The sequence below is a fragment of the Hibiscus syriacus genome, unplaced genomic scaffold (assembly GCF_006381635.1).
Source record: "Hibiscus syriacus cultivar Baekdansim isolate YM2019G1 unplaced genomic scaffold, ASM638163v2 tig00116951_pilon, whole genome shotgun sequence".
NCBI classification, from domain to species: domain Eukaryota; kingdom Viridiplantae; phylum Streptophyta; class Magnoliopsida; order Malvales; family Malvaceae; genus Hibiscus; species Hibiscus syriacus.
Window position 1 is genome coordinate 1,371,366 of NW_024063482.1, and position 54,298 is coordinate 1,425,663.

A 54,298-nucleotide genomic window follows, 5' to 3' on the forward strand; every position below is an offset into this window, starting at 1 on the left:
TTCAACATTTTATTTTGTTTTTCCAAGTCTGTTTTAACTTTCAAAAGAAGATCATTTTTAGCTATAAGTTTAGAAATCAAATTCTTATATTTGGAGTTCATGGTCTCAAACTCCAAAAATAATTCATCATAAGCATCTTGTAACTCTTTAAAAGATTTTGAATTTAATTTATTTGAGTTAGAAAATACCTTTGGCTCTGTGAGAGCTAATAGAGACATCACCTTTATTGGTTCTTCTTCTTCATTGTCTCCATAGATATCCTCAAGCTTATCCCACATTTCCTTGGCACTTGAACAAGAAGAAACTCCTTCATATACATTAGGATCAATTGCATAACATAACATGTGCATAGCCTTTGTGTTTTGTTGAGCTTTCTTCCGTTCTTGATCACTCCACTTCTTTGCCTTATTCGTAGGAGAGGAATATCCTTTCTCGATTATCATCTGAGATTCCATATCAAATGCTTGGATAAATATTATCATAAACCTCTTCCAGCAACGATAATTTGTCCCGTTGAAGTGTGGAGGCACGTCAATTGGTCTGGACTCTTCCATGGAGAATGAACCGGAAGTGGACACCATCTTTATCGATTTAACTCTTCTCGAATCGACTCAAGAAGTGGTTAAACCTTCAAATGAGTGAAGCTCTGATATCAATTGTTGAGTTAATCGATTGACGGAATTGGCCAAGAGGGGGGTGAATTGGCAATTAAAATTTTGGTGGAAGCTTTTGCAGAAAATTGAAAATAATTTGCACAGCGATTTAGAGTGGTTCGACTTTCTCAACCAAAGTCTACGTCCACTACCTTAGCTATCCACACTAATAATTTTCCAACAAATTCACTAATTTGTTCTTTCTTTTGAGGACAAAGAGTAACCTTACAACTTCCTCAAGAATTATACCCCAATTCTTGAGCACACTCTTTTTCAAAGAGAAATACACAAATTTTCAAACTTACAAGGAAAACCTCACAAGGCAATATGTTTGCACAATTCTAGAACAAAATAAGAACACTCAAAGATAATTACAATTGAGCACAAATTGTGTTCTTGAAAGCAAAATGAATATTGAAAGGAAATTTGGCTTGAATTGCACAAACTTGATGTTTGATGTTTTCTCTCTTGTTTCTCAATGATTTCTTCTTTCTTATTCTTGATCAATGGCTTCTAAGCTTGTTTAAATACACCTTCAAATGATTCTGAACATTGGGGATGATTAGTGGAGTCAATAGAGTCGTTTAAGTATGAAAACAATTAATTAAAGCAGTTGGGAGTGTCGGTGCATCGATGCATACCCATGGTGCATCGGTGCATCAGTGTAAAATTCAAATATTTTGACCGTTGGACCCTTAGTGAATCGGTGCACTAAGAGTGCATAGATGCATCAAGTGCATTCGATGTTTCAAAATAGCCATAGTGCATCGATGCATGGTTTGTGCATCGATGCATCAAATGCATTCGATGTTTTCATAAAATCCTTAGTGCATCGATGCATGAAATGCATTCGATGTTCAATTTAATTCATGGTGCATCGGTGCATCACTTTGAAAAATTGATTTTAGGCTTGATTTTGGCTCAAAATACTTTGTGAAAATTGTTTTAAAATAGTTTAAGTATAAAACACAATTTTACACATTTAGTAAGGTTTGAAATTGATCTTGAAAGACTTGGAGTAATAATTTGATATTCGATTAATTAAATCGAATATACTTAGAAAATCATTTGTAAAATCTTAAAATTCATTTAAACTTAATTTGTTATATCGAAACACAAAAATGTTTTCAACACAAAACCAATTAGAAGAAATCAGATCCAAATCTTTATTTACATGCCAACTACCATCAGTATTACAAAATACATATTATTCAATGTTTTTCTGATCTGATCTTTGGAAAGGAGGAACTGACATGTCTTGCTTAATTTTTATCGTTTGTCATCTTCTTGGTACCTACGTGTGAAACAATCACACACTAAGTCGTTGACTTAGTAAGACATATAAAATATATAATAGAAACCATAAAACATTTCATATAACCAAATAGATACATGCACATATACCCTCATTATCAACACAAACATCTTTATCATGATCTCTATCATTATCGTGTATTAAGATTCTTGTATATCATATAACACATATATCATTTCACAAAGAAACACATATAACATCATATAATTCTTATAACACATTTCATATCCCCAAAAGCATATACATCATATATATTGTATTTATGTTATCTCTTTAATTAGCCCATGGTACACTTGTGAGAACTAAAGATATGTGAGTGCATTGAGGTTGTGCACAAATGTTGTCATCACAACTCATAAAATTTCCACTAAGGGAACTAAAATTTGTCCCGAAAGACCACTGTATTGTCCGAAGGACCATTGTATTGTCCCGTATGACCACTGTAACCCTCGAATCTTGGCATGCCAACTATACCCCTAGCTCTCATATTACATAACATGTGCATTATCATTTGTGTCATTTCACATATTCATATAGGCACTTGTTTCACTTACACGTAGAACACTTTCATATGATTCACATTCACATGTCATATGGCTTATATCTTATTCTTATGTCTTTTCATAGACATATATTCACATATTCACATAGTCACATAGCTTATATTCTTTCTCACGTAGTCACATAGGTCCATGTCATATAACATATATCACACGTGCACACAATCAATTAGTACATATAATTACGTAGATTGTATAATATAGCTTATATCATTTCTCATATGTTCATGTAAACACGTATGTCCTAGCTTGTTCACATGGGTTCATATATACATCACATAACACATAGAATAACATATAAACTTATACATGTATTCATGTACATACTTTTATATAGTTCGTATATCAATGCTTACAATTTATATCACATTATTTATATTCTAGTTTCATATATTTATTTAATTCAGTTTTACATAGCTTGTTACATATATATATTATCATAACTTATCATCACATAGCTTCCATAATATTTTCCTATAGCTTCATAAATCTTTACCATATAACTCATATATTATATGTTTATTTAAGCCCATAACTTTTCCCCATATAGCTTATCTTATATGTTCGTATAATCACTTATGTCAATGTTTCCTAATTTATACATTATTCTCATATTGTCCTATAGTCAATACTATTTAGCTTATCTCACTTTTCATTTAATCTTGTAAGTTGATTATACCAATTCATATATATCTAACTCATGTAATTTATATCTTATTATAATATCTTTATTTAAACTTATCTCTGCTTGTTCATAAACACATATATCACATTAATTATATACTATTTCCATATATTCACTTATATTGGGTTCACATATCTTATATTACATATTTCTGTAATCACTTATGTCAATACCACATAGCTTGTATTATACTTTCATATATTCATGTAGTTCAGTATCACATATCGCATATACATGTAATCAGGTAGATCATGCCACCTATAATAACATATGACACATATATCCATTTTTATGTACTCATGCACACATAAGAATCACATCAATCACAAATCAATTAATATTTCAGGAGTCACTTATTACCATAGTAACTCCATCACTGGCTCATCGCAAACCAATATTTATTCGATAACATAAGTATAAGTTAAATTGCACTCACCTTAGCCTTGTTTTTTTTTGATTCGATCCTAATTCTTTGATTGTTCCAGAACAGGGCTACATTCATTATCTATATAATTATACATTTATACATATCAGTAATCCAATTGTATACTTTAATCTTTCAACTCTTAAACTAACTGAAAACCAATTTCATTTCTTGTTTAAAGTAGGTATCTGTTCGCGAGTTGTGAGTACTATAAAATATACGCAAATAATGTGCAAGTATACGCAATCGCTCAAGTAATATAATGATGAGTGAGTATCGTCTCCATAGGGATTGGGTGAAATTACGAAAGTCTAACCAAAGCAACGCACTAAATTATCTAAGTATAGTTAGTCTTGATATATACAAATGTCACGGCAATGGATATGTTTATGCTGGTGGATGCGGATTGATGGTGTGATGGTGTAGCAAATGGAAATGCAGTGGCAATGATGGATGTTTAATATTGAGTATGGTGAAATGTCAAGGCAATGAAAAATGGTAAAAACAGTAAATAAAAAGATAAATAAAATAAGAAGAAAATAATCCTCACGTGACAAGCTTCCAATGAAATGAATGGTAAGGATTGGTCTAAGGTTGCTAAACTTATTTCTCAAGTATATTTAAGCTATCTTGACTTTACTTACTCGACAGGGCTTTCCTAAGGTGTTCAAAAGAACCTAACAGAATAGGATGCCAAGGCATCTGCTCTCACTCAACGATGTTGGACAGCCTACCCTATTGATAAAGACACCCTTTTTAGTCGTTGAAATCCTATCCTAGTCTCTTCCGAGATCTAAGGGATTAAGTTATAATATTCCTAGGCCGGTTCAAAGCCCCTTGAAAATACCATAACCCATTGCTTATGAGGATCTTATCTTGCGTTTCTTCCGAATACTTACAAGTATTTTTAGCTTAGAATTCTTCCGAATACCTAACCTTCATCTAAGAGATGGACATTTCCATGCCTCTTACAAGCCTAGATGGTGAAGCATTCATAAGCAAAGCAAATAAAGAACCCAAAATAAACTTAAATATACCCTAAAAATAAAGTTTAAACAATCGTTCAACCAACCACCACCAAATAAGTTAGTTCATGGTGTGGTTCGAAATATCCAAACACAAAGTCATGAAAATATTCGTTCCAACAACCCACAAATTAATAGAAAAATAGCAGCAAAAGGGAAGTGAGAAGAAGCCTTCGACGCGCTACCGGAGGTCTCCTCTCAGCCACCACGAACCACCTAGCTCGCTAGCTCCTTCCGGCGCCTAGCTTGCCACTCCTTGGAGCTTTATCAATGGAGGAATATCCCAAAGAAGAAGAAAGGAAAAGAAAATAAAAATGTGATTTTTTTCTGCTCTATGCGTGTGCTCTCTCTCCTCCTTTTCTTCTCTCCCATGAGGTGTCATATATAATAAAAATATCTAGGGGTAATGATGAGGTTGTTGGGTGCAAAATACCCCTCATACCCCTAGAATCACATGTTGTGCAAGAACCTTATCCTCCAAGTGGCAGTGGTCCTTTGGCAGGCGGTTACAGCAGTCCTTCACGTGCAGAGACAACTGTCCAGTGCCAGCTGTCCTTATACAGAAATATTTTTTTGTCTTTTTCTGCGCCAGAAATGCCAAGGCATTTCAATCTGCTTTAGCAACGTGTGATGCCGCGGCATTACTTCCCAAAGAATCCTTTTTCTTGCTATTCCCTGCACACCATAGACAAACTGCACCTTTCCCTCAAACAACACCATTAAGAAATAAAATAGCACAACCACCACCAATGCAACTATATGCAACTACATGATCCTAAAATGACTAAAATGAGCTTTTAAACAAACAATAACTTAAGTGAAAAAGGCTTTAAAAGTAGCCTTTTTAGGAAGTTAACACACCCCCAAACTTAAGCTATTGCTTGTCCTCAAGCAATGGATAGCAGTTACATAAGCATAATGTCATGGAAAAGTTCGATAGTAAGACAGTAGGACAAAATTGAATTTCAACCCTCAGAACGATAGGCTTCAACATGCTAGACTTATCAAGAATTCAAGTACTTTTCCCTAGGTCAAACTCCTTTGTGGTAGTGTGTGTGCGTGATTGTATCCAATCAATACTTAGCGAATTTAGACAATTTCTAATCAAGTCCCCTAGTTTTTGTCAATGCATTTACTTATCATTAAGCACATTTTTACTCCCTTTTCTTTGATTTTTTTTATGCTGTTACGAAGGGAGTCATCTCATCACACCTACTCTCCCACACTCTAGATGAAAGGGAGCATACCTTCCATCCCCAAGCTAGTTAAGTAGAGTCATCCCGTGACTTATTTCATTCACTCATATGCACAAGGCTTCCATTTATTAAAGAAAGTTCCAGGAAATACCACGGCAAAGAGGAGTGTCCCTCTACAGCTATGCTTAAGCATTTATTCACAGTTTCATTTCTAAGGGAGTTTGTTTTTGATTTTTCTTATAAACACCATACTATATTTCAATGCCAAGACTAACTAAAGTTCTAACTAAAGTTCCTTCATAAAAATTTCCTAAATTTTCTAAGTATAGAAAACATACAAATCGTGTAAATATTTTTCACAAAGCATCAAGCCCTAGAGTGAGTTCTATCATTCTCAACAGTCATTTACATTCAGATTCTAGCCTAACAAAATTATCATCATCGGGTTTCCTCAAAACATTTCATCTAATTGTCCTACCATTTACTGATGCCATGGCATAATACTATGCTAATGCTATCATGCATATGACCTACCAAGAACAATACCTCCCCCAAACTTAAGGGAAGCATTGTCCTCAATGCTTTAAAGAGAACTAAACTAACTATAAACTATATGTTATGCAATGAAATGCAACTAAATGAAAATGGATGCAAGAGAGGTACCTCAATGTTTACGTGGTGGAGGTGCTTTGGAGGTGCTAGTAGCTCATCGTTGGGTGCACTTTTGGATAGGTACTGGGCTGGACTCGGAAGAAGTGGAGTAATAGTGCGCAATGCGTCTAGCCGTGGTCTTGGTGCGGCGACCACTACGTTGTGCATGAGAAGGATTGGGTGTTGGGACGGGGCTGGGTGTTTCTTCGACAGGGACAGTGGGCGGATATTCAGGAGTCTCGGACCGGCGTGTATCAGGAGTAAGGTCAGCAGCAGGAGGATCGGGTGCATCCTGCTCAGGATCTGGAGATGCCTCGGCTTTGAATGCCGGCAGAATTTTGTCTGGGAAACCAGGGAAATTCCATTGACCGTGGGGAATAATTTCTTAAAACAACGATTCCACCATAGCATCTCTATGCTTCACGTATCCAAAGAAATTACGGATGTCACCGTGTAAAGCATGCAGTTGAGCTTGAGTCTGCGTCACAGCTTCCTCGAGAGCAAGTAACCTTGCCTCGGCATTCGATTCTGTAGTACCTACAGATTGCTCATGAACAGGGTCTTTAGACTTGGGATTTTCAAGTCCCAACAATAGTGGAAGTCTAGCCCTAGTGATGCCCGATAATCCAGGTAAAATTTCATCAAAAGCATTTTCCTCAACCTTTTTCTTACGACATAAAGCGGTAATTAAATTAGGAAACACCAAAGCACTTGCCTTTTTACCCAAACAGTCATGAACTTGCTGAACAATAATACGATCCACATCGATCGGACGGGATACTATCATAGAATGTAAAAGCAATAAGCGTAAAAGTGATACCGTAGTGTTGTGGGAAGTGGGCATTAGTTTATGCTTGAGAAAGTGATTACATAACTTTGCGTGCGGCTGAATACGTTCTCGGTTGACCGAGTATCTACTCGTTTGTCGTCCATTACACTCAGTGTTTTCAAAACAAAGGTCCTCCAAGACCCCATCGTATGTGTTATATCGGCTTCCTCTTCGAACATGGCATGGTCGTCTACTACCTCCTGTAAATGAAAATAACAATTAATAGCAGTGGATGTAAAACGGATTTTCTTACCTCGAACGAAGATGGAGTGTTGATTGGGCTTGGAAATGTTCGCATAAAACTCCTTAACTAATGAGGCGTTCACCGAACCAGGATGACGGGCAAACTTCTGCCACTTGAGCGGCGTCACGATGTCCATAACATCGGGTCCAAAACCACCATCGGTTTCATCGGTAAAAATAAATCCCAACTCAAAAAAGAGTTTTCGGTTCTTGAAGTTTTGGAACCGAGCCTTGGCCTCATCGTTCTCAAACTGTTGCTAAGCGGTCGTGTCGGTTGGAGCTGGTCTTGAGCGCACCATTTTCAGTGTTTTTGAAGTAAGAAAAATGAAAAAGGAAGAAGCTTTTGAAAGCTTTAAAAACTTGGATGTATTTCGGCTATGGAGAGAATAAGGGAAGAAGATGAGTAAAAGAGAGAGAAAAAGTAAAAGTTAACATGAAAGAGAAAAAAATGAATAAAGAAAGAGAAAAGAAAAAGTTAAAAATTTGGGAGGGAAAAGGGGTGATAGGACGATTAAGAGAGGAATTAGTGGGTGGGGGGTTGTGCATGTATAGGGAAGGAAAAAAATTGCCAAAAGGTAATGATGGTGATAGGACAAGTCTGTGGAAAGAGAAAAAGAAATGTCAGAAATTAAATTAAATAAAAAGAAACAAATCAAAAGAATATATCTCCAATTTATGCTCTGTCCTTTCCTTCATTTGGTAACCGCTCCTTGTACGGTTTGCAGCAATGTGGTCCCTAGAAATCAGATCAAAAATTAATTACAAAATAAAATAAAATAAAACTAAAGAAAAAAAACTTGAATGTTAAATTTTATTTATGCACAGACACAAATTCAATGCCGAGGTATCAAATTTTGGTTCTCCTCTGGGCACGCTTCAGTATCGTGCAGCCGTAACACGTCCTTGTTGTGCGGTGGTGGAATTCCATTGTAGGCTTTCAGACGCTGGCCATTGACCTTGAAGATCTTCCCATTGTTTATTCTCTTGATGTCAACAGCTCCATGGGGATAGACATAATGCACCTCAAATGGCCCTGACCATCGAGATTTTAGCTTCCCAGGAAAGAGTTTAAGTCTGGAGTTGTAAAGCAAGACTTGGTGCCCCACATGAAAATGCCGTGGCATCAGTTTTTGGTCATGTCACTTCTTGGTTTTCTCCTTGTATATCCGAGCATTCTCATATGCTTGTTCTCTAAACTCTTCTATTTCATTAAGTTCTAATAATCTCTGCTCCCCAACTAGTTGAGCATCGAAATTCAATCGCTTGATAGCCCAATAAGCTTTATGTTCAAGCTCAACCAGGAGATGACAAGCTTTACCATACACTAACTTGAAGGGTGACATCCCCAAAGGAGTTTTGAATACTGTTCTGTACGCCCAAAGTGCTTCATCCAACATTGGTGACCAATCCTTTCGCTTTGGGTTCACCACTTTCTCTAAAATCTGCTTGATCTCTCGATTAGATATCTCAGCTTGGCCATTTGTCTGCGGATGATATGTCGTGGCAATCTTGTGTCGAACTCCATATCTCAGCAATGCCTTGGCAATCAACTTGTTATCAAAATGGGTTCCTTCATCACTGATGATAGCACGAGGTACTCCAAACCGAGTGAAAATATACTTGTGCAAAAACTTGAGTACGGTCTTGGAGTCATTCCTTGATGTTGCTATTGCTTCCACCCACTTTGACACATAATCCATAGTAAGCAATATATATAATTTTCCTTCAGAAGATGGGAATGGTCCCATGAAGTCGATGCCCCACACATCAAACAGCTCTATCTCCAAAATATTTTGCACCGGCATCTCATGTCGTCTGGAGATGTTTCCAGTCCGTTGGCATCGATCACATCCTTTGTAAAATGCTTGGGTATCTCTAAACAAAGTCGGCCAGTAAAAGCCTGATTGCAGGACCTTAGCAGCAGTCCATGCTCCACCAAAATGGCCTCCACTTGGGGCCGAATGACAATGGTACAAAATATCACTTTGCTCCTCTTCGGGTACACATCGTCTAATGAGCTGATCGGTACAATGTTTGAACAGATATGGCTCATCCCAAAAATAGTGCCTTGCATCGTGCTTGAACTTCTTTTTAGCCTGACTATTCAAATCAAAAGGCACAATTCCACTAACAAGAAAATTAACAAGGTCAGCGTACCACGGGATTGTCGCGGCATATAAAATTTTCTCATCAGGAAATTCCTCTTGGATATCTACAGTGTCATGGCATTCAGAATTGTTCTCTAGCCTAGATAAGTGATCAGCAACTTGATTTTCAGTTCCTTTTCTATCTACCACCTCTAAGTCAAATTCTTGCAAAAGTAAGATCCACCTAATAAGTCTAGGCTTGGCATCCTTTTTGTTCACTAAGTATTTTATAGCCGAATAATCAGTGTGAACAATAACTTTAGTGCCTATTAGGTAAGGTCTAAATTTATCAAAAGCAAATACTACGGCAAGTAATTCTTTCTCAGTGGTGGTGTAGTTCAATTGTGCTTCATTTAAAGTGCGGCTAGAGTAATAAATAACATGAAAGATTTTACTTCGGCGTTGCCCCAAAATAGCTCCTACGGCATAATCGCTTGCATCACACATCAGCTCAAATGGTGATGTCCAGTCGGGAGGGACTACAATGGGTGTCGAGATCAGTTGTCGCTTTAGCTCAGTAAACGCGCCGAGGCATAATTCGTCAAACACAAATTGAAGCAATGTGCACAAAGGTTTAGAAATCTTGGAGAAGTCTTTGATAAACCTTCTATAGAATCCAGCATGTCCAAGAAAACTTCTTATTTCCTTGACCGAAGTTGGTGGTGGCAATTTTTCAATCACTTCAATCTTTGCCTTGTCCACCTCAATACCCTTGTGTGAAATTTTGTGGCCTAATACAATACCTTCAGTCACCATGAAGTGACATTTTTCCCAGTTTAAGACCAACTCAGCCTCCTCGCATCTCTTGAGAACTTTTGCTAAATTACCGAGGCATCGTTCAAAGTCATCCCCACAAACAGAAAATTCATCCATGAAGATCTCCAGAAAATCCTCAACCATATCTGAAAATATAGCTTGCATACAACGTTGAAACGTTGCCGGGGCATTACAAAGTCCAAAAGGCATCCTCCTAAAGGCAAAAGTGCCATAGGGACAAGTAAATGTAGTCTTCTCCTGGTCCTCTGGTGCGATGTCAATTTGAATATACCCCGAATACCCATCCAAAAAGCAATAGAATGCTTTGTCGGCCAATCGATCCAACATTTGGTCGATGAAAGGTAGAGGAAAGTGGTCCTTCTTCGTAGCTTTGTTGAGTTTTCTATAGTCCATACATATCCTCCATCCGGTCACAGTGCGAGTGGGTAATAGCTCATTATCCTCATTCGTAACCACCGTCGTGCCTCCTTTCTTCGGAACGCATTGGACAGGGCTCACCCATGAGCTATTGGAGATAGGGTAGATCACTCCAGCATCAAGCCATTTCAGAATTTCTTTCATCACCACTTGTTTTATAACAGGGTTGAGTCTTCTTTGTGGTTCAATTGAAATACCGTGGCAATCTTCTAGCAGAATCTTGTGCATGCAGATCATGGGACTAATGCCTTTCAAATCGGCCATAGTCCAATCAATTGCTTTCTTATGCTGCATCAAAACACTTAACAAACTTTGCTCTTGGTTAGCAGTAAGGTTAGCGGAAATAATCACCGGTAAAGTCTCATCGCTACCTAAGTAAACATATTTAAGATGCCCTGGCAAAGTCTTAAGCTCTAGATTGGGTGCATGCAATAATGAAGGCTTAGGAGAAATGAATTCATCAAAATTCAGAGGTTCAAAATTCATACCTGATCTAACTTGTACTAAGCTAGATTGCTCCTCCAAAATTGGAAAGTTGTCGGACTCCACTAAGCTTTCATCATCCACCCAATATTCATTTTCTGCTAGCTGAATGAAGTTGTTCTGGCAAATATGTTCAGTCTCTTCTTCAATCACTGAGTTCAATTCAGAAATGCCTTGGCATTCTTCAGTGTCATCAACATATTTGAGCGTTCTAAAAACATTGGCAGTCACACACTGATCAGCCACTCTCATGGTGAGTTCACATTTTTCACAGTCTATCAAGATATGTCCAGTGGCTAGGAAAGGTCTTCCCAGAATGATTGGTGCCTTGGCATCAACTTCACAGTCCAGAATTAAGAAGTCGACTGGAAACACAAACTTGTCTACCCTTACTATGACATCCTCGACTCTCCCTTCAGGTTTAACATGGGATTTATCGGCAAGTTGTAAAATAACTGAGGTGGGTCTTGCATCTCCTATGCCAAGCTTCATGAATATCGATTTAGGCATTAAGTTGACACTTGAACCTAGATCACATAAAGCCTTTCCAACGAAATTAGCTCCAATTGAACAAGGAATAATAAAGTTGCCCGTATCATTTCTCTTTGGCGGTAACTTACTCAATGAAGAACAAAATTCTGTTACCGTGGCAACAGTCTCTGCTTTCCTCTTCTTGGTACAAATGTCATTCAGAAATTTGGCATACATCGGCATCTATTCAACAGCTTCCAAGAGAGGTATATTGATATGGAGTTGATCAAGAATTTCTACGAACTTCTTGAACTGAACTTCATCATTGTGCTTCTTCAATCTTTGCGGGAAGGGTGGGGGAGGTCTAGCTTCCTTAGCTGTAGGAATAGAATTTTCTTTTGCCTTGGCATCAGAATCTGGTACCTTGGCAGAATCCTCCTCCTTGTCCTTCTCAGAAACTCTATCATCTTGTAATTCAGCTTCAGTAGTGGGATTAGAATCATCATGCTGTGGCCCACTATCCTTGACTTGTTGATTGATTTGTGTTCCACTCCTAAGAGTTAACACATTGCAGTGCTCTTTTCCAGGCCCTTTAGTGACTTCAGTATCACTTGGCAAACGTCCTTGCTGACGCTCTTGCAATGCTGTAGCAATCTGACCAACTTGACCTTCCAAAGCTCTCAGAGACGAGCTATGGCTTTGAAGTAAGGCGCCTTGACTATGAAGTAAAGCTCCTTGATTTTTAATTGAAGTAGAATGGTCTTGCAGCATTGTCTTCGTAGTAGATATGAATTCTTGAATTGTAGCTTCTAAGGAACTTATGCTCGCTGAAGATGAAGCTCTTTTGTTAGCATTATGCCATGGCATAGCATTTTGGTAACTTTGAGGCTCATTGTGATTCTGCTGCCTAGTAGGTTGATTAGCATTGTGGGCTCCTTGATTTCCCCATGAAAAATTAGGATGCTGACGCCATCCAGCATTATAAGTGTTTGAGTAAGGATTGTTGCTGCCTCGATTGTAATTACCAACAAAGTTGATGGACTCATGGTTGGTTGGGCATTCGCTCTCGTGATGATTGCCTTGGCATAACAGACATGCCAGATTAGTTGTTTTCACTTCCTTCACATCAGTGGAACATTGTAAGTTCTTCAACTTATTAGTAATAGCGGAGAGTTGAGCGGACACCGAATCTTTGGCTTCTAACTCGAATGCTCCAGGTGCTCTCCTCCCACTCCCAAGTCTTGAGGAAGGAAATTGATAATCATTGTTAGCAATTCTGTCCAAGATAGCAAACGCCTCAGTAGGTGATTTGTCCAGCAATGTCCCATTTGCTGAGGCATCTAGTAACATCCTCGTGGGTGCATTGACTCCATTATAGAACATGACTACTTGAGTCCAATCATGAAAACCATGATTTGAACACTTTCGAAGCAAACTCTTATAACGATCCCAACACTCATACATGGATTCGTCGTCGCCCTGGCGAAATGATGATATTTCATTCCTTAGCTGCGTATTCATGTTTGGTGGGTTGTACCTCAATAAGAAACTCTTGCAAAGATCGGCCCATGATTCCATCGAACCGGCTGGTACACCACTCAACCAAGCTCTTGCTCGGTCACGCAATGAATACGGAAAAAGCTTTAATTTCAGAAAATCCTCATGCACTCCTTCTTGGCGGAAAGAATCACAAACTTCCAGAAAATTACGAATGTGCTGCCTGGCATCTTCAGTTGGCATACCCCCAAACTGCCCAATGGAATTCAACATGTTGAACATGACTGGTTTCAGCTCAAAATATGCAGCTTGAATTTCGGGTGCCAGAATCCCAGGATTCAGATAATCCAGCATCGGATTTAAATGATCTCGAATAACACGAGGCCTGATAGCATGTTCAACATTGTTTAATATCGCGGCATTCTGATTTCCGTCATCTTGACCAATGCCTTGGTTTCCAATCTGATACATATTTCCTTGAGCACGTCTTCTTCTTCTAAAGAGTCTTTCAATCTCAGGTTCTATTGGTTCCAAAGGCTCTTCAGAATTTCTTCTAGGCATACACTAAATAAACCTGAAAAATAAAACAAAAATATCAAGTAAACTATACAAAAAATAAAAATGCAAAACAAAATAAAATGCTCTGGCAAAACTAAATAACTTCAGGCTGCCAATCCCCGGCAACGGCGCCAAAAACTTGTTCGCGTGTTGTGAGTACTATAAAATATACGCAAATAATGTGCAAGTATACACAATCGCTCAAGTAATATAATGATGAGTGAGTATCGTCTCCACAGGGATTGGGTGAAATCACAAAAGTCTAACCAAAGCAATGCAATATTCTATCTAAGTATAGTTAGTCTTGATATATACAAATGTCACGGCAATGGATATGTGTATGCTGGTGGATGCGGATTGATGGTGTGATGGTGTAGCAAATGGAAATACAGTGGCAATGATGGATGTTTAATGTTGAGTATGATGAAATGTTGAGGCAATGAAAAATGGTAAAAACAGTAAATAAAATGATAAATAAAATAAGAAGAAAATAATCCTCACGTGACAAGCTTCCAATGAAATGAATGGTAAGGATTGGTCTAAGGTTGCTAAACTTATTTCTCAAGTATATTTAAGCTATCTTGTCTTTGCTTACTCGACAGGGCTTTCCTAAGGTGTTCAAAAGAACCTAACAGAATAGGATGCCAAGGCATCTGCTCTCACTCAACGATGTTGGACAACCTACCTTATTGATAAAGACACCCTTTTTAGTCGTTGAAATCCTATCCTATTCTCTTCCGAGATCTAAGGGATTAAGTTATAATATTCCTAGGCCGGTTCAAAGCCCCTTGAAAATACCATAACCCATTGCTTATGAGGATCTTATCTTGCGTTTCTTCCGAATACTTACAAGTATTTTTAGTTTAGGATTCTTCCGAATACCTAACCTTCATCTAAGAGATGGATATTTCCATGCCTCTTACAAGCCTAGATGGTGAAGCATTAATAAGCAAAGCAAATAAAGAACCAAAATAAACTTAAATATACTATTGAAAATAAAGTTCAAACAACCATTCAACCAACCACCACCAAATAAGTTAGTTCATGGTGGGGTTCGAAATATCCAAACACAAAGTCATGAAAATTCATTCCAACAACCCACAAAATAATATAAAAAATAGCAGCAAAAAGGGAAGTGAGAAGAAGCCTTCGACGCACCACCGGAGGTCTCATCTCGGCCACCACGAACCACCTAGCTAGCTAGCTCCTTTCGGCGCCTAGCTTGCCAATCCTTGGAGCTTTATCAATGGAGGAATATTCCCAAGGAAGAAGAAATGAAAAAAGAAAATAAAAATCTGATTTTTCTGCTCTATGCGTGAGCTCACCGTCCTCTCCTCTCTCTCTCCCATGAGGTGTCATATATAATAAATAAAATATCTAGGGGTAATGATGAGTTTGTTGGGTGCAAAATACCCCTCATACCCCTATAATCATATTTTTTTGCATGAATCTTATCCTCCAAGTGGCAGTGGTCTATTGGTAGCTCTGGCAGGCGGTTACAGCAGTCCTCCACGTGCAGGGACAGCTGTCCAGTGCCAGCTGTCCTTATGCAGAAATATCTTTTCGTCTTTTTCTGCGCCAGAAATGCCAAGGCATTTCAATCTGCTTTAGCAACGTGTGATGCCGCGGCATTACTTCCCAAAGAATCCTTTTTCTTGCTATTCCCTGCACATCATAGACAAACTACACCTTTCCCTCAAACAGCATCATTAAGAAATAAAATAGCACAACCACCACAAATGCAACTGTATGCAACTACATGCAACTACATGATCCTAAAATGACTAAAATGAGCTTTTAAACAAACAATAACTTAATGAAAAAGGCTTTAAAAGTAGCCTTTTTAGGAAGTTAACAGTATCGGTACCCTCTATAAGGTATCAATACACCCCTAACTGAGGTATTGATACCCTGTCTAGGGTATAGATACCCTAATGACATTATGAATTTTTCATCTTCAGGGATATTCTGTAATTTTTCGTTAAAAGGGGTATCGATACACCTTCATAGGGTACTGATACCCTCTGCTCAGAAATTACATTTTGAGCATGAAAATCACCTCATTTATGCTCAAACACTTCCTATTTCATCCCCTTATATATACTTAACTCATCTACTCATACTTGAACTAATTAATACTCATTCAATACATCTTCAACTTCAAAATCCACTTCTCTATCTAGAATCCAAGAATCATACCCAATTTTCAACATGTTCTAAATTCAATTCTAACACTTCATACTCCTTAATTAGGTTGATGACAAGTCACATTTAGCTTCATATTCAACTTATCAACTATTTTCCATAAATTCATATAAAACCCCATTTCCTTTAATCTCTCATACACCTTTCATCTTATTGTTTCAGAATAAATTAAGCTTTCCTTAAGCTTAATTATTATCAAATGATCGAAACTCAACTTAAATTTCAACTAATAATCAACTATTAAGAAATCTTACCTTTGCAAGTTGGAGTCCACGACTAGGAGAAGGAAGAAGAAAACTCTGGAGAAATCTCTCATTTCCCCACGTGGTTCTCTTATCTTATAAGAGGGAAAAATATCTTTCATGTTAAATAACCATTTTGCCCTTTGATTCTTTTAATAATTACTAAAGCCTTCAGGAAATATTTCCGAATAAATCATTGAACTATTCAAATATCCCACTTTAATCACCACATTCTGGAATTTTATAATTTAATCACTAACCAATAGTTTGGGATGTTACAATATATATATTTATATTAAAATAAACCAAGAAAAAAGTGTATATTTACTTGTATTAATCAATTGAAGCAAGGAATAAGAATATTAATTTTCTGGTCAAAGATGGTCTGAAATTGCCATCCTACTCTGTTGGGGATAATGATCTCAAAAGCGCATTAGTTATTCTTATTCTTATGAGATGACCAAACAATACACCATCTATTACAAGAAACATCGGACATATTCTTTTACATCCGCCCCGATGTCCTTATTCCTCTGCCCACTTCCACCCTCCCAAAAATGTACTATTTGCATCTATACTTGTAAAACTTTTAAAATATGTCATTAATATTCTATTCTATACTAATTATTATCCTTACAATTTTTATGTTCGAATATAATATTTAATCATATTCGTAAAGTTATTATCAAATGTTAACAATTTTAATAAAATCATCTTTTAATGTGAATGAAAATATTTTCTTTTATCTAAAGTCGTAGATAATAATTTATAATATGATTCGGCAGAAGCAATTATCGAGGACTCCAATTTGATTTTAATTTCATTTACTTTTTCCGAATCAAATATTAAAATAAAAGAACATTAAGATTGAAAAAAATCAGTTTTTTTTTCTAGGATATGTACGGTAAATGTTTCATAAACATGTTAACATAAATAAAAGTTAAATAATATTGATTATAATACATATTTATAGACATTAACTATAATCACTCAATAAAAATATGTATAATATATTTAAAACACAAACATGTTAAAATCCCATCACAAAGAAAATTAAAAAAATTATATTTAAACTTTTTAATATTTTAGCACGAACTAAACCATCTCAGTATTTAAAGGGATGATTGTTATCATTAAAAATTTCAAGTTCAAGTATCATAAATTACAACTGTGTTTGAACTTTCATTGTTAAATGATTGAAATTTTTTAAAACATATATCACCTTAGATTAATTAAATTTCTTTTAATTTTTTTTATAAATTATACTTAATTTAAAATTTTATATTTATCATTTAATTTTATAAGATTGAACTACTATTAAAAAATAATATTTAACTATACTAAAATTTAAATAGACCATTACGTATTTGAGAGTACAAAATCTAATTTCATATAGTATTTTATTTCTAAAATTTCTAAGGGACTATTTGTTTGTCTCTTAATAGAATCTTCATATAATTTCGTACCTTTGAATGATTTAGTGTTAACTGATTCAATAAAACAGTGTTGAATGATTCAGCACAGAAGTGCATTATTAATGATTTAGAGTCATTATCAAATAACATGTCACATTCAGAACTAATTCATACAGAATCTCTAAATCATTCAATATTTAAATCATTCAACTTTTAATCATTTTAAATTAAACAAACGATCCTAAATGATGTGAGCGTACAAAAATCGAACGTGGAAACTTCTCAACACACAGTGAAGAACCACAAAAGCATGGGCCCACGTCCCATGATTAACCACAACTTTATCTTACCAAATATACCCTCACTGCCCGTGTCTTCACTGGGCAATCCATCCACAGCAGCTTCCCCTTCATTTCTCAATCTCCACCGCCCATCCTCTGACAGCGATCACACCAAACTACATTCTCTTCCTACCCGCATTTCCCGGGCATCTTCAGACAACTCCGCTTTCATACATAATACTATATATTCAAGACTACCGTAGACCAAACTAAAAAGATCGTCAGAGAAATTAAATAAATAAAAGAAAATAAAATCTGTAGCTTCGACATTTTCAACTGAATCAGTTCTACCATTGATTTTTCTTAATATAGTAGCGGCGACATTTTTGGACAGTACAGCCTCTAAGACAAAGTTCTTCTTTGGTGTTGTGTTGTTCTCCTCAGCTGTGGCTTTGGATCTTGAAATCTAGGTCTCGGAATGTGGAATCTCACGCGATTTGCATCGTCCAGGTTGAGCCGTACGCGGCGGTTGTTCTCCTCGGCGATTCCTGGTCCTTGTATTGTTCACAAGCGTGGAACTGATATTCTTCATGATCCTTGGTTCAATAAGGTTAGGTTATTAGTTCTATAAATTAGCTTATATGTCTGATGAACTTGTTGTTTGAAGTAGTAATTTTTTGTGCTTACTGAAAGTGAATTTTTCTTTGACTCGGAAATGCTTTTATTACAAATTGGAAGTTGGTTAATTTGTCTTAGATCGTGTTTTAGAAATGTAAGCTTGATTTTCCCCCTTTGATGAAAATCTCTGTTTATGCAAGCTTTTGACATTTCCCCCTTTTAATTGCAGGATACTGGCTTTCCTTTAACAGAAAGAGATAGACTTGGGCTCCGTGGTCTTCTTCCGCCACGTGTGATATCATTTGAACAGCAATATGATCGTTTCAGTAAGTTTGTTTGATACCTACCATTCAAACGTGTGATATTTCCAGAACATACGTAGATATGACGGAGTTTTTGTAAGTTTTTCATATCAGTGAAGACTTGGAGGCGCTTATCCATAAATCGATTTGTTGTGTATTTTCCTTTTAGTGGAATTTTACCGAGTTGTTGAACTTGATCCCATTTTTAGCAATTGCCTTGATTTTGACTGTTTCTAATTGGTAGTGGACTCGTATCACTCCTTGGAGAAAAATACGAAGGGCCAACCTGATAGTGTTGTTGCGTTAGCGAAATGGAGGATCTTAAATCGATTGCATGACCGGAATGAAACACTATACTACAGAGTAAGTTTGTGTCTATGGTATTCATGAAAAAATCTTGATTTCTCTACTTCTCATATCATTTGAACTTGTGCTTTGCTTTTTGCTCCAGGTCCTTATGGACAACATCAAAGATTTTGCACCGATTATTTACACGCCAACTGTTGGACTAGTATGTCAAAACTACTCTGGACTGTTTAGACGCCCACGTGGAATGTATTTCAGTGCGAAGGATAAAGGAGAGATGATGTCTATGATATATAACTGGCCATCTCAACATGTAAGTTTTTGGATCTTGAGAGTGTTGGAGATTGCGCGTCATTCCTTATGCTCATTTTGACTATAGTAAAGCAGGTTAAGGATTTTTGCTTTCTGGGGTTAATATGCTACCTCGGATTCCTGTCTCACAGGTTGATATGATAGTCCTGACTGATGGCAGTCGTATTCTTGGCCTTGGTGACCTTGGAGTTCAGGGTATTGGAATACCTATTGGAAAACTTGATATGTATGTTGCTGCTGCTGGTATCAATCCACAACGGGTATGAAATATTATTTCTTTTCTTTTTTCTTCCCCCTTCCTGTGTATATGTCTTCCATCTATAACTTGGCTTATACATTCTTTTTGGTACTTAACGCCATTAAGATGGACCATGTTTGTGTATATCGACCATTTGACAACGACTTTCATACCTTAGTTTGGTTGATTTCTTTGTTTGACACATCAAGGATCCATTATGATTCTCCCTTATATTCAAGTGCAAAAATTATTTGTGGCTAAGTGGACAACATTACCTTTTGGTTTACATGTTGCTTTTAGAGTTTGTTCCTACCATTTTATTGTTTTTCTCTTGCTATGGTGATTCATATCTTGTGCTTAATTTCAATTAGTCAATCAATTTTTTGTCTCTGACAGATACTCCCAGTTATGTTAGATGTCGGTACTAACAATCAAAAGCTACTTGAAGACCGGCTTTGTGAGTAAATTATATACTTTAACTACTTTTCTCTTAAGAAGTTGCTACCTTTGCAGAGTGCACCGTGTGAGATGCTTCCATATGATGTTGTTTCCTGGTAGGTTGTGCCGATTTCTTTTGACATGCTTCTTTGGCTTGACAGATTTAGGACTCAGACAACCTAGGTTAGAAGGGGAAGAATATCTATCAATTGTTGATGAGTTCATGGAAGCAGTTCACACACGTTGGCCAAAGGCCATCGTACAGGTTTGTCTCTTTCAGATGGGAGACTGTTGTATTATATGCTTTGTTTATATCATATTTATTTGATGGTTATGCCATTCAGTTTGAGGATTTTCAAATGAAGTGGGCCTTTGAAACCCTGGACCGTTATCGGAAAAGGTTTTGCATGTTTAATGATGACATACAGGTAAGCTCTTGGTGCTGCCACTTGCTACTTTTATGAACTAGTGTCTAGTGTAATACAGATTGCTACAGAATCACTTTGAGTGTCACCATTATTAAAATGTTGTGCTGCCTACTTAATGCCTTGTAGGGAACTGCTGGAGTTGCACTTGCTGGATTGTTAGGATCTGCAAGAGCACAAGGTCGGTCATTGGCCAACTTTCCGGATCAGAAAATAGTTGTGGTGGGAGCTGGGAGGTACTGATTTAACTTACAGATAACTATCGGCTTTCAGTCTTTCACCATAATATTTTGTGCCCATTCATGGCTTTACTTCTCTCATATCCACCTTTCTATCTGTCTTCCAGTGCAGGGCTTGGTGTTCTTAGCATGGCTGTGCAAGCTGTTGCGAGAATGACAGGAAAACATGAAACTGCCGCACAAAACTTTTTCCTACTTGATAAAGATGTAAGTTTTTACTTCCACTGTAGTACTCTTCATTCCATTTGTGCTAAGATTTTTAATTTTTTTATATGTACTATTGTGTAATAGAGATGAGGCTTTTTATACTATCTGCATCATTCATGGTTTCCTTTTAAAAAAAAAAAAAGAAGCAAAATTGTTTTTTCTTATTAGAAAATTATTAAGATTTGACATGAAATCTAGATTCTCTCATTTTAGCTATACTTCTAATGTTGTTTGTTTTCGGTTAAGGGTCTCATCACTAAAGAGAGGAAGAATCTTGATCCAGCAGCTGCGCCATTTGCTAAAGATCCAGGACAGATAGTGGGACTTAGAGAAGCAGCTTCTCTACTTGAAGTGGTAAGCTCAATGCCAGTGCTAGAAAGGTGGCGTATATATGTGCCTGGCTGGTGCATATGAAATTGTGTGGACACGCTAGTGCAGAATTTGCAGTATACTGTGACATAAAAAAAGATTTTATGCTACACTTTTTAAAGTATAATTTTCTGGAAGTTATCGATGCTGTTTATGCATATAAGAATTAATTGCTGTAAAGCTAATTTTATTCAGGTTAAAACGGTCAAACCCGATGTTCTTCTAGGTCTGTCTGGAGTTGGTGGTGTTTTCAGTGAAGAGGTGAAAATTCTCACTTTTCCAAACTAATTATATACATATTTTTTATTCTAGTTACTCGCATTATGCATTTTTTGAGTTATTTACTATGCTGGCAAAAAAACAGGTGCTCAAGGCCTTGCGTGAATCTGGTTCAACTAGACCTGCTATTTTTGCAATGTCGAATCCCACCATGAATGGTTTGTTTTTTCTGCCCCATATGCATTTCGATTTTCCTTACAAAACTAGATCTTTTGTTTTAACATTCTGTTTGCATTCCCATTGGACAGCTGAATGCACCGCAGTTGATGCTTTTAAGCATGCCGGAGAAAACATAGTCTTTGCCAGTGGAAGCCCTTTCAAAAATATCCAACTTGGTATTTTCCATACTAACTGGAGTTCATCCTGTTCGAAATATTTTGCTTCAAAAATTTACAAGAACTTACTGCTGCTTTCTCTCTCACGATTCTGGTATTTTAGGAGGTTGTTATTATATCTTTATCAATCATTTGCTTGCTGATAGGTAATGGGAAAGTGGGCTATGTAAATCAAGCAAATAACATGTACCTGTTCCCAGGGTAGGTCTTATTTTCTGGTTCCTCATTATTCTTTTCTTAAACTTACATAGATCTTAACTTTGCATTTAACTATTGTTGCAGGATTGGTTTGGGAAGTTTGGTCTCTGGTGCTCGTTTTATAACTGATGGAATGTTGCAAGCTGCTGCTGAATGGTATGAATATTATTATTTTCGCATAGTTCTTCTCTTTTTGTTTTCTCTCTTTTGGTAATTCCTTTTTGCATATAACCGTCGAAATCAGCGTTTTTACTATCTGTGAATGCGAATCATGTGGTGGCATCCTTGCAGCCTTGCATCTTATATGAGTGATGAGGAAATTCAGAAAGGCATCTTGTATCCATCCGTCAACAGGTAAATATGCTATCATTTGCCTGTCACAATAGATGTAGATTTTAGAAGTTATAATTCTCTGCCTACTTCATCATCGTCGAGCTAATCCCGGGTGTGCACCATGCAGCATTCGACATATTACAGCCGAGGTTGGAGCATCTGTTCTACGAGCTGCTGTTGCCGAGGAAGTGGCGGAAGGGCATGGAGAAGTGGGACCTAATGAACTGGCTCACATGTCAAAAGTATGAAATCCATCTTCCTTCCTCTTCTTTTTAATCCCTTAGAAAAGCTTATACTAGGTAAATATTCATAAGATAAAACTGGAGATTTAGCTCAGTTTTCAAATTCTAACCTCGAACATTTCACTTCGGATGCAGGAGGATACGGTGGAATACGTATTTCGAAATATGTGGTTCCCTATTTACAGTCCACTTGTTCATGAAAAGTAGACTTTGATATTTTTATTTGTGTATCACGATCTGGAATCAGACTGCGGTACGGCCACCCAACTACAGCCGGGAAACAAGCCTAGCTTTGTTCTTTCAATTACTATGAAGATTAAGATTATACCATTTTATCTTTTTTTTAAATAAATAAATTTGAACTATTATTTATTAAGAGTTCAACACCATTCTAAATCTTCAGTTTTTAGCAAATATATATGCTCTTGTTGGAGCATTAATTTTCAGTTTGGTGTCCCTGTTCTAAAATGCATTTTTGGCATTTGAATCTACTAGTTAGATGAGGTAAAATATTAGAAGTAATTGAATATTTCTTTTGCATTATAAATTGGAGAGAGAGAAGAGAAATGCAGAACCACTGGAAAATGAACAGTATACACAGGTTCGTCCGCCATTCAGAGATGAGTTTGATTTGAAAATGTGTGCAGCAGCGGATGCATGTATATTCCAATTCTCTATGTTTATTGTTTATTTTATTAAAGGTGTTTATTTTAAAATTTTATTTGATATTTATCTCTTACAATTTTTATTATTATTAATATATATGCATCAATTTAAAAAAATATATTTTTAAATTTGTCACTGAATATATCACACTCGATAGCAGACGGGCACTCCAGCTTTGTTGCAACCTTAGGATTACCTTTCTTATCTCGTCTCGTCATACTCAAGGAGCTCGTGGAAATCATATGCTCCTCTCATGTCATACTCAAGGATCACGTTAAAATTGTATCCTTTATTTCCAATAAATTGCCGCTGACAAAATGGTCCTTTTATCTAAATATAATTAGTTTTTTTTTTATTGTTTATCAACATATAACACTCATCTAGGAAAAAATTATATAAAAAAATATAAATTAATACATACGATAAAGTGTGTCAATATAATTATTTAACCATTAGTTTGACTGAGACTATCAATTGATCCTAATAGTGACACGTCATTTGTCATAATTATCATGATTAAAATAAATATTATTGTTTGGGTATGCTCTTTGGAAAAATGGAAGAGAATCTTACTTGAATGCAAAATAACTATTTTTCATCTGGAATTACTAATAGACTTGTAAAAGAAAGTTATGATCTCAAATAGAATGTTGATTTTAAATTTGTTCTGTATACAATAATTATTATAAGTTATAGAGATTTTGAAGTAAACACTTTTAGGATGAATCTACGAGAAAGGTAGTATAATTATAACTTCTTTCAAACTCTTAATTATTCATATTCCTATATCATAGTCGCACGTATACATATTAGTACCAGTTATAAGTGATACATCAATCTTTATATTTACTTTCATAAATCTTCAAAATATACAAATAAAAAATTCTCACATGTCATATTAATAATGAAAAAGAATAGGATGATGTTCAAACTTGGCATACAAGTTTAAAATATTTTCTTAAAAGGACAATATATTAAAAAATAATTAAAAATAAAGATTATTTAAGTGAATATTTTTTGTCGGTGTACAAATACACAAGCGAACTTGTATAAAATGGCACTCTCGCCCGTTCATCGGCAACCCCGAAGCAGCAAATAGGAAGAGATGGCAGAAACATGCGATTTCCTCGCAACAAAGAGGTAACCCAGTGAATTAAACTCTTCATTCTTCACACATCTTTAACATAGTTTTTACTTTAATTTGTTCAAGGTATGCAGTGGTGACTGGAGCAAACAAGGGAATTGGATTGGAAATATGTAGGCAGCTGGCTTCCAAAGGAGTCACCGTGGTGTTAACTGCTAGAGATGAGCAAAGGGGCCTTGAAGCTTTCCAAATGCTCAAGGAATTTGGTCTTTCTGATAATCTGTTTTTCCACCAGCTTGATGTCACAGACCCTCTTAGCATTGCTTCAATTGCAGCTTTCATCAAAACCCAGTTCGGAAAACTTGATATCTTAGTATGTAATTTCTACTCTTCATTTATTTTGGTAATATGGGGTTAAGAATGGAAAAAGAACAATCACAATAATGATAATGGTAATGATGAAATCTGTTGCAGGTCAATAACGCTGCGGTTGCTGGACTCACTATGAACTATCAGAGATTCGCTGCGGCTGTTGAAGATTTTGGTGATTGGGTAAGTCTTTAGATTCCATACTACCGCACCTTGTTTCAAGTTGTTTTATGGAGTTAAATTAAGATAACAATGGAAATACATGTCAGGCGTGGTCTATCATATAGTGAAGAAGGATCAAATGATGTTTTTGTATATGGTAGTACTTAGCTTAGCTTGTTTGAGACTGATAAAAGAACAAGCGATTCGAATCTTTTATCCAAATTTATACCCTGAATTTCTCTGTTAAGCGTTGAACTTAAAACTGCAGGAAAATATCACTTGAACATGTCCGATCAGGTAGCTAACTCGAAACTGGATTCTGTTGCATATACATTTTTTCCATTTGAAAATTGTTAATGGTTTGTCTACTCGTGGGAATTACTAACGGATAGTTTGAAAATCCTTTCTGGATGCAGCCAGTTGGGGAGCAAATTTGGAATGAAATTATTACAGGACAAACGTACGATCAGGCTGAAGAATGTCTGAATACGAACTACTATGGTATGAAAAGAATGGTTGAAGCACTAGTTCCTTTCCTTCAGTTATCTGATTCGGCAAGGATTGTAAATGTTTCCTCTTATCTCGGAGTATTGAAGGTATTGTTTTAGTTCAGATGGTTGCAGATATAGTGTTTACCGAAGTTGCTACTTGTCTTAGCTTAAAAAATTTATGAACTATTTGTTCTCGTGGTTCAGATAATGTCCCATGAATGGGCCAAAGAAGTGTTAAGTGATGTTGAAACCCTCACAGAAGAGAGAGTAGAACAAGTTTTGAACAGGTTTCTTGAAGATTTCAGAGAAGGAACGGTGGGAACGAATGGCTGGCAAACTTACATCGGACTAACTGCCTATAGTGTCTCGAAAGCAGCTATGAATGCCTACACTAGAATACTGGCCAAGAAGTACCCTGGTTTCTGCATCAATTGTGTTGCTCCAGGCTTTGTCAAAACCGATATCACTGGTGACACTGGCTACATGACCGCTGCAGAAGGGGCAGAGAATGCATCGAGATTGGCATTGCTACCCATTGGCGGGTCTTCGGGCCTTTTCTTCAATCTCCAAGAAGTTTCGAGTTTTTAAAGCAAACGATTCATTACTAAGTGAATCATCCCCCAAACTTTGTGTTTGTATATCCCCCAATTAAAGCCCCTAAGGATATAGAAAAGACAGTTAAGTTTGCTTTGTTGCTTCATTGTCAATTAACCATTTAATAAAGTTCTTGTTGGTTGAACATTCAAGGCATTTTGACCCCTGAAGAAGGCGCGGCGATTCCGGTCAAGTTAGCACTCTGGCCGAATGGTGGTGCCCCTTCCGGCCTCTTTTTCGTTCAGGGTGAACCATCATCATTTGAATGAAACTTCAAGAATCTTGATGGTGTAATGTTCTATTAAATTCAATGTTCATGCATGTGCAAAAGTTCTAAAATATTTATGATATGCCATTATTGTGAGTGACTTTGTTATTTTCAGGTCTGATAAGCTAAAGTATTAGTTGAAATGTTAGCAAGGTCAGTGTCTCAAGGGAAAAGGTCAAGCAATAAAACGTTGACGCTTCCATTTATTTGTTTGTGTTGAAACCAGAGATTTAGAGGAAGACCAAAAAGAGCGAAAGTAGAGAGAATTAAGTAAATGCTGTAAATTGCAAAAGATAATTACAAGACTATTTCTATACAAGAAATAGCTCTAGGGAAAGGACAATTAAATGTAATCCCTAACCATAAGCTAATTAAATAAAAAATAAATCTTAAGATTATGTTGAATATGTTGATATCAATCCTCAAGTTGATGCAAAGATGTTATACATAGTGATCATAATTTTATTCGAACTCGACAAGTTTCAACCCAATTTTATAAGAACTCGTGCTTGGATTGGAGTGTTTGTACAAGTTATTTCTCTATTTAGCCTTTGTACTCTTACTAGAATTGACTCCCATCCTGTGTTCTGGGGATCAAAGACAATTGTATTTCTCCTATCCCACAAAGACCATACTACAGCACCAAAGAATGTGGCCTGGCCCAATCAGCCACGTGACCAACGGAATACATTGACCTTATCAAGTTGCTTTTCACCCACAAAACTAAGAAAACCCTCCCTCCCTCTACTTATCCAAGGTAAGCATTTATTTATTTGTTTGTTTTTAAGATAAAATACACAAATAATCGGTCAAGTCGAATTTTTGGCCCACCCGTATCCGACCTTAATATTATAACCTTCCATATGCACCCTTCCCAATTCGAGTTTAATAAGGATTTTTTGGATAATAACATGCGGCTAATCCGATCCAATAAGACTATATATATATATATATATATATATATATATGTGTGTGTGAGCTACGATTCTGTTAGACAATGTAAAATTCTTTTAGTTTTACACATATTTAAGACTGTTGGATAAGTGAAAATAGATGACTAAGATTAACAGTAGAAAATGAGAAGATATTTACTGGGGAAAAAAACAAGGAGTTAATCTTAGCAATTTATTTTCACTTATCCAACGATCCTAAACTTGTGTAAAACTAAAGAGTTTTACATTGTGTAAGTGGATCCTAACCATATATATACGAGATAGGATCCTGTTACACAATGTAAAACTCTTTTAGTTTTACACAAGTTTAGGATAGTTGGATGAGTGAAAATAGATGACTGATATTAAAAGTAGGAAATGAGAAGATATTCCCTGAAAAACAGATAAGGAGTCAATCTTAATTATCTATTTTCACTCATCCAACGATCTTAAATATGTGTAAACTAAAGAGTTTTACATTGTGTAAGTAGATTCTAACCCTATATATATATAATTTTTCATTTTTGTTAGGTAAATAAATACGATATTATTGTAATTATCTCTAAATATTTAAGGGATATTTATAATATTATTCTGAGTCATTTTTTACTATAAAATTGAATCTAACTTGATCTCAATTTGACTTTTTTAAAATATAGAAAAATTCATATTTTTTTATTTTGATTTGATTCTATTTTTTGATTAAACTGAAGTGATTACAAAATAGTATATAGTCTAAAGATTTTAATTATTGAACAATGAACACCCAAACACATACTTAATGTAACTTAATTTGTGCAATTTGATTCTAATTTTAAAACAATTAATTTTTTTTATATTTTAATATTCTACTAATTTAATTCATTTTTTATTTATCCTCCCTCTCGTCTTCATCCACCATACCCCAACCTCTCTTCCTCCATTAATAAACACCTTCTTTAATTACTCAAACACATACTTTATCAAACTTGAAATTAAAACATTGAAAAAAAAACTGTGCTCCATCCATATATTTACTATTGCAGTATTGCTAGGTATTCAAGACACAAAAAATAGGGTTTTCTTTATTCAAATATCATTAATTACAAAGTTATTTTCTATTCTAATATTTGTATTCAATTACTTTTTAAATTAGTATTTTTTTCAATCACGAAAGACGAAAGCGTTTCCTACTAAAACATCTTGGAAAAATATTTTTTCAAACACGTCTTCTGTCTATGTGAAAAATGACAATGAAAAACACATTTAATAAAATGTGCCCTTTAAAAATTCCAAAAGAATAAACTTATAGTATAGTAAATAAAGATGTAATTTGGCTCCATAAATTAGAAAGGTTGTTAGTGTTAGTTTTCTATGAGCATAATTAGAGTGTTAGTCTTTATTCTTATCTATGTGGGATTTAAGAGATAGAGAGTTTTCCCTTATTTTTTTTAATATTGTTTTTTACATTTATAATACATTATAGTAAAAAAATTAATTTTAATTAACTTAATTAATATATGTTTGATTCAATTATTAACTGCACCTCTAGATATATAGGGTGTATGTGTCGTAACCGTCTTTCGGTTGGGCCCCGGAATTCGGCTTCGACTTAAAAAATGTGGATTGGAGTCGCCACCGATCATTTATTTAAAAATAAATGGGTTGATCGGATACCCTATTTCTTACCTGATCTGCGTCTTACCAGAAATATGTCGGGCTCGGGAGTCGATTACGGTCAAGGAAGGATTAGCACCCTTGAACCGCCCTTTCGGTACTACATAATTTCCAGTTGTCTTTGATTAAGAAAATTAAAATTGAAAATACCCGATTCAAATTGCTTACCTTCGATTGGTTGGAATTTCTCTAAAAAATGTGTCGAAAATGTGAGTCAAATAATGAATAAATGTAAAATAAATCAAAGAAGAATATAGAAATAAAAAAATTAATATATTGAAATATCAAAAACAAATATCTAAGGACTAAAATAGCGAAACCAGGCATCTAAGGGTCTAAACAGGTATTAGCGGAAGCTAAAATGGTTAATCAGTAACTACAAAAATAAATCAGAGCCCACAACGCAAATATTAAATAATAAAGACACCGTAAATGTAGATAACCGATAAACAATATTTACATACTAAAATAAAATGAACAAGAAACGGGGAGGACTAAATTATAATTGATCATAAATATCAAACAGTGATTAAAATGATATACTTATAAATGTCATGGTCAGATTCGAAAAAACATTAAAAATACACAACACTTTTAATCAGTGATCAAAATAAAATAATTATAAATATAAGGGCCAAATGCGAACTTCAACCAAAATACGTAAAATTCATAATCAGTGACCAAACCATAATTATAGGAAACTAACGGGTCAAAGTAGGATGTAATCAGACTTCAATTAATGATTAGAACAAAGAATTAAAAACTGAGAAGGACCTCAAGTGTTATTATCCCCTTTTGCATAGACCACGCTGAATCTCTTTGAGCAAAACAGTGTCGTTTTGTTCAATGCTTAAACCCCCAAAACCGGGTTCAACCCTCACTGCATTTCATTCTTCCCCTTTTTTAGAATCTAAGAGAGGGAGGGAGGGGAAGAGGTTCTGGAAACCCTCTCTCCAGAATCCTCCCGTCACAAGCCCACCGCGAAACCGCCTTGGACCGCCGCTCGCCGGCGATAGAAGGGGACGAGACGACCATCCATCGACGCGCCTTCTCTTCCTCAACACATATATGAGCTTTGATTTTTAAGAGAATGCGTAAATGGTGACAAATCAAGGCCGAAACGATTCGGCTTTCTTGCCTTTAATCTTGCTACTGAACCGTCAAACCAACTCTGTTCCAAGGTATGTTACTCCGTATATTTCTCGTATGTTTCGTGTATTTTTCCTATAAAAAAAATTTGCGTATGCTTTGTATATATCACTCCTCCTGTAATCCTCTTTTCTGTGCTTGATTTACATGGGTTTTTATAGCCTAAGATCTTAGTGTTTGACCCCTATTAGAACTCTAACTCGACTGTTTGTTGGCTTGTTATCTCCATGAAATCCTTGCGCCGGAGGAATCGGAGTTGTGGAGGACGTGAGACGGGTGGCCGTGAAACTCGGAGAGGGAGGCGAGGGAGCTTGCGGCGCAGAAGAGAACACTGTTAGGGTCAGGGTTCCTCACGAGCTACTGAACCATTGTTGGGCTTGTAGTCTGGTTTTGGACCTGACATGAAAACAAATATAAATGTTAATTTAATAAAACAATAATATATATATGTAATATATATATATATATATCTATGTGTGTTTAGAAAAAAAGTGTGACTACAGCTGCCCCTCTTTGCCCATAGTCGTGTAACGGGGATAGGGCAAAGATTAAAAGACACGCTTTTTGTTTAACATGAATGTATCCAAATTTAACACCATCCATATAGGGGTGAAATCCCATCGAATATCCTCTGTTTTAGAGTTGAAATCCGATATTTGGTCTAAAACACAAAATGAATCCCTCGCCGTGAGTTGAACTAGAAAATTCTGAGAACGAAATCCTTCGTTGTGAAGTTGAAAACGAGCTCAAGGCTTTTGACAAGTGGCCTCTGAATCGTCTTCTGGCTCAAGATACTTCGTCGTGAAGGTGGAACTTGAACTGAAGACTTTGGTGTTGTGATGTTACAGATGACCCCTTCGTCGTGAGGTTAAGTCAATCCGTTGGGGTATGATACCCTTCGTTGTGAAGTTGTACATGTATATGGCCCCTTCGTCGTGAAGTTGAAATTGAATCTGACTGAAATTTTGTTGACAACCAGCGGTCCCTTCGTCGTGAAGTTGAACTTGCGTTGTCTGGAGTCCAATATCCTTCGTTGTGAAGTTGAAATTGGCCCTGAGATTGAGAAACTGTTTATTGACAACCAGTGGTCCCTTCGTCGTGAAGTTGAACTTGCGTTGTCTAGAGTCCAATATCCTTCGTTGTGAAGTTGAAATCGGCCCTGACATTGGGAAACTGTTTATTGACAACCAGCGGTCCCTTCGTCGTGAAGTTGAACTTGCGTTGTCTAGAGTCCAATATCCTTCGTTGTGAAGTTGAAATTGGCTCTGAAATTGAGAAGTTGGTTATTGACAACCAGCGGTCCCTTCGTCGTGAAGTTGAACTTGCGTTGTCTGGAGTCCAATATCCTTCGTTGTGAAGTTGAAATTGGCTCTGAAATTGAGAAGTTGGTTATTGACAACCAGCGGTCCCTTCGTCGTGAAGTTGAACTTACGTTGCCTGGAGTCCAATATCCTTCGTTGTGAAGTTGAAATTGGCTCTGAATTTGAGAAGTTGGTTATTGACAACCAGCGGTCCCTTCGTCGTGAAGTTGAACTTACGTTGTCTGAAGTCCAATATCCTTCGTTGTGAAGTTGAAATTGGCTCTGAATTTGAGAAGTTGGTTATTGACAACCAGCGGTCCCTTCGTCGTGAAGTTGAACTTGCGTTGTCTGGAGTCCAATATCCTTCATTGTGAAGTTGAAATTGGCTCTGAATTTGAGAAGTTGGTTATTGACAACCAGCGGTCCCTTCGTCGTGAAGTTGAACTTACGTTGTCTGAAGTCCAATATCCTTCGTTGTGAAGTTGAAATTGGCTCTGAATTTGAGAAGTTGGTTATTGACAACCAGCGGTCCCTTCGTCGTGAAGTTGAACTTGCGTTGTCTGGAGTCCAATATCCTTCGTTGTGAAGTTGAAATTGGCTCTGAAATTGAGAAGTTGGTTATTGACAACCAGCGGTCCCTTCGTCGTGAAGTTGAACTTGCGTTGTCTGGAGTCCAATATCCTTCGTTGTGAAGTTGAAATTGGCTCTGAAAGTGTTAACTGGAAACATGCTGCTCATGGTTGAGTTTGAGTCGAACTAGACTTGTTTTGAACTGGTTCTCGAACCTATCTGAAATTGATTCTGAGATGTCAAGTCGGTTGAGGTGTAGCTTATTACTGCCGAGTTAAGCAACCACCATCGTTCTTTAAAGGCGCTTACAAGTCGAGTAGCCTTCATCCTGAAGTCGAAGCTTGACTCTAAAAGCTGCAAAAATTATGTATGCTAAAATGATGAATGTGATGCACCTAAGTATGTCTGAGATGCATGTAACATGAATGAGTTATGTTTTATCTCTTGGATTGAGTCTCGTGCTTTGTCTGTCAATCAGGTCCTTGGAATGGATCGTGCCCCATTTGCTTCCCGAGCTTTGGCTTTACAGACCTTTCATATTTGAGACAGTTCTGCTTGAAAATGTTTCTCTCCTTTTTCTTGTTTTAGGAGAGAGACATGATAAAAATGTTGTAAAATATTGTTCGCAATTGAATCAAATTGTAAATGTGAGTTCAAAAAATATCAAAGGAATCAAGAGCTCTTTTAATGCTTTCAGAGTTACAGCTCTTTGACAAACGTTCAAAGGGATGAGTTGGCTTTAGGTTGGCCTCCTTTCTAAGGTTTTGGTAACCCAAAATGTCATTTTTTTAAATATCGAAATATGCTTTGGCATTTCATTTGGGTGCGGACATAATGACGCAACTAGAATGACCAATTACTAGACATTTTATTTCGGTCCTCTGAAATCTTCCATTTGTTCAAGCTTTGTAGGCTCCTCCAACAAATGTAGTGCAAAAAAAAAAAAATATCGGTCTAAAAATGAAATTCTTGAGTGCTCGTGTGTAGTCGACTATAACAGGTGTTCCTTAACTCTCTTAGTCCAACATTACCGAAAAATTCTTGCTCAGATAAATTTGATTTAATTTTTCATAGTTTGGCTAGCTGAATCCATAAAGTCGGGGCGTTTAACCAATTACTTTAGAGGGACAGCTTAACATTATAATCACTTTTATCAAGTTCACTGAAGGGTTCATCTCATCACAGAGTCTTCAGCCTGACAAGAGCAGTGGAGCAAACACCGAATTGCCAAGTGTCCGAGCAATGTCATGGTTTGAACGTAATCTACTCATAAGACCAGGGCTTTCAAGTTTCCTCTATAACCAATTGCCTTAGTGGAATAGCTCAGCTTTACGGATTTAATTTCTTAAGATTGTCAAGAAGAACCTGTTATAGCTTAGGTGTTTGTTGAAAGTCAAAAATTTCATCTTTAGAGTTCAATTTTCAAGCAACTGACCTAAACTAGATTCACATACTCGACTCTTTCATTTGTAAAGATCATCATCGTCATTGAACATCTTAAATAAAAAACATAGTAATTGTCATATGCAAATGATGCCCCATGTTGTCCGTACCTTATGAAAGGAAAATGTTGTATTAGTTAATTGTAAGAGCAGGGTATGGTGTTTGAGGGTATATTTTGGGTAAGGTCAAGGTCCTTGTTTTAAAACATGTTACTTTGTCAAAGATCCGTAACTTTGAACCATTCACAGAGTTTCTTAATTCAAATGATATTCAAAGAATTGCAAGTTTGCAAATGTGATCCATTGCTTAACATCTTTAAAGTAACATAAATTTATTTAAAAGTCCTTATAAAAACTTGAGAAAAAAAAATGAAAAAACAAATTCAAACAAAATGTCTCAAATGATGAAATGGTCTTCCTCACTTGGATGCCCCCAAGTTGTTGAAGTCGATCCGATTCTTGTTACGTATTTTCTGTATGATTCTCTTGATTGTGGAGTAATTCTCGATAGTGTGCCCTGGGACTCCGCTGCAATGAGCGTTCTCATCATACTACCTGGGTACGGGGCTTCATGGATTTCTCTGGATATGGTGACACCACATGTGCGTCAAACAACTGTTGGTAAAGCTCCTTATATGTCATAGGGTCGAAGTGTTCTCATTTTTTGATGAATCATGTGAAGATAGTTAATGTGAATGTAAAGAAATGAACAATATACAAAATGTTTAAATGCATGAAGCATGAAATGTCCGAGGCATTGATCCGAAAAATGTGCCTATTATTCTGAATAATCCTTATTGGGGACAAAAATGTTACGTCTGAAGAGACAAAAAAAATTTTGATGGTATAGATCCCGCACAGCCTCTGGCAAGTTGATTCGTCTTCCGCTTCTTCACCAGTTGAATATTCTGTCGAACCGTTCCAGCTCCTTTGGCTAAACTTGTGCGGGTGACGAGTTGCTTGCCCCAAAAAAGGTCTCGAATGACTGCATCTCCGGCCTTCACTCTATGCCGAGCTCGTTCCAAACGAAAGTGTCTTTGGAGCCTTCCATCCGGAGTTTGTCGACTTATTTTTGGAATTCATCAATAATGGTCTCCAGCTTAGCTAGGGTTTCACCATCTTGTTCTCGTAATTTTCGAAAGGACTCTCCGGGTCATTAACTATTTCCTCGTCTTGCCCCTGAAACCTTTGCCTCTAAGTATTCTTTGATACCGGTTGGACTTCTGAGCCTTTTATCTCTTTGTATTATAACCCCTTTGTCCATTAATGCAGATTATTCATGTTTTAACAGACACATTTTTGGTGGATCAACACCTCGTTTTAATGATGTGAATGATAAAAAAAATGCAAAAGAACAAAAATAAAAGGAGAAAAAAAATTAGTGAGATAAGGATAATAATAAAAAAAGATGAAAATGAAAAATCCTACCCCACATGATATCTACCCGAACATGCTTAGTATTCCTACCCAGACATGATCTCTATCCCGCATGCTAATTTCAAACAAATCCTAACCGCATATTTGTCTAGTTTGCATGCTTTGAACAAAAAATAAAGCAGGAAACAAAGCAACCTAGGGTTTGAAATGAGGCTTTGGGGTGAGCTCTAATTCCTTGTATTCTCCCGGTTTAGGTTCTAAAAAACGGTACTCGAGTTCTCTTTGCCGGTGCCCCCTTGGGCTTACCAGATCCTTAGTCGTAAACCCATCACAGGCTTGTGTGGACTAAGTTAAACTCGAGGGGACACATTCCCTTATGCCCGCACGGTGAATAAATTCACACGAAGACATAAGGTATATGAATCCCGAAGGCTACTTGCTAGGCATATGCGGTGAATAAATTCACACGAATGCGTCGCTTTCACCCCCACTTAAAAGGGTTCGGAGCTCGGGTATAGAGCCTGAGATGACAATTTTGAAAAAATCTGAAATCATTAAAAAACGTCAGTACAACTATTTATTTGAAAAATAATCAAAGATAAATAATTGAAATCGAATAAATAAATTAAAATCAAAATTTACCATTTTCGCATAAAAAGACAACCGAAAATTAATTTCGGCCTGACTCACTTACCCGTCCCCAGCGGAGTCGCCAAGCTGTCGTAACCGTCTTTCGGTTGGGCCCCGGAATTCGGCTTCGACTTAAAAAATGTGGATTGGAGTCGCCACCGATCATTTATTTAAAAATAAATGGGTTGATCGGATACCCTATTTCTTACCTGATCTGCGTCTTACCAGAAATATGTCGGGCTCGGGAGTCGATTACGGTCAAGGAAGGATTAGCACCCTTGAACCGCCCTTTCGGTACTACATAATTTCCAGTTGTCTTTGATTAAGAAAATTAAAATTGAAAATACCCGATTCAAATTGCTTACCTTCGATTGGTTGGAATTTCTCTAAAAAATGTGTCGAAAATGTGAGTCAAATAATGAATAAATGTAAAATAAATCAAAGAAGAATATAGAAATAAAAAAATTAATATATTGAAATATCAAAAACAAATATCTAAGGACTAAAATAGCGAAACCAGGCATCTAAGGGTCTAAACAGGTATTAGCGGAAGCTAAAATGGTTAATCAGTAACTACAAAAATAAATCAGAGCCCACAACGCAAATATTAAATAATAAAGACACCGTAAATGTAGATAACCGATAAACAATATTTACATACTAAAATAAAATGAACAAGAAACGGGGAGGACTAAATTATAATTGATCATAAATATCAAACAGTGATTAAAATGATATACTTATAAATGTCATGGTCAGATTCGAAAAAACATTAAAAATACACAACACTTTTAATCAGTGATCAAAATAAAATAATTATAAATATAAGGGCCAAATGCGAACTTCAACCAAAATACGTAAAATTCATAATCAGTGACCAAACCATAATTATAGGAAACTAACGGGTCAAAGTAGGATGTAATCAGACTTCAATTAATGATTAGAACAAAGAATTAAAAACTGAGAAGGACCTCAAGTGTTATTATCCCCTTTTGCATAGACCACGCTGAATCTCTTTGAGCAAAACAGTGTCGTTTTGTTCAATGCTTAAACCCCCAAAACCGGGTTCAACCCTCACTGCATTTCATTCTTCCCCTTTTTTAGAATCTAAGAGAGGGAGGGAGGGGAAGAGGTTCTGGAAACCCTCTCTCCAGAATCCTCCCGTCACAAGCCCACCGCGAAACCGCCTTGGACCGCCGCTCGCCGGCGATAGAAGGGGACGAGACGACCATCCATCGACGCGCCTTCTCTTCCTCAACACATATATGAGCTTTGATTTTTAAGAGAATGCGTAAATGGTGACAAATCAAGGCCGAAACGATTCGGCTTTCTTGCCTTTAATCTTGCTACTGAACCGTCAAACCAACTCTGTTCCAAGGTATGTTACTCCGTATATTTCTCGTATGTTTCGTGTATTTTTCCTATAAAAAAAATTTGCGTATGCTTTGTATATATCACTCCTCCTGTAATCCTCTTTTCTGTGCTTGATTTACATGGGTTTTTATAGCCTAAGATCTTAGTGTTTGACCCCTATTAGAACTCTAACTCGACTGTTTGTTGGCTTGTTATCTCCATGAAATCCTTGCGCCGGAGGAATCGGAGTTGTGGAGGACGTGAGACGGGTGGCCGTGAAACTCGGAGAGGGAGGCGAGGGAGCTTGCGGCGCAGAAGAGAACACTGTTAGGGTCAGGGTTCCTCACGAGCTACTGAACCATTGTTGGGCTTGTAGTCTGGTTTTGGACCTGACATGAAAACAAATATAAATGTTAATTTAATAAAACAATAATATATATATGTAATATATATATATATATATCTATGTGTGTTTAGAAAAAAAGTGTGACTACAGTATGCAAAAGGAAAAGCTTTGAAGTGTAAAGCTAAAATGAGAGAAACTAAAGTTTATATGCCTCTTTTACATTTAGTGTATTTACGGCATATTAATATTTTTTTATTAGTCTAGGATGAAATATAGATAGTTAGTATCTGTTTAAAACAATTCTCAATTATTTAATAATATATATTCATACACTCCTATGAATATCATTCTCGAACTTGATATCTAAAGGAATAACAACAATTCATTTACAACCGAGGTTACTTGGTGTATCAATATTTATATGTTTAATATCAATATTTATATGTTTAATATCAATATTAACATTTTTTTAGAAAAATCTATTATTTATTAAAATTTTGAGTTTGACATTTTACCAACTAAACTTAAATCACAAGTGATTTATAATTAATAACTAGGAAACTATTTAGACAAGTTTTAAACATTAAAAGCAATTCCTACAAATTTTCAAACGCCACAAATTATCACTTAAAATAAGGTTTGACACATTCATCGAATTAAATATACTAAATGTAAAAGCATGAACGAGGCTCGAAAAAAAATTTTGGGTGTTGAATTTAGAAATTGTGTGATATTTTTTAAGTGTCTGAAAATAAATAATAAGTGTTGAATTTAGAAATTGTGTGATATTTTTTAAGTGTCTGAAAATAAATAATAAGTGTCAATTTATATTGAAAAGTGTCAATATCCTTTTAAAAATATATTAATTTTATTTTTTTTAATATATTTATATTAAATTTAAAAAAAAATAAAAAACTGTTAGGTGGCGTTTGGTTCGCTGAAATGTTTGTGAGGAAATTGAAATCTGTGAAGGAATTGAAATATGAAGGAAATGAAATCTAAATCTGAAACCTGTTTGGTTGGCAGGAAATTAAATTCTAATTCAATTCTATATTTTGTTTGGTTCGCAAACATGCCAGATGAATTTGATTTCAGCAATGTAAAATGACAGAATTACCCTTTTTATTTTTTTGCTTAATTTTAGTTTGTTTTATAACTTACATATAACAATATATTATAAAGATTTAAAAAATATTAAATTTTCATTTTATTGATTGATTATTCATTTCAATAAATTATAAAAATCATACTAATAAACAACATAAGTTAAAATCATCTCAATTAGGGATGGTCATGGGGGAACCTCCACCTGATCCGACCAAAATAAAGTTTCACCCGACCCGACCCAAATATATGAATTAGAAACCCGACCAGAAATAATAAAAAAATTATTTTTATTCAATAAAAACAATGACTTAATTGAAAAAATTATATATAGAGGGGTATTATTGTAATTATTCCTAAATATATAAGGTAAAATTATATATATTTTTTGGGTCGGGTCGAGTATTTTTCACCCTAAACCCGAACCCGACCCAAATATCACACTTAAAAAACCGACCCGAATATCACACTTAAAAAAACCCGACCCAAATATCAAACTTAAAAAAACTAGACCCGAACCCGATTTTTTTGAAAAAAAATCCGACCCGATCCCAAAATGTTTTAAAAAAAACCCAACCCGACCCGAACCCAATTTTTTTAAAAAAAAATCCGACCCGATCCCGAAATTTTAAAAAAAATCTGACCCGAATACCAAAATATTGATGAGGGTAGTATGATCAAATTTCACATTCCCTCCTCCAAAGGATTTCAATTCTATCATGTTATGGATGAAATTTACTTTCCATGCCTTGATGGAATTGAATTCCAATTCCCCCTTTGAAAACTTGAATCAAACATGAGAAAGTGGTGGAATTAGATTCCAATTCCCCCTAATTCCAAGGGATTCCAGCGAACCAAACGCAACCTTAGGGTGTCATATAACACCCCTCACTATATGCTAGCTCTATCAGTGTGTAAAAGATGCATATATTGCATCAATTTAAGTTTTTCTCCTTTTGCTTTACACTTAAAATTTTAAGAGTCATTGGAGTGCGATATTTTAAGAGTCATAACCATCAAGTACCAAGGGTGAGATCTAGCTCACAAAGCATCATAAACATCATGGCTAGTATACTCCCCATAAGTATTCGGGAAGTTTCTTAGCCACATAGCAGCAGAGCAATATTGGCTAGCAAACTTTCAATGCCTCGGCATGACTCTTAAAATATCCAGATAACCATCATACACATCTATCAAACATAATAAATGATCATCATATGCAAGTAACTTTGGTGTCTTTATTAATTTGTAGTTGAGGGTCTGGCCATGAACATAAATATATTAGGTCTCTAATCACAATATCATACAATTATGCATCATATGCAATAAAAATGATATCCTAGTCTTGACTGCTATAGGGTATAGATCATAGATAAATAAATACATTAACACACTAGCATAGGCAGACATCATGATATAGTGCGGGATCACATAGCATTCGATGATCACACCTCTCTAGCCTACCCAAGATATTTTAGATCAGATCTAGGTTACACAACATCAGAATCTACCTCTAGAAATGCCCTTATTGTCAAGTACCAAGGGTGAGATCTGGCTTACAAAGCATCAGAAACATACACATGGCTAGTACACTCCCCATGTGTATTCGGGACGTTTCTGAGCCATATAGCATCAGAGCAACATCGACTAGTGAACTTTCAATGCCTCAACATGACTATTAGGATATCCATATAACCATCATACACATTCATCAAACACTATAAACGATTATCATACGCAAGTAACTTTGGTGTCTTTATTATTTTTCGATTGTCAAACAAAGACATAAGTCTTATGAAATCTTACCTCATGATGTTCTTATGCTTAAACATATACATTCAATCAAGTTTGCATTATCAATAAAACTTATTAATCATACTCAATCACTATTAAACCTTCTCACTTGAGCCTTGCTCATTCTGGAGTTTAATAGTTGTTTCTTGCAGCTAGTATCAAAACTTTTACCCGAGTAGTGATACTACATCTAATATTATCGATACTCCTACATGACTATCGATATTAAACCCAATTTTGTTATCCTTAAACTTTTACCAGACGTCTGAGAGGTATTCTAATAACTTTTCTCTCTAAAGGGTATTTTAGTCATTTTCACTCTTATGAGTATTTTAAACACTTTTCTATATAGGATAACTCAAATATCTTATTTTTTAAAGATTCAATAAACATTTGACCCATAAGGGTATTTCAGTCATTTTAGCTCATAAGGACGATTTAGTCATCTCCATCTCCTTCTAAGGGCACTCTAGTAATTCACCCCACTCACAAGTATATTAGATGTTTAAAACTTATGGAAATAATACTTAATTAATTATTAGAGTCTTAACAACTTTTTCTGTGCCCTCTCAAGCTTTTCGTATCACTTATTATGACCAAGGGTATTTTAGTTATTGGATATTTTAGGCTTCTTCTCAAGTTTAACAAACAATCACTAATGTCTTACATCATTTCTTAAATTCTTATATTTTTAGAGGTATTTTGAGATCCTTATAAGATAATATTCACAATTAGGGACAATTTGATAACTTCAGCCCTCTAAGAGCATTTTATTTATTTCTTACATACTCAAGTTACATGCTCGAAATCTCAACCATTATTAAACTCCTATAACCCTAAACATGATAACTAAAAAATAGGACGAATCATTTTGATTTTATTTTTAATTCTATTCTCTAAAAAATATACTTAATTATAATTTATTAAAAGTTAATCAATGGTTAACCATTTATCAAAATTCATTAACCGTAATTGTAACCATTTACTGATATTTTTAACGATTCGGCTAACCTAAACTGTTAAACCTTAACGGTTCGATTAATTAACCTATAAAATGTAGCAATTACATCTATTAATGGTTACTGTTTGTAACACCCTCAACCCGTACCCGACCCGGATACGAGTCCGAGGTGTCATATTGACCAGTCAAAGCATATACTTTTATAAAAAAATACCATAGAAATTTAAAACTTCTATTCTATAAAGTAATTATTTTACATAAACATGTTTAAAACTTAACAGACTCTATCAGAGCGTACATATATAATGACTTAATTACATGCCAACATACTAAATTATATGACAAGACATACTTTACAAAATATTTCTGATCTGAACTTTGCACGGAGATATGCTGCTTTACAGATACAAAGCTTGATCTTCTGACTGATCCACACCTACGTGTAAGACACTTACACGCTAAGTCATAGACTTAGTGAGACATGTAAATACATAAAGTAAACTAACAAATGCATGAACATCTTAGGTAATACATATTATACTTATATACCTATTGAACCCATCACTTACAGGTTTATCCTTACTTATTTCCTTGTCATTAATTCAATTCCATCATATGAGCATATATTGAACATAAACATATAATATAACTTCAAAACACAACAATACATGAATAATTACTATGATCATATCATACATAACCATATCACATCTCATATCACTAATACACATATACATTTGTTACCATTATTATCATATGATCCTAACTTATCACTTATACCTATCACATATCACATGTACCATTTTACAAGAAACACACATATCATTATATCAAATTATGGTTTCTTTTTAAAGCCCATGTACACTATTGAGAACTTAAGGTATGTGAGTACATAGAGGTTGTGCACAATGCTGTCACCACAGCTCGTATAAATCCCAATAGGGGCGCGTAGAATTTGTCCCGTAGGACCACTATGTCCCGAAGGACCACTGTGTCCCGAAGGACCGCGTAGACCCTCGACTCTTGGCATGCCAACTCTACCTATAGCTCTCGTATTATATAACATGGGCATTATTATTTATCTTTTTACATATTCACGTAGGTACATATTTCACTTTCACATAGCATATTTCCTTGTAATTCACATTCACTTATCACATAGCTTTTTATTTTTTCTTGTATTCCTTTTCACATAGTTCATAGCCATGATTCTTATCTCATAACACATGTTCGCATATACATGTTCTCATACAATCCCTTCATTCAATTATAACATCTAATCTATCTTATTATACTAACATGTATTCATGTAATTCATTTCACATACATAACATATATTTTATCATATATCTCATGATCGCATGACCTATTATCATAAACACATGCATTTACATAGTTCACACATAAAGATGCATTCAACAATTAGACATATGTATTTACTCATATATCATACATCTAACACTATATCACTACATGTTTATGCTTTAGTACTTATATCATATAATATTAGAATTAGACTCATCGCAAGTCTTAATTACTTAACATAACGTACACTTACTATCGTGTACTCACCTGGTCTCAATGAACACTCTTAATCTCTTGTTTTCTTTGCGTATCTTACTCTGCAGACCTATCCGAACTTTGCTTTCGATCGATGTCTACACAATCATATTTTTATACTATTAGTATCCCATTGATATACTATAATCTATAATTTCTTATACTGAAAGAAAGATTTATTCCATTTCTCATTAGAGTGCATCGGTACATTCTACCATGTATCAATGCATCCCTTAACATGTGCATCGATGCACTACCCATGCATCGATACACAAATCACCTTCGATGTTTTCATTTTAATGGGGTGCATCGATGAACTCCTTATGCATTGATGCACTAATGGCATTCGATGTTCATTTATTTGATAGTGCATCGATACACATTGAAGATGCATCGATGCACACAACCCAGAAATTATATTTTGAGCTCAAAAATTCTTACTTTGCTCTCAAATTCTACTTATTAATCCCTCTTTATACCTTAAAACTTATCTATACATATGTGAACCTTCTTATAACACTGTAACACTTCATCATCTCTCATAATTCACCAAAATTCTTGAATCAAAGAATTTCATCAAATTTTCCATGTGTTCTTAGTTCAACTCTATCACCTCTAACTTCTTAATTAACCCTTTGACAAGTCAAATCCATCATTAGAACTTCAAAAACCTTTCTATAACAAAAGTTCATTTCTAAACTCTTAATATAAATTCCTTTCTAATTCTCTATTCTTGGTGTTTTAAACTTATTTAAGCTTTCCTTAAGCTTATATAACACCCAAAGAATCAAAACCTACTTATAAATTCAAGAAATCAACACTAAAATCAAACTTACCCTTAACAATGGAAGCCAACGTGAAGAAGAAAAAATAAGCTTTCCAGAAAACTCTCCCCATCCCCACGTGTTATCTTCCTAAAAAAAGGAGATAAATTATCTTCCAAGCCAAATTACCATAATAACCTTATAATCCTTTCATATTTACCCTTTATCCAATATTAAAATATTCTTATAAAAATCCTTAAACTTTTCAATTTCCTAAATTGATCCCCAAATTTCAAAAATTCTCATTTTAGTCACTGAACCGGATTTCGGGATGTTACAAATCTCCCCTCCTTTAAAGAAAATTCTTCCTTAAATTTTCACTTTACCTTGAGATGAAACAATCCTTTATAATACTCAACAATTCTTATCTTACCCTTACTATTAACCTTATACTCATATACAGTTCTCATTCGATACTCAATATATATATATATCTTTCTTACTCATTCCATAAACAACCTTCATACAACTTATTTACTTGGAAATCATATACTATTAATTCTTAACAATTCATTATTTCTTGCTTCTACTCAAATCTTCCAATTATATTTCTAATTACCACTTACTGAATAATATGATGATTCTTAAATCTATTAAAACCAAACTATTTTACCACGATATCAAAATTTACCTGCCAAAATCTCTGGGTCATCAAAATCTTCATCAACCCTTAAATTATAAACTTGGGTAATTGGTTGCATAACATGTTGAGTGAATAACTCTGATCAATTTCTTCTACGACCTCTACCTCTATTTCTTTGCGATACTGCTATAGATCTTTCTCTCTGTACTGTCTCTTCAGCCATAAGTGGACAGTATCGAATAAAATATCCAACATCACCGCATCTAAAACAGGCTCCTGAAATTATTCTACACACTCATATATGATTCTTTCCACAATATGAACATTGCCTGACTTGGCTGAGATTTGATCTTCTATCAGTAAAACCATCTGATTCCAATATTTCCTGAGTTGGAGAATCCCATTCTCTATTTTTCTTTGATGGCGAGGAACTTGACGAATCACCATTCTTTTGGACTTCTGAACTTTATGTTCTTTAAATCTTTCATTCTGAGCTCTCTCTAGAGATTTAGCTCGATTAACCACTTCTTGAAACGATGACAAATTCAAGGCTATCAACAACTCTCTTAGCCTAGGGCGCAAACCCTCCACAAACCAGTCACACACATCCTTCTCAGTCGGAATAAGTTCAGCAGCAAAACGACTTAACTTATTAAACTCACATTCATATTCATACACTATATAATTCCCTTGTTTCAAATTCAAAAATTCTTGCTTCATCTGCCTGATATATTGATCACCAATGTACTTACGCTTGAATTCTTCCAAGAAGAATAACCAAGTCACTTGATCACTTCTTAATCTCATGGTGACATTGGTCCACCATATTCTAGCTTGTCCCCTTAACAAAGAAATTATTCCGTCTAATTTCTCCACATCAGAATAGTGGAGTCCATCTAACATTATCTTGACATCATTCAACCAAAAATCCGCAGCAACCGGATCTTCCTCAGCTTCACCCTTAAACTCAGGTGCTCCTAAACCTTTTAATTCCTTAGCTATATTCATTCGAGGAGCTGAGGGCGCAGAGGGTTGAAAACGTGACAAAACAACATTTAACGTCCCGAAAAATATCCTTTGATCTCTCACTGATACTACTGGAGGTGTTCGCTCTTCACCATGCCTGGCCAGGGCAGGTGAATTGCTACTACTCTCAGGTCTATTACTTCTCCTTTCACTGCGAGGACTCTCACGATCATACATCTAATACATAACAATATAACTTTATTAGAAGACAACATACTCATGACTCTATCAGATTAGAAACTTTCACTTTGTGTTGGCATGTACACCTTTTCAAAAATACTTTTGACTTTGGTTTAAGCCTAGAATCAGCTAAACCTTAGCTCTGATACCATTAAATATAACACCCCCAACCTGTACCCAATCCGGATACGAGTTCGAGGTGTCACATTGACCAGTCAAAGCATATACTTTTATAAAAAAAATACCATAGAAAATTTAAAACTTGTATTATATAAAGTAATTCTTTTACTTAAACATGTTTAAAACCTTAATAGACTCCATCAGAGCGTACATATATAATGACTTAGTTACATGCCAACATACTAAATTATATGACAAGACATATTTTACAAAATATTTCTGATCTGAACTTTACGCGGAGATATGCTGCTTTACGGATACAAAACTTGATCTTCTTACTGATCCACACCTACGTGTAAGACACTTACACGCTAAGTCATAGACTTAGTGAGACATGTAAATACATAAAGTAAACTAACAAATGCATGAACATCTTAGGTAATACATATTATACTTATATACATATTGAACCCATCACTTACAGGTTTATCCTTACTTATTTCCTTGTCATTAATTCAATTCCATCATATGAGCATATATTGAACATAAACATATAATATAACTTCAAAACACAACAATACATGAATAATTACTATGATCATATCATACATAACCATATCACATCTCATATCACTATTACACATATGCACTTGTTACCATTATTATCATATGATCCTAACTTATCACTTATACCTATCACATATCACATGTACCATTTCATGAGAAACACACATATCATTATATCAAATTATGGTTTCTTTTCAAAGCCCATGTACACTATTGAGAAATTAAGGTATGTGAGTATATAGAGGTTGTGCACAATGCTGTCACCATAGCTCATATAAATAGGGGCGCGTAGAATTTGTCCCGAATGACCACTGTGTCCCGAAGGATCACTATGTCCCGAAGGACCGCGTAGACCCTCGAATCTTGGTATGCCAACTCTACCTATAGCTCTCGTATTATATAACATGGGCATTATTATTTATCTTTTTACATATTCACGTAGGCACATAGTTCACTTTCACATAGCATATTTCCATGTAATTTACATTCATTATCACATAGCTTTTATTTTTACTTGTATTCCTTTTCACATAGTTCATAGCCATGATTCTTATTTCATAACACATGTTCGCATATACATGTTCTCATACAATCCCTTCATTCAATTATAACATCTAATCTATCTTATTATACTAACATGTATTCATATAATTCATTTCACATACATAACATATATTTTATCATATATCTCATGATCACATGACCTATTATCATAAATACATGCATTTACATAGTTCACACATAAAGATGCATTTAAAAATTAGACATATGCATTTACTCATATATTATACATCTAACACCATATCACTACATGTTTATGCTTTAGTACGTATATCATATAATATTGGAATTAGACTCATCGCAATTCTTAATTCCTTAACATAACGTACATTTACTATCATGTACTCACCTGGTCTCAATGAACACTCTTAAGCTCTTGTTTTCTTTGCGTATCTTACTCTACAGATCTATTCGAACTTTGCTTTCGATCGATGTCTACACAATCATATATTTATACTATCAGTATCCCATTGATATACTATAATCTATAATTTCTTAGACTAAAAGAAAGATTTATTCCATTTCCTATTGAAGTGCATCGGTACATTCTACCATGTATCGATGCATCCCTTAACATGTGCATCGATGCACTACCCATGCATCGATACACAAATCACTTTCGATGTTTTCATTTTAAAGGGGTGCATCGATGCATTCCTTATGCATCGATGCACTAATGGCATTCGATGTTCATTTATTTGAGAGTGCATCGATACACATTGAAGATGCATCGATGCACACAACCCAAAAATTATATTTTGAGCTCGAAAATTCTTACTTTGCCCTCAAATTCTACTTATTAATCCCACTTTATACCTTAAAACTTATCTATACATATGTGAACCTTCTTAGTCAATCTCACTTACCTTCTTCATTCTCCAAGAAATTTCGAGTTTTTAACACAAATGATTCATTACTAAGTGAATCATCCCCCAAACTTTGTGTTTGTATATCCCCCAATTAAAGGCCCGAAGGATATAGAAATGACAGTTAAGTGTGCTTTGTTTCTGCATTGTCAATTAACCATTTAATGAAGTTTTTGTTGGTTAAACATTCAAGGCATTTTGTTTTTTCTCAAGTAAAAAAAGCCACAAGAAATATTAGTATCTTCTTGTCCACATTCAAGCCACAAGTAATAAAGTTGCTGTTTTTGTTTTCTTGTGGGTGCCAACACTGTTACATGGCGGAGTAATTGAAGACATTGACAAGCAGATAATCCCATAACACCTTCAATAAATTCTGAAGCGATCCGTCGACACTCGACAGGCCTGCAATTTGTTCTGCTCTCTTCTCATGGCGGAGTCCCTTCGAAGGTAGCTGTTTCTTTGATGGCGGTTTTGCATTTGTTATATCTTTAACCCCCAAGCGTTTAACATTTTTCGTATTCTTCTTGTGTCAGATATGCGGTTGTCACCGGGGCGAACAAGGGGATTGGACTGGCCATATGTAAGCTGTTGGCCTCTGAAGGGGTCATGGTGGTCTTAACTGCTAGAGATGAGAAAAGGGGCCTCGAGGCTCTCGAAAAGCTGAAACACTCTGGTCTCTCTGATCACCTATCTTTTCACCGGCTGGATGTGACGGACCCTGCTAGCATCACTTGCCTGGCAGATTATGTGAAAAACAGATTTGGGAAGCTTGATATCCTGGTATGAACCAAACTTCTGTGGCAAATTAGCTGCTCTATTTTTTTACTATGTATGTAGCTGCATATCTCTTCAGCTTGATGAAGACATATTCTTGAATTTGACATAAGGTCAATAACGCTGGTATAGGCGGAAGTACAGTGAACCATGATGCTTTAAAAGACGCAAAAATTTCTGGCAATGAGGTAATTAAGCCATTAGAAACAATTCTCTTTACAGTTTGGAAAAGCTTAAATCTTTACTTTGGCCAGAAACTCGCAAAACCTTAAATGTTGGTTTATATATTTGATGATTACTACATTTAATGTGATCAGGAAAAACTATAAATGATCCCAAGTATTCGTCTTCAATTCGAACAAGTACCCTTTCGAGATGTTCGAACTGGTGCAAGGCGTTTTACTTATTATTGTTCATCCCCGAATCCCTTACCAAAGTTTCTCATACAAAAATGCAGGCAGACCTGCAAGCCGTTTGGAGTAAAGTTCTGATTGAAACTTACGAGTTAGGGAAAGAATGCATTGAAACAAACTACTATGGTGCTAAAGCTACGTCGGAAGCGCTTATTCCTTTACTCCAGTTATCTGATTCTCCAAGGATTGTTAACATTTCCTCTTCCATGGCCAAGTTAAAGGTAAATGTATTGATCTGTCAGGCCAGCTTGAGAATAAGGACTGAGTCAAAACTCTGAATGCAGAATAACTAAACCATACTTTCTTGAATTTGTCACAGTATATACCTAGTGAACAGCGCAGAGGGGATTTAAGGGATGCCGATACAGTAGAGAAAATCGATGGGTTCGTTGCCGAGTTTCTTAAGGATTTTAAGGAGGGTTCGTTAGAAAGCAAGGGTTGGCCAACTTTTCTCTCGGCCTATACAATCTCAAAAGCAGCCATGAATACCTATACAAGGATTTTGGCCAACAAGTGCCCAAATTTCTGCATCAACTGTGTTTGCCCTGGTTTCGTCAAAACAGATATAAATAACAATACCGGTCACTCGACTCCCGAAGAAGGCGCAGCGATTCCGGTCAAGTTAGCGCTCTGGCCGAGCGGCGGTGCCCCTTCCGGCCTCTTTTTCGTTCAGGGTGAACCATCATCATTTGAATGAAACTACTGATAAAAGAATCAAATCCCGTCAAAGAGGCTGCATGTGAACTCAGTTCAGGATTGTGTCTTCATCATTGATGGTGTAATGTTCCATTAAATTTAATGTTCATGCAAGTGGAAAATGTTCTAAAATATTTATGGTATGTCATTATTGTGAGTTTCTTTGTTATTTTCCGATCAGATAAGCAAGGTCAATGTCTCAAGCAATAATACGTTGATGCTTCCATTCATTTGTTTGTGTTGAAATCAGAGAATTAGCGGGAGACAAAAAGAAGAGAAAGTAGAGAGAATTAAATCAGTGTTGTGAATTGCAAAAGATGACTATTTCTATACAAGAATAGGGAAAGAACAGTTAAATGTAATTCCTAATCATAAGCTAATTAAATAAAGAAATAAGTCCTAAGAATACGTTTGAATATGTTGATAACACTCCTCAAGTTGGTGCAAAGATGTCTTGTATATATAAGGATGAAATTTTAATCGAACTCGATGGGTTTCGATTCATCTTATGGGGTTAGGTTTTTAATGAAGACATCTGAGAGTTGCCTGTTCGATGTCTCAGGGACTACTTAATTCTTGTTGGCAGTTGCGTGGGGATTTTGGTTTTAGGATCCAACATGAAATTTGTTTTTGATTTTTAACTGAATTGAAAGATTAGATTTTTACAAGGGCAATTTTTGTAATTATTGACATTCAGCTTATTATTGTTTTAACTTCTGTTTTTGAACTTTTGTATTTATGTTATAAGTTCATCATTTCTTGTATTTTACTCAAGTTATCAACAACATTAAGTGATGGAGCATATCTAAAAAAATGCTAGTTAACACTAAAGTTTTTTTTTAAAAAATCATGTTTTAGTGGTAAAAGAGAATGTTGATCTCTTTGGAGGTTTTGAGTTCGAGCAATAACGTCTGTAGTATATGTGCGTTGTAAATAAGTTAAAAAAATTCTAAACAGATACTTTCTTGTAATCACCCTAACTATTCAAAACAAGAATTTTAAATAATTTTTATCGATTACTTTGATTCTAAAATTTTACATAATTTTAAAATAATTCTAAAATCAATCCATTCGTAGAATAATAGGTCAGTTTAAATTTTCTTTTTAAAGAATTTTGATAGATTACTTTGATTCTAAAATTTTACATACTTTTAAAATAATTCTAAAATCAATTCATTCTTAAAATAATATGCCAGTTGATGAATTATGTTAGAATAATATGTCACTTGATAATTGGGTGGAAGTTTCGATTCCCAAACAAAATCACCCCAAGAAACACCTTTGAATGCTTTGTTCAACTTCACCAATTTACATATCACTAGCGGATTCAAAGACTTAATAATTGTAGCCACACAACCCTCCGACAAATCCCCCAAACTAAGTGATGTAGATGAAGAATCAGATGATAAACAGTTGACGATAAACAAAGCAGAGAAATTGACACCCATCGAAAGAAAACCAAAAAAAATAGAGAACTATAGAGTTCTAAAGCAAAGTATTTATTTTATAAAAGAGTGGGAAACAGGAACAAAGAGGTGGAAAACATGAACTCATGTTTGGTATTTTAAGAATTTTTGTTTATTGTTTATGAGTTTTTTGTCTATTATTTATGTTTGATGATGAAAAAGAGCGATAATAAGACAGGAAAGACTTGTGTTTTCTTTTCTGACGGTTTATAGAGGAAAGCTGTTGGGTTATATATTAATGGTGATAGCAGCGTTGACATAAATGAGATTGTAGAAAGACATGAGACTCGATTAGAGGCAATAACAGGATTAGGGGCGAAAGTTGAGGTCGAAGACGTTGAGAGATACGGCGGAGAGTGTGTGAAGGAGAGAATAAAAAGCAAGTAAAGGAAAGGAGAACAAGGAACGCGGTGATAATAGTGGGGTGACCGGTATTAAGTAGTCAATGGTTTAGATAAGTATTTAACAGTCCAACTAAGCTTTCTTGTCACTTAAATGAACAGTTGTTAATATCAAATGATCAATTTATAACAAACAATAACGTTAGTGATATATTTATGACTTTTAAAATATTAATGATGAGAAAAATTTAATTAAATATTAGTGGTTATTTATATAATTTACCCTAAAATTAATGAAAATGTTGGTAATTTTATGATGTGATGTGAAGAGTGAATTTTTGGAGTGAACTTGGATGATTAGATACCACAGCACAGATATTTTAGTACTTTTCTGGAACTTTTGTATTTAAGAATTGTCTGATGAGCTAATAAGTTCACCACGTTCAAATTATCAACAAAACGGCCGCATTCTCATTTCCTTGTAAGTCTCACGTGCATAATTTTAATATATAGTTAGGAAATATATTATGGGGTTTTTTTAATATTTTTAGTAAATAATTATTTAAAATATTATTATTATTACAAAAAATATTATTATTATACGTTTTACTGTCCTCGTTAATATATCTGATAAATTGCTATCTAAAATATTATTTTTTTCTATCGAAAATATTAATATCAAACATTTTAATAGAAATATTAAAAAATATTAATGTTTTAAGTAAAACAATAATGTTTTATATAATTTTTTACTAAAAATATTAAAAATTAATAATATTTTCTATAATTTTTTTTTTAACCGTATACTTCACTCATTTCCACTTCCTCTAATTTCTCCACAACATCAATGGCGGAGGTACTGTTCTATTTTTTCCCATCGCGTAAAAGCCACATCTGTTGAGTTTTTGGACCATTTGTGTTTAATTTTCTTCTTCAGATATGCAGTGGTTACCGGTGCGAACAAGGGGATCGGATTGGAAATATGTAAACAGCTGGCTTCTAAAGGAATCACGGTTGTTTTAACCGCTAGAGATGAGGAGAGGGGTCTTGAAGCAGTTGAGAAGCTCAAAGAGTTCGACCTATCGGATCGTGTAGTTTTTCATCAACTCGATGTTGCAGACCCTGATAGTGTCGCTTCTTTGGTGGAATTCATCGAAAAACAATTTGGGAAGCTTGACATCTTGGTATTATTTCACTTCCAGTTTGCTGCAAAATTCTCAGATTTTGATTGAATGATGAGAGATGGAGTGTTGTCACTTTTGTACAGGTGAATAATGCAGGGATTATTGGCTTCAAAAGCGATAATGGTGAAGCTCTTCTAGCTGCAGGTTTTGGTAAGGTAGATTCCTCTGAATCCACTTGCTTTCTATATAAACCAGAGTAGAGAATTCTCTGTTCAAACTCATAGCTAATATTTGAGAGAATCAAAGGCGAAATAAGTAGGATAGTCATGGTTGGGATCAGGGTTTGGGCTATCCGAATTCAATCCAAAAATTAAACCTCTTCACGTGTATCTAACTTGACCTGAGTTTTGACGAGTCTAACCCAATATAAAATCCGATCTATGTATATATATATATATATAATTTATTTTTACTAAATAAAATAAGAACTGAATTAAAAAAATATAAAAATAATTATTGTTGTAATTATTCTTAAATATATAAGAATAATTATATTATATCAGATTAGGTCAAGTTAATTTTTTTTATCAAATCAAGTTAAATCAAACTGTCAAAAGCCGTAGGATCCAGATCAAATACCCATGCCTAACTGGAACCCAAAATTCACGAGTGGGGTAGTTTAATAACTCAAACACCAGAGTTACCCTAGCAATGCTTTCAAAAATGACTACTACGGCGCCAAAAGAATGTGCGAATCGCTTCTTCACCTTCTCCAGCGATCCGATTCACCGAGAATTGTTAACGTGTCGTCTTCCATGGGGAAGTTAAAGGTAAGAACATGGTCAGTTGTTGGTACCATAGCTTTCAGCCTAAATTTGTTGCAGAAGCCAATGATGAAGATCAAGATACATAAGTATCCTACAATGATCAAATGTTAAATTAGTTTGTTTACTCGTTGGGATCAGAATGTATTGAACGAATGGGCGAAATCAGTCTTCAGCGACGTCGAAAATCTGACGGAAGAGGAAGTGGATGAGGTGTTGAGCCAGTATATGAAAGATTTCAAGGAGGGGTCATTGGAACAAAAGGGTTGGCCCGCTTTCTTGTCAGCCTACATACTATCTAAAGCAGCCATGAATGCCTACAAAAGGATCCTGGCTAAGAAATATCATAATTTCCTCATTAACTGTGTCTGCCCCGGCTTTGTGAAAACTGACATAAACTACAATGCTGGGATCTGAAGTGTTGAAGAAGGTGCAGAATGTCCTGTGAGATTAGCATTGTTCTCTACTTTATTAGGAAAGAAGAGCCTGAATTTTAATCAAAGCTTGCTTTTGTGTTTTATCTTATGGATATGTTTGAGAGTTGAATGAGAACAAAGCATGGTGCTTGAAGCATCTGTTCATATATGTAATAAAAGTGGCATGTTAATCTTAATATTGTACTTGTAAAACATGAAATCTTGTTCTCTTTCGTTATTTGTTTCTTTAAAGGTAGCTAGTATTGAAGAACTTGAAGCTTTTATTTATGCCTGCGCCTAGGGCTATTGATATGAGCATGGCTAGGTTGCATGAAAAGAACAAGAAAAGCAAGGAATATAACTAAACTTACCCACTAACAACCTGATGTCATTAATCCAATCATAAAATTGGAGCAGAGAAACATCAAAGAAATATGAAAAATTTTGTGGAAAGTAAGCAAATTGTGCTTTAAGTTTCCCCATTTATAAGCTGAGGAAGCCCAATATGCCACTGGCCATACATTGCAAATCATTCACTGAGCCCCCAGACCAATTGTGTCCTGACATGTGGAAAGTTCTTAGGTATGTTCCATTCCTTTTTTGATAATGATTTTTTGTATTTGGTCCCTTAATTTTGTATGATTTTTTTATTTATTTAATTCATTTCTCATTTTAAATCTATTTTTTATCAAATTTGAACCACATGTTTCTCTATTGCTATAAAATACATATCTAAATTTAATTCTTACTTTTAAATATAAATTTATTTTTTAAATTTATCCCTTAACTTTGT

The 54,298-nt window shown here is 35.3% G+C and overlaps 3 protein-coding genes and 1 pseudogene across 3 annotated transcripts; all 4 read left to right on the plus strand.

The window, feature by feature from the left end:
- The first annotated feature begins 18,427 nt into the window (after positions 1-18,427).
- Positions 18,428-23,299, plus strand: LOC120189144 (NAD-dependent malic enzyme 59 kDa isoform, mitochondrial-like). The gene is made up of 19 exons (XM_039192477.1): positions 18,428-18,684; positions 18,922-19,018; positions 19,239-19,357; positions 19,446-19,613; positions 19,744-19,872; positions 20,247-20,307; positions 20,450-20,553; positions 20,633-20,716; positions 20,843-20,949; positions 21,060-21,159; positions 21,406-21,513; positions 21,724-21,789; positions 21,893-21,965; positions 22,056-22,142; positions 22,289-22,343; positions 22,425-22,496; positions 22,632-22,694; positions 22,801-22,915; positions 23,051-23,299. Exons 1-19 carry the CDS (start codon positions 18,553-18,555, stop codon positions 23,120-23,122), a joined length of 1,812 nt encoding a protein of 603 aa, XP_039048408.1. The 5' UTR covers positions 18,428-18,552; the 3' UTR covers positions 23,123-23,299.
- Positions 23,300-24,604: 1,305 nt separating this feature from the next.
- Positions 24,605-26,381, plus strand: LOC120189113 ((+)-neomenthol dehydrogenase-like). Its single transcript, XM_039192449.1, has 5 exons — positions 24,605-24,721; positions 24,792-25,038; positions 25,140-25,217; positions 25,613-25,792; positions 25,892-26,381. Exons 1-5 carry the CDS (start codon positions 24,687-24,689, stop codon positions 26,273-26,275), a joined length of 924 nt encoding a protein of 307 aa, XP_039048380.1. The 5' UTR covers positions 24,605-24,686; the 3' UTR covers positions 26,276-26,381.
- Positions 26,382-47,758: 21,377 nt separating this feature from the next.
- Positions 47,759-49,428, plus strand: LOC120189114 ((+)-neomenthol dehydrogenase-like). Its single transcript, XM_039192450.1, has 5 exons — positions 47,759-47,898; positions 47,985-48,231; positions 48,339-48,413; positions 48,683-48,859; positions 48,958-49,428. The coding sequence occupies exons 1-5, from the start codon at positions 47,879-47,881 to the stop codon at positions 49,333-49,335; spliced, it is 897 nt and encodes a 298-aa protein (XP_039048381.1). The 5' UTR covers positions 47,759-47,878; the 3' UTR covers positions 49,336-49,428.
- A 395-nt stretch (positions 49,429-49,823) lies between these two features.
- LOC120188969 lies at positions 49,824-53,638 on the plus strand (annotated as a pseudogene).
- The last annotated feature ends 660 nt before the right edge of the window (positions 53,639-54,298 follow it).

Bases quoted from the DNA above. Each gene is read 5' to 3' on its own strand.
- LOC120189144 (XM_039192477.1), top strand. From the start codon at position 18,553: ATGTGGAATCTCACGCGATTTGCATCGTCCAGGTTGAGCCGTACGCGG. The intron at 18,685-18,921 runs GTTAGGTTATTA...TTTTAATTGCAG, and splicing joins ATGATCCTTGGTTCAATAAG to GATACTGGCTTTCCTTTAAC. The intron at 20,308-20,449 runs GTGAGTAAATTA...TTGGCTTGACAG, and splicing joins GCTACTTGAAGACCGGCTTT to ATTTAGGACTCAGACAACCT.
- LOC120189113 (XM_039192449.1), top strand. From the start codon at position 24,687: ATGGCAGAAACATGCGATTTCCTCGCAACAAAGAG. The intron at 25,039-25,139 runs GTATGTAATTTC...AATCTGTTGCAG, and splicing joins TCGGAAAACTTGATATCTTA to GTCAATAACGCTGCGGTTGC. The intron at 25,218-25,612 runs GTAAGTCTTTAG...TTCTGGATGCAG, and splicing joins TTGAAGATTTTGGTGATTGG to CCAGTTGGGGAGCAAATTTG.
- LOC120189114 (XM_039192450.1), top strand. From the start codon at position 47,879: ATGGCGGAGTCCCTTCGAAG. The intron at 47,899-47,984 runs GTAGCTGTTTCT...TTCTTGTGTCAG, and splicing joins ATGGCGGAGTCCCTTCGAAG to ATATGCGGTTGTCACCGGGG. The intron at 48,232-48,338 runs GTATGAACCAAA...ATTTGACATAAG, and splicing joins TTGGGAAGCTTGATATCCTG to GTCAATAACGCTGGTATAGG.